Here is a 71,920-nt window from a genome sequence, read left to right as displayed (position 1 = left end):
TGTTAGCCATGGCAAGGCCGCTAGATGGATAGATTTCTAAACTTTCTCTAGCATCTACATAGTTTTTCTCACATAGTTTTAATAGCAGGCAAGAGAGAAGATCTCAGAGGCTCCGGGGACTTGAGAGAAGTCAGGTGAACTCTGAGAATCATGGGCCTCACCTACCTTTTGTCCTAGCTAGGTTGGTCTCAAAGGCTTGTGTGTAGAGTACACAGAAGGAAGTCAGGAGTCTCCATTAGACCCATTTGTCCCCTTTTCCCCAAGGCCTCTCTGGCTGGGGAAAGCATCAGCCCTCCATCTGCCACCTCTGCTCTGGCTAATTTAGTGCTGGGACCTGTAGCACCTGCATCAGGGGAGTTTACTTAGTCATAGCTGCCCTGTGATAAGAAGGACGATGGCCAGCTGTTCCCACGTTGCAGCGCCAACAGTCTGGGCAAACAGTACCTTCCTCCTGCTCCTTCGACCATCTGGACTTATCACCTTGCTTCTCTGTGATTTCAAAACAGGCCGGTTAGACACGGCTGCACGCAGCCTCCGGACAACTGCATGGAGTTGATTTTGGGTGGAAGGGTGGGTTTGGTGGAGTATGTTTAAAAATGCTTTCTCATGGCTGATATAAATAGATGAATACAATGACAATATTCCTAAAGTGTGTTTTCTCCACTGGGTATTGTCTCATAGGGGTTCAGTGGCCCTAGCTGGAGGAAGAAATTCCCAGAAGGCAAATAACTGTTAGAGCTTCATTTCCTGTGCTCTTTCCAGCCACAGATGTGTAATATTTTTTTTTTTTTTTTAAATCATACTCAAGTATCCCAGTTGATTCCAGCCGGGGTAGCGGGAGTGGTTCTCCTAAGCCTCTCTCCCATCCTCCACCAGAGGTGTTTCCAGGTCCCCCAACCACAAGAGGACACCTGACTTTCTTTAGGATGGGGTGGTCTAGACTTGAGAAACAACTGGGGGTGGCCTGAAGGGGCACCTAGCAGCAGTTAATATTTGATTTCTTCCTCAGAGGGCCAAAATTACAAGGGCATCTGGGAAGGACCAACATCTACCTGCGTTTGAAGACAGCTGTTGTAAGCATGCCCTGAGAACAGGGCAGGTGCAAGGCATGGCCTTGTATGGATGGGTGGAGATAGGACAGAAGGAAGGGCACCTCTGCCCACCCCCAATCTGCTATCTGAGGTTAAAGTACCTCTCAACTTGGTTTCTCATTTCCTGGGCTGGGTCACTGCCATGATCAGGGTAAGATATCAAATGATTTATACTTTCTTACTTTAAGAATCACCAAAGCACAGCTGTTGAGAACATGTTTTAAAAGGGAAGAAGGAGAGAGGTCTACACAGGGCAAGCCTGGGTGGGGTTCCCCTGGAAGCAGAGTTGCATAGGGGGACACTTACGAGGACACCAAACGTGGTAGGAGGAAGGGACACAGATGGTGTATCAGTCTGCTCGGCTGTCATAACAAATACCACAGACTGAGGGGCTTAAATACAGAAATTCATTTTCTCACAATTCTGAAGGCTAGAAGTCCTAGATCAATGTGTCAGCAGGTTTGCTTTCTTCTGAGGCCTTTCTGCTTGGCTTGCAGGTAGTCATCCCTCTGTCTGTGATGTCTGTATCCAAATCCCCTCTTCTTATAAGGACATCAGTCATGTTGGATTAGGGTTCACCCTAGTGACCCCATTTTAACTTAATCACCTCTCTAAAGGCCCTATCTCCAAATACAGTCACATTCCTGGGTATGGAGGGTTAGGACTTCAACATATGAATTTTGGAGCGACAAATTCAGTATGTAACAGATGGCAAATGGGCAAACTGCAAACACAGCCTCATTCTCCAGCTTGTGGGGCACATGTCCTTGCCAAGAATTCCCTGGGATATGGGTTTATCGTACCATTCAAGAGGATGTCCTAGACCTGGGGTGCCCCCTCCTAAGTTGCTGCCAGAGCAAGGGCATTGCCCGGGGCTCAGTGACTGGCCCACCTCGGGAACCCAGGCACCTGAACCAGGTTCAGCTTTGTCTGAGCAGGAGACCCAGAAGAGGACAGAGGTCCTTTCTCTGCTCCGCAGTTATGAAACATACTTGGGGGAGACTCAAAGTCCATGCTAATTTAATAGTTATAAATAATTGAAAACACTCATTCTTCAAGGATTGTTTGCACAGTGCTTGGAGGCTCCAGAATTAGTGATAATAAAATTTTAGCATTAAGATAAAACTGGGTTGTTTTTCCGCCTCTGTTTTAAATGTTTCTGTATATAAAATATTCATTTTGAGTTATAGACTAATAAACAAAGACGTCCTCTATAGGCTCCTATGTGTAAAATCTAGTGTAATAATGTAAATCAAGAAATAGTAATAAACAAATTATAGGAAAATGATCATTGGGTACACAAAGACTAAATTATTAGTGTAATAGGCCAATGTGAAGGAGATGAACAGGACAGGAAGGGGAAGGGGCTGCCTTGAGTCTGCTCTGTCATCTGCTTTGATATGTGACATGTAGGTTTAGCCCTTACCCATCCATCAGGCAGGTGGTTTGACAGAGGCTGGACTAGTCTCATTGAAACCGGGGATATGCCTTTCTCATGTGGTCCTCACTCACCGTCCTGCCCTTCTTTTCTCTTTCAAAGTGATTCCATGAATGCCAGACGTAGAGAAGTTGAAATGCAAACATTTTCAGTCCTGAGAACTTCCTATTTCAACGCCCTGGTGACGGTAGCTCCCGGCTCTCACAGCCGGTCTCTAGTTCTCTCCACCCACTTTCTAGATATCGGTGTCCCTCAAGGTTCGTCCTCTTCTCTGTCTACATCCTTTTCCTAGGTGGTTCTTCCATTTTCACAGCCTTAAAAATGTCAGTGCCAACAATTCCCAATTTATATATCAAGTCAAGACCTTCCTCTGAGCTTCAGACTCATGGAGCTGTCTCGTGGATGTCTCCGCTTGGAGAAGCTCATGCTCTCCTTTCACGGCTCCTCCTTCCACCTCAGTAAATGGCAACGCAGCCACTCACTTGCTCAAGACAAAACCCTCGGAGGTGTCCTTGTTCCCTCCCATTTCCTCCATCCCCATATCCAACCCATCAGAGAGCTCTACCTTCAAAACACACCTGGAGTCTGCCTATATCCATCTATCTTCTTGGTCACCACATTGACCAGCCACCATCATCCTCGGATGACATTTATACTATAGCCTCCCAAAGGGTCCCCTCACTGTCACTTTGCCAACCTAACAAGCAGCTAGAGTGATTTAGAAGCAAAAATTAGATCAGGCATGCCACTTCCACCCTGGTCTGCACAAAATCTTTCAGTGGGTTCCAGGTGCACCAAGACCCTGGCCAAGCATGCCTGCCCATCTGGAACCATCTCCCCTCTAGCCTGACAGGTCTCTCGTGGGCCCCTAAGACCTTATTACCATCAGTGAAATGTCTGGATCCACATCAACTGGAACTCCTTAGAAATCTCGAGACCCACCCCAGACATATGAGATCCCAGCATGAAGGGACTCCTGGCAGTCCAGGGGTGGGGTCGAAGGTGCCAAGGGTCATTCCTCTGGCAGCCAGACCTACCCTCCAGGAGTCTCCTCACCAGCACGAACTCAGGTGTTGTGAAAAGAGGCTTATTGTGAATAACAAAATATGCTCCTTTCACCCCAAACAAGAAATTACCATGGTTTTAGAACTCTCGTGCCAAGAACCAAGACAAAGACCAAATACATATTCCTTCTTATATCACAGCTTCATGGGGACAGTGATGGGTAGAGCAGATTTGTGCACAGGGAAGGTGTCTAGACTGACAGGTGCTACTGGACTTATGAAGATGCTGAGCGAGCAGCTGGAGTTCAAAGCCAAGGTCTGGAATGGTGATACAGAGCGGGAATCGTAAGCATATGGATGCTAGTGTTGTCACATAGATTAAAACAAAAACTTTCCAGTGACTTCTCATGGGTTTTAGAATAAACTCCAAACTCCTGCGTATTCTCTTCCACAGTGCCACCATCCCTCTCAGCTCATGCCTACTCATAGCCAGGTCTCAATGCAGGTAGCACAGGCATAGCAGCCTGCCCTCCCCTGGGTCAAGTGGGGACGCCCTCCCATCTGCCCCTGCCGTGTCTCTCACAGTACTTGTTACCTTGTGTCACCCAACAGGACACCCATGCCGTCTCTGCCATCTGACCTGACTCCTTCCTATGTGTGTCCTCCCGTGCATATCCAGACCTGGCTCATGGTGGATGGTCAGTCAACCTTTGTCAAAAGAAGAAGCTGTGGGATGAACATTCTGAGGCTGGTCCTAGGGGTGCTGGTATTGGAAGCGTCTTGGAGTCTAGCCAGATCCTCCTGGATGCTGTGAACTGTGCACCCAGAGGGGTCACGAGGACTTTCAGAGGTGCCAGGCTCCCAGGGATGCCAGGACAATGTGCCTGTTTGTTCCCTCACTATCAGCCTCCCCTTTTCTGGCTACATGTCAAATGGGTCTCAAAAGCCTGACACTCTGTGAACTTCCCCCAAACCCACCGGCCTATCACTCAGCTGCTTTCACGCACGTTTTCTTTGGAGTGCAAGCTCCAATTCATCATGAGTTTTATACTGGTGCCTCCATCACGGCTAGGGCACATACAACAAGGTGCTGGTCTGCCTCTTCACAGGAGGGTTGCAGCTTTTGGATTGTGACTGTTCTGGTAAGAATGCGAGCCAGAGACTCTGGGATCGCCATTGGCATGAGGCCTGCTGGGATGAGGACCCCTTAGGGGAGTTACAACAGTGGTGACAAGAAAGAATGTTCTTTCATTCCAGATTTACTGTCCGGGGTTGTGCTAAGTGCCCAAAGAACAGAACATGTCAGTGTCCAGGAACCAGGTGTCAGCAATTCAAAGCAAGGTGGAAATGTCTGCACCTGTTCTTTGTTAAGCTGGATCAAGGTGCCTGCAGAGCACCCTGGCATGAGAATGGCCTTGGGAGGCCGGAAAAGGTCCAGGTACCGGCCCGCCCTCCTGCCCCGCCCCAGGCTGCACTGCGCAGTCACCTGGCAGCAGCTCTCTGGTCGTGGAGGAAGCGATTATGAACTCTACTTCCCCATGAGGCTGGCTCTCTGAGCAACCCTGCAGGGCTGTGGCTCGTTGTAATGAAGGTATAAGGCTTCCAAAGCCTGTCACGGGAAGGCCCATGACCACATGTGTTTTACAGGCCAGAGTCACTTCGGAGGCCTTGAGATTCAGTCAGCTGTGTATGTGGTGGGGGTAGCGGGGGTCACAGCCCTGGTCCCCTCTTCCTCAGAGCTTCCCTCTGAGCTGGAGGCAGACCTTGTGCAGACGTGAGTGAGCACCCACCTTCCTCAGAGTTGGCTGAGAGCCAGAGGCAACTCTCAGGTCAAACTAAACATACAACCTGTTCCTGCCTCTAGTTTAAAATGGAGTTTGTTGTAACATCATCCCCAGGCCCCTGCTGCCCCTACAGCCTCACTCCTATGTCTGACTGGTGGTGGCCTCACCCCTCAGTGGACACATTTTCTTGTTCACCATGTCTCACTAACCTGTTTCTGAAGTGGGGGGAAATTACAACTGGTAAACGACCAGTCTGGATTAGCACTTCCCAGTGTCATTCCAGAATAAAATGTGTGAGGACTGATGATATAGTTATTGTCCTTGAAATACAACATAAGAAATCACTGTTAGGTGGTATATCATTCAGGGTTCCCCAGAGAAACAGAACCAATAGGAGACACATACAAAGAGATTTACAACAAGGCGTTGGCTCATGTGATAATGGAGACTGAAAGTCCCATGATCTGCCTGCCAGTGTACAGGCTGGAGATCCAGGGAGGCTGGTGGTGAAGTTCAAAGGCTTGAGAGGTTGGAGGGTGATGGTGTAGATTCTAGTCTGAGTGCGAAGGCCCGAGAGCCAGGAGCTCTGAGGGCAGGTGGGCTGTCAGGCGAATCCAGCCCTTCCTCTGCCTTTTTGTTTTATTCGGGACTCAACAGATTGGATGGCACCCACACTGGGAAGGGCCATCTGCTTCACTTAATCCACCTACCGATTCAAATGCTAATCTCTTCTCAAAACAGCCTCACAAACACACACACACACACACACAGATAACCTTTAACCAGCTATCTAGGCATCCTATGGTCCAGTTGTGCTGACACAGAAAATTGACTATCACGATCGGGCACAGTTTTTCCCTCAAAGTGTCCACTTCACACAACTGCAAAATGCAAACCAGCGAATACCTACATGCTTTGGTGTTTTCATAACAAAGATCCCAGCCTGGCGTGTCCCTGTGTCAGTACTGGGAGCTGCTTTTCAGTCCTTGGGTCCAACCCCTGCCATAAAAGTGCAAGCTGAGTGGTTACAATTTGCAGATAACATTTAAGTGGTGTGTTGTAGAAAACAGTAAAAAGAATAAAATGCCTTTGTTTCTTTCTTATTTAAGTAATAGTCCTGGCAACACATTTATGGCTTTTGTACATAAGTAAATATTGTGGAAAAACACTTGCAAACCTTCTGAGGCCTCAGTCATCATGACAGTTATTAAAGGCCCAAAAAGGGTCTCTGCACTAAATCACGTGGTTCAGAAACGCAGTAATAAACCCGTGGCTGAGTCTTTCCAGAAGAAACATATGCTGCAAATCAACTGGCCTCAGACAATTCATTTATTTAATTTATCCTTTGGATTTAGAGGGGAGCCAATTAATTTAAAGATGCTTTTCATTTGTGCTGGCTGTTCTGATGGTTCTTCATTGAGAATGTTAAGTTCTTGGAACCAATGACTCACATCTTATATTTCTGTGCATCGTGCCCAGCCCCATGAACCCAGCTTTCTCCATCTCAGAAGCTCAGGGGATTAACCCCTTTGGCACCTTCAAGGGGACTCACCACCTGAATTGAAGTGCTAAAAGGGCTTTTCTCCCAAGGAAGAATCCTTCAAGCTGACAGACCTGGTTCGGAAAATACCCACTCAATCACCAAATGCTGCCTAAGGCTTAAAGAGTGTTTCCAGAGCTTTTGCTGGAAACACCAAGCCTGGGGTCACGAGAGCCAGGGTGTGAGCTAGCGTGTGAGTGCACACTCTCACGGGATGCTTCAAGTCACTGCTTACTTAGTGCAGCAGCTTAGGCTGTTGACTTCACTTTTAGCTTTCCAAGCTGATAAAATGATTGATAATATCAGTATAGAGAGAGGAAGGAGAAAACAGTTCTGCCTAAAGAATTAATAATATTCTTTCAAATACCCCTAGAATAGGAAGAACAAGGGCTAATAACTTACTCTTTGGAGAAGGGGAAATCCAAGTTAAAATTCTGTCTTGGAGACCTTTGCAAACCAGCACATCTCTTTTTCTGTTCCTTGTATTCGAACTGTGGAAAAATATAAGCAATTGTTGTTTGATATGAAACTGTTCTGTTCCTTGTATTCGAACTGTGGAAAAATATAAGCAATTGTTGTTTGATATGAAACTAAGATTATCCATATTGTATAGTGGTATGAATTATTTGGTTTAGGTTTTTGATAAAGGTAAATCTACCTTGTGTATGTCAACCAGTGGTCAAATGTACTACATAGTTTCATATTTTTGAGGTGGCCAGCTGATAGTTTAAAAATAAAAGATGGATAAGGGAGAGGACAGATACACACATTTACCTTGACTCCTCAACATTCCATAAGAGAGCTGAGAACAGAAGAGGATACTAGCACGGGGTCAGTTTTGACGTAATTCTGGAAAAGAGGAAGTGGGTGCAATGACATTGCTGAGTTACCTGTAGCAGAGTAAGCCACAGCTCACAAGATGCAGAAAACAGTCTGGATACAGCCCTTGTCTTGGCTGCCCCAAATTCCAGTTCAGAATTCACAGGCATAAACCATACCAGTGGAAAGAGAGGCCATAATTAGGCTGGTTCATCAAAGGTGTCTAAGGAATTGTGTCCCAATGGGCAGTTACCTCACATTGCCAACTCCAAGTATTACCCCAGCTAAAGCAGGGCAGCTGCCCTGTAAGGAAACTGGCATGGTGTGAATGGGAGGCGGGGTAAGGGTTAGGCCCTAATGTGGACTTTGATGCCTATCTCACAGGAGAGTCCTCCTTATTTGGGGTTCAAGGGGATGGTAAGAAGTAGGTATCTGTTTCCTGCCTATGTACTCTAAAATTGAGCCTTTCGGTTGACCTTCCCTGTCCATAGACTTGATTGTCCTATTCTGGAAAGAAGGTTTTGGGAGAAAAGGGCTACACGAATGCAGAGGAACCTATGACACACTCCTCATGTCAACCAGCCTGGCTCTCGTCCATAAATACAAATGGACAACCAAGATAGACTTGAGAAACACCAACAGCTTCATAGAAAAGAACCAAGACAAGTAATAACCCAAGGATGGTGACCAGGGGAAGGAGAGAGAATTCAAAAGAGGATCGTCTCAGAGCTCTGTGTAAGGGCATTGCTTCCAGGAAACAAGAACAAGTTAACCCGAAAAAGGAGCAGAGAATAAAGATTCCTGAAGGTTAATGATGGGATTTCTGAATAAGATTGCAAACTAAAATGCAATATGATTTTCAGTATTTGCTGGAGTATAAGAAAAAACAATCCACGTGGCTTTGATGCTTGGGACACTCTCTGTGGCAAGATGCATTTAGTACCAGAGGAGCACATTTACTTCTCCAATCACACTGCTTGGTTCTGTAGTGATTAATATTTACATAATTAAAACATCATAAATACCATGTCTTTGTTTGCAATTTTTAGCATCAACTTCTGGCAGAGCACCAAAGACCTACTTCATTTATAAAATGGGACATAAACATTAAACATGGGCATTATAAGGGTAACAGTGAAGCTGACAATATTCTCACAACGATGGGGAGGAGTGTTGGGTGATAAGAAATAATAGGATCCTCACATCGTAGGGGTTACAATATCAGGAGGAAAGATGTCCTGTTGATGGAAAAGGAAACGGCAGAGTTAGAAAGGTAAACCAGAGCAAAACGATAAATACGTATGTTTATAAAAGACCAGTCTCAGGGAGTGGTGGAGAAAAGGAGTAACGTGAATCAGGCAACTTTCTCATATTTCATAGGGGGGACTCACTACACGCCATGTAAAATTAATAATTAATAAAAAATTAATAGAGTTATAAGCCTGTTATCTAAGTACCCAAAGAATACAGAAAACTGGTACATGTAGTTGTTCTGGAAAGTCGGACTGCCTCTGGAAATTCAAGGCTTTGGTTTTTCATTTCATATTATTCTATAACTCAGGAGTCAGCAAATTATGGTCCACAGGTTGGCTGCCTATTTGTATAAAGTGTTTTTGGAACACAGATACACTCATTTGAACAAAAAAAGCATGCCTCGACTATATACTATCTAGAGTAAACGCACTTTAAATATAAAGTCATACATGGGTTAAAAGTCAAAGGATGAGGAAGATACACCATGCAAACATTAGCCAAAAGAAAAAGTAGAGTAGCTATATTAATTTTAAAGTAGATTTCAGAACAAAGAAGATTGTCAGGGATAAAGAGAGACATTACTTAGTGATAAAGGGGTCAACTCTCCAAGAAGACATAATTTTATGTGTTTGCACCTAACAACAGAGCTTCGAAAATACACAAGGCAAACACAGGTAGACCTGAAAGGAGAAATAGACCATCAACAGTTAGAGGGTTCAGCACTCTAAGTAAATGACAGAGCAAGCAGGCAGAAAATTGTGAGGATAGTGAAGACCCAAACTACCCTATCAACCAACTTGAATTAAGTGATATTTATGAAACATCCAACTCAGCACAAGTGCACATAGAGCATCGACCAAAGATGTTCACTATGTTTGGGCTACCAAATGCCAGTATGAAGGCTGCATGCCACGTATCAGGAAGTCTTGGTGTGATGTGCACCAGAGGAGAGCTGGCTCTGGTAGTTTGCGAAAAGCTCCTCAGGTATTCCTGATTCTTTGTGCCACTTCCGTTGTCCCATCTCCCCCTGCCCTTCCACTCCCACTAAGAACCTGTGGGCCAGACTCTGACCAGAAGGGAATGAATGAGGTTGAGGTGTATGACTGAAATGATGTTTTCTTATAGACTGAGTCTGCATGGACACACCCATGTTGCTAAATACCTTATTTATGCATCTATTCAGTAAGTGTAACTAAGCAACTGCTGCGTACCAGGCACAGCACTGTGCTGACTGTTGGTGAGGGCACAGAGGCACCAGTGAAGATGGCACTGCCATGGCTGAGGGAGCCTTGCCAACAGAGCCTGCAGCCTTAACAAAGCACCTGCCATAGTAGATCACCACATTCTGACTGGCTTAAACAGCAGAAACCTATTTTCTCATGATTATGGAGGCTAGAAGTCCAAGATCAAGGTATCGGCAGGGGTGGTTTCTCCTGAGGCCTCTCTCCTTGGCTTGTAGATGGCCGTCTTCTTGCTGTGTCATCACATGGTCTTCTGTGTGTGTCTGTGTCCTCCTCTGTTCTCATTAGGACACCAGTCATAGGATAAGGGCCCACCCTAGTGACTTCATTTAACTTAATTACTGCTTTAAAAGCTCTGTCTTATAATACAGTCACATTCTGAGGTGCTGGGGGTTAGGAATTAACATATGAATTGGGGGGCGGGTTGAACACAGTTAAGCCTACAACATCTTGCAAGCCCAGCATCCAGTGGGAAGAGATCAAAAATAGAAGAGTTCCAGAAACCTGCTACGACCAGTGCAGAGGTGTCCAAGTTCCCCAGGCGACACAGGACACGTCTGGTTCCTGCCGCTGGCTCCCAACTTGGCCACAATTAATTTAGTGCCTCTCCCCACATCCTCTGTAAAGTTCTTGTGCCCTAGGGCACCTTGGCGTCACCAGTGGACAGCGCTCCAAGAGGAAGGGGCAGTTTGAGGGCTGCCTTGCCTTCAGCAGGGTCATTTCTGCCTCCTGCTTGGGCCTCCTGGAGCTTGGGCAGCTCCCTGGTGGGCGTGCCTGATCCTTACAGACCACATGGTAGATGAGGGCAGGGTGGCTCTGATAACATCATTTTCTTCCCTCGGGAAGAAAGGTGGAGCATCTGAATGCAAAGCTTTCAGCTTCTGAAAGATTGGATTTATTTTGTCTAGAGGACTCTCCAGCAATTTGCCACTAATGTCCCCTGTCTCAGGAATAATTTCACATTTTCCTAAGTTTAATACCGGAATTTTTATTCCTATGGGGAATCTTTCAGAGGCAACTTGTTCTTCACTGGAGAGTGGACCAAATGTTGAGTTTTTGCTTTTCTGCCAATGTGGCAGCAGAGGTGTGAGAGCCTGGAGGCCTCTGGCCTCTCTGCAAACACTTCTGGTGCTCGCAGGAATAGCTGAGCAGCAGACTCCCGGAGCACACCCAAAACACAGCCTGCCTGCTGGCGATAATCTTCTGGGTCCCACAAACACATCTCTCCTTTATTTCCATGCCAACGAGGAGAAGTTCCCTATGGAGAAGGCAGGAAAGAAGCTAGACAACGCATGTAAAGCAAATGTCAGCTGCTGCCTGAGCACCTGTGCTACTACCCAAATGCGGGTGTTCAGTCTGCATTATTTCTGCTATTTGGTCCTAAGAAGCCTATTCACTAGGGATTATTTTCATCTACCAGGAAATAAATCGATATTTCCCTCTACCTGGGAGTTCAATAGAACTGAACAGAAGATTGGAGGTGGGGTAAAGCAGATCTGTGCCCCTCCCCCATCACATGCATCTATACAGAGGGCTGTTGGCCCATCTGCTGGCAGGCTGCTTCTGCCTGGCTTTCTTCTCCTGGTAATGAAAAGCTTTCAAAGCACTCTGAACAACCGCATTCTGCATAAAAGCCCATTTGGATCGTTTTCTGGATGGTACTTCTTGGTAATAATTAGTATTAAGAGCAATGCAATGTAATTACATTACAAAATGAATGTAAAAGGCCCTGCCTTATAGATACAGAGCGGCTTGGGTTTGGGCTGGCCACCCAGTCCAGACTCTTTCTAAGGCCGAGATGTGTTGGACATCTCAGAGGGTGGCTATCTACCCTCCCTCAGCTTGCTCACCGTGAGTGTTGGGGAGCTCACTCCTGACCGGGCAGCTTTTCCCATGCAAGTAACTCTAAAAGGGCAAGCATGTCTTCATCCTTCTCCAGGACTTTCATTTCTGGTCCTGGTTTGTTCCTTAGTTACACAGGATAAGTTAATTCCTTCTCCCTTCTTCAAACATCTGAAGCTAACTCTCCTGCCTCCCCTTGGCCTCTCTAGAAAATAGGGCTTTGTATGTAGGATGCTCACAGTCCATCAGCCAGAACTCAGGGACAGGGTCCCACACATAGGCAGGTGTGCAAATTGAGTGGGAGACAATGCAGCCAGAGAGGTAGTCTCTGGCTAGACATCTGTTTCCAGAAACAACTCCATGCTATGCGAGGGGACTACAGATCCTTGGTGTATGACCTTAGTTATCTCTGCCACATAACCGAAGGCGGAACACCTAAAATTCTCTCATATTGCATGTATGGTTAGTTTTTAATCTCAGGTAAAATATTAACTTAAAAACAAATAGAAACTTTTCACTTTAGGACCTAATAAAAGAACATGAAACTGCAGTATTAGGTACTTGTTGCTAAGTGACAAATGACACCAAAACTTAATGGCTTAAACAATAACAAATATTTGTTACCTAACAGTTTCAGTGGGTCAGGATTTGGGAGCAGCCTGGTGGGCACTGTGGCTTGTGATCTCTTATGAGGTCACAGTCAATGTGTCAGTTGGGCTGCTGTCATCCAAAGGTTTGATGGGGGCTGGAGGAGCCAAGCCTAAGCAGCTTTCACATGGCTGGCAGGTTGATGCTGGTGACTGATAGGAGGTGCATTAGTCTGTGTGGGCTGCCATAACAAAGGACCAGAGACTAGGGGCTTAAACACAGAAGTGTATCGTCTCCTGGTTCTGGATGCTGGAAGCCTGAGGTCAAGGTGTTGGCAGGGTTGGTTTCTTCTTTTCTTGGCTTGTAGATGGCCGTCTTCTGCTTGTGTCGTCACATGGTTTCCCCTGTGTGTGTGGAACACCATCATATTGGATTAGGGCTCACTCTAATGATTTCATTTAACTTAATTACCTCTTCAAAGGTCCTGTCTTCAAATACAGCCACATTCTGAAATGCTGGAGGTCGGGACTTTAACAGATGAATTTTGGGGTCAGAGCACAATTCAGCCATAATAGAGGTGTCAGTGCTCAGTGCTTTTCACAGGCTGCTCGAGCATCCTAAAGACATTGTGACCGACTTCTCTCAGAGAGGGCAGGTCAAAAAGTGCAGGCTGAAGGTAGCAACCTCTTTCATTATCTCTCTTCAGAAGTCACACGGCCACTTCCGCTACACTCTGGAGTTAGGAGTGAGTGATAAGTCTGTCTCACACTCGGGGAAGGTGAATTAGGTTCCAGTTTTTGAAGGGAGGGTTGTCCAAGAACATGTGGACATATTTTGAAACCACTGCAGCTGCCATAGAAATATTTCCCTATTGTTTCTCTTAGAATCCAATATAAAGATTGCTGCCTTTCTATTTTTTTCTTCCTCAGTCATCCATTTAAAACAGATGCTAATCTAGAATCCCTGTTGCCAATTGCTTTTTCCTTAAAATTACAGGGGTACCTATATTTGCTGTGTTTTCTTCTTCTTAATATCTCTCCTGTGAGACAGTCACTGTACTCTTAGGGAGAAATGATGGTTTGGGGTATAAATTTTTCCTAAATCTATTCATGGCTAAGCTTTTAGATCAAGGTTGGATGGATGGATTTCTTGCTTAGAGCACATTCAGTCTGGTATTCAGTATTGATGTTCTCTAAGACAGTGCAATTAATAAATCAATTTGGTTGGAAAAAAGAAAATGATCCCAGGATGTTTTCAATAAAGGTAAAACTGATCAAGTGGTGTAGTTCTAATAGCTAGGCAAGTTCTTATTCATGAAGGTGGAAAATACAATAAAAGTAGCAGAACTTAGGGTATGTAAAATTAAATTATAACATACATGAGGTCTTACTGATTCTGACAGCTAAATGTCCCCACCTATATGCATATTCCCATGGAGATTAGCTTGTTCGAAGGAACAAATTGGAAATGTTTTTAAAAATAAAGTTATTATATAACTGAGACATGATTTGGAGATCCCAAAATATATGCTCTGCCTCTGCTGGCTTCTCTACACTCTGCATTCATGGGTCATCCTGGCTAACACACTGCAAACCTAGTTTCAATATGAATGTGCAGATTAGATTAAATAGATGCTAAAGAATTGCAACATTTTGGGAAACTTCATATTTCTAATGTATTGTACCAGATAGATGAGGAGAGAAAAACCCCCTACATTATTTTTTGATTGCCAAAAATAAACACCAAAATTTTATTGGGTGCGAGGGGAACCTAAGAAAAACCCGAACTCCAAAATCAATCCAATCGAGGTTTTAAATGAGATGTCCAGTAATCCATACTTTGTGTTTAACTCAGTGCTGGAAGCTGTGCTCTAAATATTAGTAGAAATAACATTTACACATATGACAGAAGCATGTTTGAAACCTTTTATTGAACAGGCAATGCATTGTGCAATGGTTAAGGACACAGACGCCTAGTGGAAAAGTTTAAAAATTATTTTTGGAAACAGTCTATGAACGATGCACACTGCTGTGTTCTTTCCACTCCTTCACAGAAAACTGTTTTATAGCTGCTCTTGGAAACAGCATCCCCATTTACCATAAATGTCATGCCCAGTAGTAAACATGAGAGGAGAAAGCAGGGTCCACAGGAAAGACAGCGCGACTAGAGACACAAGTTGATCTCAAGTGGGGACATGAACCCACATTCTCCTGGACCTTGCAGCCACGGCCTAGTTATACGTCCACCTTTCATTTCCATTTTCTGCCTTATCCAACCTCCTTTGATCAAAGGAATTCTGAAAGACTCACATTCATACCTTTGGGCGCAGGGCTTCATTCCCCGCCCTTTTTAATGGTGGTGTTTACGGGCACCTCTGGCCCAGGACTGTGGCTGTGTGTGTCTGTCTTCCTTGTTTACCTGATTCCTTCCTCTCTGAGCTCGCCCTCTCATAACCTGATGATAAAATCACTCTAGAGTTTCACAGTTTGTTTGCTTTTAGTGACCATTTTTCACTAAGTGACCCAACAAGGTGGTGGACATTTTTTATCAGCACACTGTCAACCTATTTTATAATTTGGGGCATGTCACTCCAAGCTTGAGATTTCTTTCTGGCAAGTTCCATCCAGGATGGCTGATCTGAGCTGGCATAACTGGCTCTCTTCAGCTGATGCAATTCTTTCTCCGTCATCACTGCAGACTGAGCTGCTGGAAAGAGGACAAAATAAACAAAAATCTGAGCGACGAGTTTGGATTTTCACTTAAGCCTCTTGTATTTCTTTTAAAATATGCATCAAGGTCTCTTAACCGTGGCCTCCAACATAAAATCCTTAACGTGCAAAAACGTAGAGAAGATTTAGGTACAGAATAACTTATGTGATAAAAAAGACTGACATGCAGTCTCAAACAGTGCCAGCAGTGCAGTCAGGAGAGAGAAACTTCCAGAATAAAACTGCAGAACTCTGAAGACTGGTTGTACAAGCGTGGACTTTCTTAACACTACTGCACTGCACACTTAAAAATGGTTAAGGTGGAAAGTTTGTTATGCGTATTTTACCACAATTAAAAAATTTAAAAATACTGACACATACAATGACAGAATCTAAAAACGTACTCAGTGAAAGAAGCCAGACACTAACAGACATATATTTTATGATTCCAATTATAAGAAATGTATACAAAAGGTAAATATAGGAAGACAAAGTAGATTTGTGGTTGCCTAGAGCTGGGGTGGGGAATAATGAGTGACTGTAAATGGGCGTGAAGTTGCTTTTTAAGGGTAAAGGAAAGGTTCTAAAATTGGATTGTGATGGCTGTACAACTCCATAAATATATATTCATTGTCAATCAGTACTCACCGAATTGTATACTTAAAACGGGTGAGTTTTATGGCCTGGAAATGATATTTCAATAAAAGCTGTTTTAAAAAATCGATTGGGCAAGTTATGCAGAAAAAAAAAAAAAAGAATGAAAAGAAAACCAAACCAAACTTGCAAGACCCATTATGGAAACGTATTTCATAGAGTATTTGGGACCAACTGCTGGTTTCATACCCAAGTTCTGGTGGGACAAGGAGATCCCTCTTTGCAGTCCCTCCTGGAGGCGGGGCTTTGTCCCGTGCCTTCTGATCATGGTGGGCTTAGCCGGGGCCATCAGGAAAGACTTGCTGCGGACAAAGTCGGCTTGCTTCATAGGCTCCTATTAGGACACAAGAAAGATACACGCTGTCTGGTCACCCGAGATTCAGATGACAACAAACAGAATCTGAAGCAATAAGCCACGAGGTCTGTCTGCCAACAGGGACCGTGCTGCTGGTGCCTCCCCAGGGGAGCTGTCCTTCAGGAATTCAGGTAGCAAGGGCCTTCTCGTGGGCACACACAGGCGTCCTGGCTTCAGCCCTGTCCCCACCCCTGGCCTCAGACCCAGATGCTGGACAGCAGGGAGTCCACTTGAAAGTCAGAATCAATCATGTTTGGAAATAGATTTGAGATTTTTTTATGACACTTGGCACGCTCACGGATGCCCCAAACCAGACCACTGGCTACTATTTGTTTCATCAACTCCCTAAGCCTGCATGCAGGTCTTCAGACATGGAGACGACTGAGGTGTGTGCGAACATGAAGGGCAGGTCCCACTGTGGGCTCAGGCTCACCTCCCTACATGGCTGTAACACGCTATGGACTCAATGTGGCAGCTGTCGGGAACATAAACACCACAAGTGTTGGTCTGCCCCTAATGACAGTTGTTTGGGTTTGAGACAGTTGTTTTTGGTGCAGAGTACAAAATGGAACCCCAGGTTCCAGCCCTGCAGCCCTTGGTGGAGAGTAAGGAACCCCGGCAGGACGCCAGCACAGCAGCAAAAGCAGGGCTGGTCCATCACCACGTAACAAGCATGGCTGCCCGTGTCCAACCTAGAAGTTATTTTAACCCTGTTCCATTTCTCCAGATGCTGCATTGCCTAGGAGGCACGGGGCAGAGAGCTGTCTCCACGCCTAACTGGTCCACCAGCTTCCCTGACAGCCCGGCACATGCCAAGGGCAGACAGCAGCCACCATCCCAGGCCACCAGCTCTGCAGTGACCATGATGGTGCAACATGCACTGTCCTCAAAAAGTCCTAGTCCTCAGCCCTGCCGACTGTTCTCTCATGTATCTACAGAGACAGGGAATGTTTGCCATAACCACCTGGGCTCTCTCAGGCGCCCTGGCTTGTTTCCCAGTTTCAGACTTCAGTGTCTGGGCTCCAGGCTTGTCCTCCCGGTCAGGTGGCTGCTCCAGGGCCCCCCGCAGCTTCTGCCGAGTGATGGTGATCCAGGGTGGCCCAGGCTGGCCCTCGGCTCCAGGCCCTGTTGCTGAGGGAGGCAGACACTTCTCTGTAAGTGGAGACACAAGGCTGTCAGAACAATCCACACATTTTAGAGCCAACTTCCTCCTATAGGGTACTTTCTAAGATGAGATAAAAGAATGGACCAGTACGTACTGCCAAATTCCTGATTTGTTTAGAAGTTGTAAACACATTATTATTCTCTTTTGAAAATTGTAAGCACCCCTTTCCTTTGTGGAAACTAGCCAAACTAGCCACAGGTGTTTTCCCGAATGTTCTAGAGAAAAGAGAAATGGTGCCTTTAGAACCATAACGTTTTGTTGAATTTCCTTCCGTAATCACTGTGCTTTTCTTTAAGTGGTAAAACTGTGGTTCATCCCCAATCCCTTACTTTTCAACTCTTCTGTATTTTCATATTTGCTATGATGAGAATTCAGAACCGTCAACAGAAAAAAGAAGCGAGCTTACGTTTTTTAACCAGATGAAATAAGTGGCTTCTCACAGGTTTGAAGTACTTTCTCTCAAAAGCACACTAGATCCAAATGTCTCCTCCAGCCGCCCCTCTGAATGTTTGCCTCCACTTCACAAAGACAGAGTTCATCTCTATAGGCCCGATCCCTGACCCTCTCTCGTTTCCCTCCCACACTGTGTACCTCGTGTTGTGGTGGTGTCAGAATTAGCTGAGGGGTCACAGGCCGAGGCCACAGGAGTTGAGGGAGAAGGGAGTGCCTGTGTCACAGCAGATGTCAAGATGACTTAGCGACATCATTCTTTGTGGTTGACGTATGCTATTCCTTGCTCTAATGTGTATAAGATATTATACTATTTGCTCTTGTTTTCGCCTCCAGTTCAACCTGGAGTTCTTTTATCTCGGTCTCCTGGTCGCCAAGGTGGGACAAGGGACAGGAGCCACTGCCCATTGCCCTGTGAACCTCACTCTTTGTCAGAGTTGAGAAGGGCCTTGGGTTTTGCACACTGACCTCTCTTGGCTGGGGCAGCTGGGACTGGTTCTTGCTCTTCTCTTGAGGCCTTCACTCCACTGTCCCTTGGGAGTCCTGGCCACCTCTTTGACTCATCCCTGGCCCTTCCTGCCTCTTCAGGCTCTCCGTGGCCACTGACATTCTTGCTGCTTTGCAAAATGCTTGGCTTTCCCATAGCTCAAGGAAAAATGTCTCCTCTGAGCCTCGCCATCCCTTGAAGCTCCGGTCCTCTGTTCCCCTCCACCCTCAATTCCTGTGGCCTTGGCCTGTGTTTCCTCAGGTAGTTCTGATGCCGCCACGACACGAATACTGCCCTATCTGGCCCACCATAAACCCCGATGTCTTTCCCCGTTCTCAACTTGCTTTACTCCTTCCAGCTCTGATAGGGCCACATAACCTGTCTTAGGAGGCCTGTCCCCCTGGGTGTTCCCTCTCCAGATCTTTGCTCAGTTCTTCCTCCTAAACCTGGGAATTGCTCCTTGTTCCCAACCTTCAGCCTTTATCTCTTCTTTTCTAAATGTTCTCTGTCCTGCTCCTGATTTCAACACTCACATTGACTCAGATTGCTTCCAAATGTATAATCCAGCCCTACTTTCTATTCTTAGCCAGAGCCCAGCCTTTCTACTCCCGCCTATCTACCCATCTATCTGTCCGTCTGTCCATTCATCCATCCATCCATTCGCCCGCCCATGCACCTACCCATCCATCCATTCACTGTTTCCTATGGGTAAGAATTGTGTTAAACACTCAGGTGAAAAAATAAACAAATTCTTCCTTCAAAAAGTTCAAAGTCAAGTTTCCATCATAAAATAGCTTCTGAAATTAAACATGTTTAAGAGGTCATTAATTCCAGGATAATGTAGATGTGGCCTTAGATTAAGAAGTTGAAAACACTTCCTTGTTCTCCTCTTTCTGCCTCAAAATGCAATTTTAACCAAGTCATTTGTATTCAGGAAGGCCTAAAATTAGCCATTCAGAAAATCTTTATATGAAGCCATTTCTAGAGATACTCAACCCCCCTCTGTGAGAGATGCCTCTTATTGCTTCATTTTGACTTACTGATTGGTGGTGGTTTGTGTGTGTGTGTGTGTGTGTGTGTGTGTGTGCCTATTAAAATTCAACCTTAATGTACTACTTCTTGCATTCACAAAAACTCCTGTAGTAACAGGCGAATGGGATGAGGGTGGTACTCTACAGTGGTCTACAGGCAAGACACAGCTATGAGTCTAGAAGTTGGCAGTTGTCAAGAACAGGGTCTTCTGAGTGAGAGGCACAAGTTGTGCAGTGTCAACTACCGTGGTTTCTTGCCCTTTGGTTGAGAACATAAAGCAGATACTCTGCCCTAAGCTAACATACAGCAGGGCAGCAGGATTCTCATGCCTCTTAAAAAAATTTGGTATATGCTACCATTTTTGAGGAGGAAATATTATGAATCTTTCTCCTTTCATGAAATGACTCCCTTATTTATAAAATTCAGGGGACAGAAAGACACATATAGGAGAAAAAGTCCCCATAGGTCCACGGCCAGCAGCACTGCATTAATACTTTGGCCCAGTTCTCCAAATCTATTTCTGTCATGCTGTCATCCTAAAAACACATTTCAGCAGCTTATTCCAGCCCCTGAAGACATTCTCAGGGGAAGGAGAGGCCTGAGTGTGCTTATCCAAGATTTCTGACCAAAAGTGGGAGCATCACCCACACTTGTCACAAACAGCTGAAGCCAGAAAGGTCCCTTGGGGATTCTACAACAGAGACTCTCTGTCTCTGTCTCCCATCCAGGTCTTCTGCCCTGGTTTACACAGAGCCAATGAGGTGTGTAGACAGACACCCAAGGGGATAGTTGGGGTGGGGGTTGGAGGCCTCACCCATGCTGAGCGTTTATGTCATATTTCCTGAATGAAAGTTGTGGGTTTTTTTTTTAAAGTATTTATTGATCTATTGTCAGTCTTGGTTTACACAGATAGCTCCTGATCAACACATGCTGGCAGAAACTGTAGCCTCTCTTACTCAGTTCTGTCTAATGCCAGGCCATGTGATGTCACCACAGTACCTCGGCAAGTTAAGTGCTGACTTTTCACAGAGCGAGCTCCTGTTTGTAATGATACGTGAAGGGGCTGTGTCCTGGTTCCAGCTCCAAATTAAACTCATCACCATTCGCTCCTTTACTCATTCAACAAGCAGTTGGTCTTCATTGTTTGTGAATTCTGTATTTGAGAATTTGCCTGCTTGCTAAAATGTCTTTGGAACCCCTAAATCGATAGTTCTGGCTTCTCGGTCATTTGCAGACATGTGCAGTACAGTCAGGTGATGTTATCTATCAGCTGATGAAAATGTGACCAGAGGCTTGCAAGAACTGCACCCTGTGCTTCTCCAGCAGCAATGGTTCAGTGTCTGCTCAGTCAGTGTTTGTGGCGGCATTGCAGAGCATGACTACAGCAAGTGATGAGAACCAACAGTATGTGCTCTGCTATCAGCCCCTGGTAAATGCTGACACTGGGAAACCTCACTCCATCCGCCCTTTCACCAGGACTGGGCCAGTTATAAAACCATGACCCGCTGGTGGTTATCATTGTCTTAAACTGACTGTCCTTTGCATGGCTGAGCAAGCAAGATGCTTCATAGAGAGTCCATGACACAAGGAAGAGGGCACAGGCCTGGCTCTAACCTGCTGTGATATGAGCATTGATGTGTGGGTTTGAAGGTTGTGAGAGAACTGAAGGTCAGAGAAGGTGGGTTTCAGAGGAGCTGAGTGAAGAAGAGACCCCAGCAGTGCCTGTTGGCTTTAGAGTTGGGAGAAGGAGGAGGGACGGTTTGGCCCTGGTGGCTGAGAAAGAGGCTCTGAGACATGGGCTGTAAAGTGAGTCTGTGTTTAGAGAAGCGGGCTCTCTGCCCCTGCTGATTCGTGAGGTCTTATGTGGGGGAGGAAATGGACCCAGAGGAACCTTTAGAGAATGAGAGGAAGAGGAGACTAGGTGGGTAAGGTTGGGGAAGCAACAGGAAAGGCAAGGGGGCCCAGGACCCCAGGGTGCATCTGAGGGCCAGGAGAAGTAAAGGGACCAAAGGGGTCTACCATCAAGGGGAAGACAACCTTGGGAGTACCCTCATACCCTCTGGCAGCAGCCTTGACTATCCACAGTATGGACACAGCTCTGAGGCACAGACTTGCTTCATTTCTCTGCATGGCCAGGGAGCTAAACTCTTCTCCCTGTTGCCATCCAAGCACTCAGTGAGTCCTGAGACCCTTAGGGGAGTTTGGTTTTTTGTTTTGTTTGTTTGTTTGTTTTATTGAAGAATGATACACTGCAGAGAAGGGCATAGATCGTGTGTGCGGCTCAATGGATTTTCACACACTGAACACACAGATCAAAAAAACAGAACAAGACCGGTGCCCAGGGCCCCCCCACGCACCCTTCTAGAGGGCTCTGGCTATCTCGACGTGGGCTCTGGGCCCCTCTACTCCCAGTTGCTCTTGCAGAAGGACTTGTGGCACGCTGGAGAGTGTGTTAGATTAGAAACACGTGCCTCCCTGTGGTCTCAGCATCCACCCCCGGGGCCTGGTGCCTAGGGGACACTCACACTCAACCTTCAAACCCACACGTCAATGTTCATATCACAGCAGGTGAGAGCCAGGCCTGTGCCCTCTTCCTTGTGTCATGGACTCTCTATGAAGCATCTTGCTTGCTCAGCCATGCAAAGGACAGTCAGTTTAAGACAATGATAACCACCAGCGGGTCATGGTTTTATAACTGGCCCAGTCCTGGTGAAAGGGCGGATGGAGTGAGGTTTCCCGGTGTCAGCATTTACCAGGGGCTGATAACAGAGCACATTCCTCAGGGGAGAGTGGACAGTCCTTGTCCCGGGGTGAAGGTTTGTGCGGGCCTCCATACTAGGAACTTATGTGAGTCTTTTCCCAAATGGAGTTGCCTTTGTTGTTACAGCACCAACTCTAACTGCTTCAGGGCTCATACGCAGAATTTGTGAAAAAGCATTTATAAAGAAAAATCACCATGTGAATAACATACAGATTTGGATGCATGGGGCTGAGGATCTGGTCACGTGCAGGCACGTTTATTGGGGTGCCCACGGGTCAGATGCTTTGACTCGTTATTTGATTTCAGTGCTGAGCTCAGCCCTCAGCCTGTCAAGGCTGGCAGACATCCTGGAGTTGCCCAGCCCAACCCCCAGTCTCATAGTGGAGACCCAGGGAGCCAGTGACAGGCTCAAGGGCACAGAGTTGTGATGGAGGAGCTTGGATTGAAAGTCCATTTGCTCAGCCGCCACTGTCAGTGTGATTAAAACAGCCTCTGGCCAGAAGGCAATGACAGAAGTCCATCTCTGAGCACAGAGACAGCAGGTCTCCACTGGTGAGATAATGGGATCTTATAAGGATGTGGGGGTGAAAAGGCACTGTTATTTGAAAATAATTGTGAGCTACAGTGGACAAAGGAGAAGAGGGAGTAAAACTATTATATTACGTGGCGCCCTCTTACAATTCAACATGTACACAAACACCCCGCCTTGGTCTCCGTGGGTCTCCAGAAACAGCTGGATTCTGCAAGAGCTGTCTTGAGTGGCCGCCTGAGAACAAATCATGAGTCTGAGGGATGGCTCTGGCCACAGACATGGATTTCCATCCTCTGTTACACCCTGCTCCCCTCGCTCCGCTCCCCGCCCCACTCCTAGATGGTCAGGGAAATTTCTCCCAACCAAAGAAATGCTAACAGCTAAGGTTCATCCGGTCCTGACTTTCAGAGCAGTATCATGTTCACAATGACCCACGCAACTGTCCTTGTAATATAAAAACATTTTCCATCCCCATTCAGAGATGGGAAGAGAGTCCCATGGCGTATGGGACCTGCTCAGGGTTACACGGCCAACAAGTGACAAAGGGCATCAGAACACACGTTTTCTGATCTCCATCTTCAACCACTACATATCACACACCATTTCATATTAGGGATGGGACTCCACATCTTTCCTATACACCACTCCCTCCCCGTTGTCACTCATTATCGAGTGGCAGACATAGTCAACCTCAGGCCTACTGAGGTTTATGCCTGGAGGATCCTCTGCTGAAGGGGCTGTCCTGTGTGTTGTAGGGTTTAACCTTTTCCCCTGAGATGCTGGCAGTGTCTCCCTCACCTCGTTTGTCGAGAACCACGGCTGTACAGACCAACAGTGACGGGCGTGGGAGTTGATGTGGCTTTTCTCAGTTTACTCCCCTCATGCCTTTGAGCACTTTCTTCAGCTCTCCTTCCTATGAAATAGGACTGCTCTTGGAGACTGAACTGTAAAGCGTCTGATGTGACACTTGACACTAAGTAGTGCTACATATACATTAGCTATGGTTGCAGTGTCTACCCACTCACTGAGTGTACACGAGTGGCGAGTAAATCCACGGCAGACGCTGCCTATGGGAAGCTGGCATCGTGAGGGAGACTGACGCACGGACAAGCAGGACAAAGCATGACAGTGCTCTGACGCTGAGGGCTTTTTGGGAAGACTCCAACCCTCATAGGGTCTTGGAGAGATGAGAACTGCTAATGATGGCACTGAGTCAGGGCGTTATCCAGATCAGCGTCAGTCAGGAGAACCTTCGGCAATGACACGCCACCACTGAGCTCTGGAAATGCAGCCAGTGTGACTGAGGGACTGAATGTTAAAATTTAATTTAAATTTAAGTTTACATTGAAACAGCCACGTGCAGCCAGTGATTCTGTGTCGGAAAGCGCAGTCCTGGGTCCGTGTTGCTCAGAGGGCAGTCTGAGATCCACTCATCTGGATCCATTGCATCAGAATCTCCATTTTAACAAGATTCACAGGCACCTGTAAGTCTGAGAAGCGCCACCCTAGAACAAGCATCCTCAGTGCTGGCCACACACTGGAATCACCTGGGCAGCCTCTGGCACTCCCCTTGTCTTGGGCTCACGCCAGACAAATCAACCAGAATCTGGTGCGATGACTCTGATTTGCAGCCAGCATTGGGAGGCACTGATTTGGATGCTGCTCCAAGCTTCTGGCCCATGGTGTCCCCTTTCTGGCTGACACAAAGTGCCTAGAGAACCAGGAGGTCACCAGTGCCCACTGTCTTGTATCTGGATGCCACCCCCTGGGCTGCCCCTGCTGGTACCCACACGGTCCCCGTCTCTGGCCTCCTCTCTCAGGCTTTCTGGTACCTTTTTTCCTCAGCCCCCCTCAGAGGGGCCTCTGCCTGGGATGCTCATGCACTTATGTCATGAAGACATGGCCTTCCCTCTGCCAACCCACTTTCTCCCTGTTGCACCCAGCCCTGGGGGAAGTGCACAGAGGGCTTCAGTGCCCACAGGAGGTTCATGGCTGCCTTGGAGAAAGGGCTGACATGCCCTCTGAAGTGACACCAGTGCAGCTGATGGATGGCAAGTGGCACCGCCCATGCACACCTAGGAGGTGGGCTGCACTCTCGCAGGAACCTGAACGCTGGGCCAACAGGTTCCAGACAGACCAGAGCATGGCTTGACCCCTGCAGTTCCCCTGCCTGAGATGGGAATTGGAGCATTCTCAGTACCTTCCTGGTCACCCTCAGGTCCCAGTAGTCACTGTGGTCACTCCAGGACAGGGCGTAGCCTCAGGACTGAGTCAGTGTTAAGTCTCCTGTTCCCTGAGTACAGGGTGTCTGAGCTGGCGTGGGGGCTCCTCTCCCCAGGCGAGGGTCCAGGAAGGAGGGGTGGTGGGGAGGACAGGCAGGGCTCTCCTCTGGCACCTGCCACTGTGTCGGTGGGCTCTGTCCCGTCAGCTGCGCCAGTCTAGAACCCACTCAGCTGGGTTCTCCTCCACTGCCAGTCCTCTCTGGCTTTGGCTCGGTTTCTTCCCAGCTCCTGCTCCTCCATGTCCCTCTGCCCTCTCCATGAGGCAGGGTCCTGGGAGCACAGTAGGTGGGTGAGAGTCCAGCACAGGCCTCCCAGCTGCAGGGCATACCTGTCCAACTCTCCAAGAAGTGCCAGGGAAGGGCCCCTGTGCACTGGATGAGGGAGGGTCCCTGGACTCACCCCACTGGGCTGGGGGCTCACAGGACTGCAGCTGTGTCTCGAAGAAAGCCTTCTGCAAACCCCCTTTCTTCCTCTCCCCACTCAGGATCCATGTACCTTCTCAGGGTGCCAGTGGTGGTTCATGACACGCCACCCCCCACCCCCCGCTGCCAGGATTCTGCACACACACTCACCCTGGGGGCTAATATCTACACACTGGCACCTTTGGCAGAACCAGGACAGGGGGACGCCACCTCCGCAGACTGTCCGATGTGGCCCAGGGGAGTGCAGTTTGGTACATCTCAGGAAAATGGGACTGGACTGTATGAAGCTGTATCACATTTTGGAGTTAAAATGCTTTTGCTGCCCTAAGTATTACTAACAACCTCATTTTACAAAGAGGAAATTAAAACTCAAAGTTTAAGAAACACACCAGCTCTGGATCCCATAGCCCCTGGCAAGTGGACCTTGGAGTAAAGTGTCTAAACTCAGCATCTTCCGTCTCACCACTCAGACTCCTGCCTTGCTCGCTTCCTTCCCAGGTCCCTGTACCTGGTCATGAGAATAAAGCCCAGGTCCCCCCACTGCAGGACAGGATCCCCCATGCACAGGTGCTGCCAGAAAAAACAAACCCCTGTTGTTCTCAGGGAGCTCAAGGTCAAGTTCAAGGGGGAGGTGAAGCATACTCAAAGTGAGCAGGGGTGTGTACAGCGTCCTGAGGGGGAGTTGGTGGCAGAGGTGGGGCTGGCGATGTCAGAGGGGGTTAGGCATGGTGGAGGAACTCAGGAAGGCAGAAACACCGACTTTGGCCAAAATTTAAAAAGCCTTGAATACCTTACCCTGAATTTTATTTTACATATGTAACAAAAAGGCTCTGAGAGTTTTTAACAGAGTTAAAAACTTGGGAAGAGTAGGTGAGACGGAGAGAGTTCAGGGAGGCGGGCTGCTGGTGTCAGATTAAAGGTGATGAGGCTGACCTGGGGGCAGGGTTGGGGAGGACAAAGACACTTCATATTAGGATGACCAGGACTTGCTGACATTTTCTCATCCATCAGACTAGGGGGAAAAATTTAAATAGACTGACAACACCTGGTACTAATGCCAGGGTGGAGAAATTAGTCTCTACCCTGCTTAAAGAAAGAGGTGTGAGCCGGCCCCATCTTCATGGAGGGTCATTTGAAGTCAGCCATCTATTCAATTAAAACTGCACGTGCCCTGCGAGACAGAAAACCCACTGTTAAGCATCACTTCTAGAGAAATGATGGTGTGACTACATAGAAGAGTAATGGACAAGCGTGGTCTTCTCCACACCCTGGTCTCCCTGCTCTTGGCTGCCTCCCAGAGTCTGCCAACATACGCCCTCTGCGTTTGGTCCAGGCTTTAAAAGGAGGGGAGTGGAACGTATTTACTCCACCTCCGTCAGAAGCACAAGTCCCTTTTTACATGTTCTTTACGCAGTAGGACCACAAGGCGATTTTCCCTATGATTCCTGCCCTTTCAGTTTTTCCATAGTAAACTATTGTAATGTCTCTAAGACCTCTGGCTGGTGTATCTGGACAGATAGGGGCACTGAGAAGGACACTGGCCTGGGGTGGGTGAGGTATCAATAACGTGAATCACAATCATGGAGATGTCAAGTTAGGGCTGCCCACAGAATATTAGGGGTGAGCAGCCATGGACGAGGGAGTCAAGGGAACAGAGACCATCAGGTGACAGGTGAGAATGCATGTCCTGTCCTGTATGGGGATGATGAGGGGACATCAGGGGCACGGGGAAGGCACACGCAGTTTGAGGGGCACGGGGAAGGCAGGGAACGGAAGCCAGAGTGTTGACACGCTCACTCAGGAAGTGGCTGTGGGAGGAAGAAAGGTAGGTGTGAACAAAGTTGGTTTTCTTTAAGAACTCAAGACAAAGGAGTATATTTTCAGCATGATACCAAAACCATCCCTTCGTATTCTACTCAAATGAATCTGAATATGTTGAAATAACTGTGTCATCATGTGACAGTGTCTTTGAGTTCATTTTCCCTGACAGCCAAAGACAAGATGGGCATCTATCCACACTCCCCTCTGATATCCAGCTGCCACCTGCTTCTCAGGCTCATAAGCTCCCTGAGGGTGAGGCCCTCTTGCTTTCCCTGACTACCCTTTGGGGCCAGCGCAGAACTGTGCTCATGGCAGGAATACGTGAAATATTTATAGAAAGAATGAATAAGTGAGCCCTAGAGCCCAGAAAAAGAGGGTTGGAGACCTGGGTGTGTCACTGTGTCTGTCACTGGCCCATCCTGGAGAGAATGAGCTTGGATTGGAGACTGAGGCTGCTTATCAAACGAGGCTCCAGGTGAGGGTTGCGATTTGTCCAGCTACTGTCCAAAATATCCAACACGTGACCACAACTATGTAGAAAATAAATGACATGCACTCACAGAGAGAAAGGACTCTAAGGAAAGGTCAACAGGAATAACATCTCTTGAGTGGACTCGTAGGTGACTGTTGTTTTCTATATACTTTCTGTACTTTACCATTTTTCTACATGAGAATCTCCAACTGCTTTGTTCTGATTCTAATCCTGAGTGCAGGAGGCTGTAACTTAGACTCTGGGCTGGACTGGCCCAACAGAAGGGTGGGTAACATCCTGCACACATGACAAGTCTGATAACCCAAAGCCATTCACCGGCTGAATGGCATATCAGCAGATTGAGGAGTGTCCTGTAGTTGATGAGCACAGATAGGGCACTGAGCCTGTAGTACCCACCCCGAGGTGGCCCTGTGAGGCCCAGCCCACTTGGCAAGCTGGCTCTTCTGTTTATTGCAACAACCATCCAATCCACCCCACTCCCTTGCGGAAGGATTTCTCCACACTTCCAAAGACGATTACAGGGTGTGGGGAAGAAAAGGGGAAATAAATAGGGGTGCTGGAGATAAGGCAGCTTGAAGCCCCAAGGCAGAACCTCAGGCCCATCTGGGATACCTCACTAACCTGACTTTATGATTTGTAGCCCTGGAAGGGGAACAGGGGTGATGGCAGCCCATCTTGGAGCTCTGGGTAAAGTGCCTACAACCACAAGATAATAAACAGCAATAATCAGGCCTTTTCTAGAAAACTGAGTAATGCTGTTACTAAAACTTTCATGATCTGTATATTTTATATGAATTGAAATCCCTTCAGCTGCTATAACTTGGGAGCAACGTGGATGACAGCAGAGTAATGACAATGAATCAAACCGCAGATAGATGCAGGGTCTGGGAAAGGTGTAGAGGCTGCTTCACTGATGGGTCCAGCAGCACGGACCCTGAGATCAGGCTCTGGTCTGCATGAGGCAGCCCCTAGACCCCACAGCTTGTCTTGGAACTAGTCCCTCAAATATTCTTTCCTCTTCTCTTCACACAAATAAAAACCACTACCCATGCCCTGTAGTCACCTAGATTCTTTTGCCCTGAAATTCACCTGAATCCGTCATTCATCTGCGCCATAGACGATGTTAATAAACACAGATGGACAAGAGAATCCCCTTCTGCTATTTAAGCAAGCTGTTAATGAATAAATACATCGTATTTTATAAATCAAAGAAAAAAAACAGAAGGTCTTTAATGACACCACATTCCAGGCATCTGACAGAGAACAAAGTCTAACTCTCAGGCGCAGGTTGAAGAAGTCATGAATTATTAACGTTCGAAGCACAGCTCTGTGAAGCCTCCTTCCTGGCTCTCACTGGGAACCTGAGTGTCCTGTGTTTACGTAAGTGGTTATGTTCCAATCATTCCGAGAGCCCCTGAGGGACATTTTCAATTCCAGGTAGGGAAGGTGGAAGGTGCTGATGTCAGGGTTTTACCTGCCCAGAGCAAGCCCCATCCCCCTTGCTGTTTCAACCAGCATCTTTTTGAATCATTTTGCAATGGCTTCAAGGACCTTGCTGGGAATTGGCAAAGAAGACCCTCAGCTATAGCCTGAACCTCCCCCAGAGATCCCTCACTGACGGTAGGGGCAGCAGCAGCAAAACATCAATGCTGAGCAGGGCCCCGGATCAGGAAGGCCACAAGTGGGGGCATTTTCCTGGCACTTCTCCCTAGAACCACCTGCATCTGCCGGGATCACCTTAGACAAAGCGCTTTGTACAATAGCACTTTTACCAACTTCCTAGGAAGGAGACAGAAAAGATTAGAATTTCTCAGAACCTGCCTTCCTGGTGTTTTGTGTGAACTTGTTTTTTCCTCTCAGTGTGCCCCCATCTTGCTTTTAGAGTGTGGGGTCCCTAGGAGAACATCTGGGTTTTATTTCCTTTTTGTCCCACAATGCAGTGCTTAAGTGGAGTCCTGGACTTAGAGTAGTCACTTAAAATACCCTGGAAGTTGTTGTTAAATAAAATTTGCCTTTGAACACCTCCCCCCAGGGGCCGCGTCACTTGTGCACATCACTCCTTTGGGGAAACTTCATTTGTTGCACACTGCTCTCCATTAATGAAAGAAATTGTCTTTCATTGAAGGACTGTCTACCTCCACTGCAAACACCTGTTTGCAACAGTGCTTGTTCTGTCTGAAACACTGTAAATAAAAAGTGACAAATGTCAATGACATAGAAGAGTCATTGGTTCTGTCTATGTTCATTTCAAAAGACAGTTGCTTTAGAAGATGCCTGCATTCCGCCCTAATCTTGACACTGCTCCCTTTTGGGACAGAAAGATAATGCCCACCCTCACACTTAACAAAAACTGTGATTCCAATATATGGGGAGCTTCCTGCGTGACGGTGGGCCGCACAATCTTGTTCATTAAACTGGAGGAAATGCTTCCTTTGTGGGGAAAGTCAGGACCTTATTTGATAGAGGAACCAGATGCCTCCAAGAAAAGCCAGCAGGTCCCTGGGTCCTGGGCCTCGCAGAGCTCCAGAGGCAAACAGTGGAGCAGCATGTGAGGGGCCCACTGAGGCCCACCCCTCCAGGGAATAATACTCTACCAAAAGAGTGTGGACAATTTCCTGACTTTTCTGAACTGACAACAAATCCTGGTATTTGCTTCCTCGTCTCTACTCTCCATCCCTAACCATGAGTAATATCTCAAGGAATTCAGACATTTTCTTCCAATCCCCCTGCAACAAGGTTTTTACTTGAAGTATTTACATAGTCGGTGGCCATCCAGCAGGCTATTCCCACCGACGTGACTCCCTTCGTCCCATCCCTTCCCAAACACCATCTTACCAGTTCCCCTGTGGGGCGACCTTCTCTCCTTTCTGGGGTCCGGGGGCAGTGCAGGCTTTTCCAGCTCTCCAGGGCTGACATCTCCAATATCAGGTGATGCGGGTGGGGATGGGAGAGTGAAGTTCTGCAGAAGTGGCTTCCTGGGCAGGGGCGGCTTGGACCCCAGCTGCTCTGATGGCCGAGCCCGCCCCTTTCCCTGGCCATTTGGGGACCTGGTCCCCCGAGTAGGGGGGGCCGTTCCCATGTGACTCTTGTCCTCCTTTGAGAGCAGAGTCAGGCCTCCCTTTTCCAGCCTGACCTCAGCACTGTATCTCTTGATTCCTTTCACTTCCGGCAAGGACACATCTCTGTGTTTGAGAGAGAGAGATGTGGACCGGAGCTTGATGGGGAAGGGGCTTCTGTCCCCACACACGGGCAGCTCCTGGGCAGTGGGGCAGGGGTCTCTTGTGGCTGGCGTGGTCACCACATCCTGGGGGCTCTGGCCCAGCCCAGCCTGGCTGGCCACCATGTCTCCTGTGTCTTGGGAGCTGCACTCAGCTGGTGATGGTGGCTCCTGAGGGCCCAATTTTTGAATCTGGGGCTCAGGAGGTGCCTGGAGGTCATCGAGAGCAGCCTCGCTCCTCCAGGCCAGGGTGCTCCTCAGTAGGGGCAGCCGGACAGCGGAGGGGACAGTGGCGGGGCCCACGGGGCCAGAGTGCCCCAGATGTTCTCTGTGGCCTGTGTGTGGCCATACCCGGCCCGAGGACACCGAGAACTTCTTCATGCTCTGAGGCTCCCCACCTCCTCTCCTGATTTTCGGCTCTTGTGCCACCCTCTTGGGTCCTCCTTGTGGAGACTTGGCCAGTTCAGCTCTGGGGGATTCCAGGGGGGTGGCTTCCTTGTCCAGGGCACAGAGAGTGGGCTCCTCTGGAGGTGACTCTGAGGCGGGTGGGGTGAGGGACACGCTGAGGCTCCTGCTGGCCCCCTGGGCCTTATGTTTTAAGCAGCTCTTGGGGACTGGGGGGCTTGGGGCTGGGGCCTCAGAACACTCTGTCCCTGCTCTCTCAAAAGGGGGCACTACCAGCATCAGCTCCGCCTCCTGCACATTGCGGTCTGGCCTGCCTGGCCCAGAAGGAACCTCCACGGGGGTAGCAGGGCTGGTCCCAGGAAGTGTCGTGTCTTCCTCAGGGATGTGGGGAGATAACCGACTCTCATCATCTCCAGGAGCACAGACCACCTCTTCAGCTGTGTCCCTGGCTGCGGGATATGTGCTTGTGAGGAACAGCTCCTCCCTCTGGTTTTCGCTGTTGGGATCAGGGGAGCCTTCTGGCACAAATGGTGACTCCAAGCAGGAGGCCGGGCCTGACTTGGGCTCAATGACCTCTGGGGTGGCTGGGCGGCTTGAGGGATTGTCCCCAGGGGAGCTCTCCCCCTCCTCCTCCACACTGGCTCTGAGCGCTGGGGAGTGCTGCAGGCGTGCCCGTCTCGCATGGGCGCCCCCTGGTGGCAGCATGGTAGCCGGTCTCCCAGGCTCAGGGCCTCGGTCCAGGACCCCGTCCTGCTGTCCAGCACTGGGCTCATCTTCCGAGCTGACTGCTGGTAATGGCTTCTCATCTTGCTGCTCCTCTTCCAGGGTGCAGGTCAGGTCGCTCAGGGACTCGGACTGTGCCCGCTACGAGAAAGAGAGAGGATAGACAGCATCTCCACGTCAGGGACTCAGATGCCTGCAACCTTCCCATTTTGTTCAAGGCTTCACGTGGTTTAAGGGCAGCGGTGTGTCCCTGAAGCGTGGACATTCACACAGGCTTCTCTGCCTAATCCCTTCCTTACTGGCCTATTTGGATTCTTGTCTCACAAGCTAAGCATTCAGCAGAATGGTGGCGGCTAGGCCCTCAAAATAAATGTTGCCTAAGGCTCTTGTGGCTGAGCCACAAAACCAGTGGACGCTGTTCTACAGAGCAATGCAAAGGGAAGGGAACCAACACCAGGTGGGGGCGGGATCCGCCATACTTTGTGTTCTACCCTCATTACTTCATTTACTCCTCAATTCGATCCAGTGAGTAAAAGATCACTATCCTTCTTTGCACCTGGAGGACTGGAGCTCAGACTGGTCCACCCTTTGGTGAAGGCTTTGTTTATTAGCTCAGGGGAAAGCTGGTGCTCTGTGACCCTGGGATACTCCAGAGCCAGCCCCCCATCCACGTCAATGCTCTCTCCCAGGTCTGCACCCTCCTAGCAAGGGCAAATCGATTTGCCTATAAGATGATTCACATCATGTCAAATGGGATCAACAGCAAATTATAGCTTAGAGGATGAAGTCAAAACTTCTCGGCTAAATCTAAAGTCTTATATTCTCTGCTCTGAAACCATTTCTCCTGCTCCCTACTCAGGTCCAGCTGCACTCCTGCTATTATTGTATGTGCCAGGCTCCGGGTCTGAATGGCTGGCAGCCTCCTCTCTACTCACACCCCCAAGACTGCCTTGAATTCCGTTCCAACAGGAAGCCTTGCCTCTTCCAGGAGGCTTATGGTTCTCCCGTCTCTCCGGATACTCTGCTGGCTTGACCATACATACTGTACTGCCCTGTGGCATTTTCCTGAAATACTTCTGGAGTTTAGACTTAGTCCTCATCCTATCTCCTGGGCACAAAGTCAGTCCCTGCTCTCTTAGGAAGGAAAGGAGATCAAAGCAACCACGACTTATCAAAAATGACATGTGAAAACGACCCAAAGGTCAAGGGGTTGAGACTGATCTTTGTAAAAAGTCCACATTAGACCCGAGTCTGCTGCATGAACTCAGCTGTCTCCTCCTCCTTTTAGGGAACACTCCAGGAGAGTTTGCAGCAAGTTTCTCTTATTTGTTGGTGTTATTTTAACATTTTCCAGTCAGTATCTCCTAGCCAACAGAACACAGGTGACTGGGATGTGTGACCATACCTAGGCTAACTCTTACCAAGATTCACAGTCCTATTCCTCCAGGTATAAAAAAAGAGCGTGTGCAAGATGATTCATACAAAAATTATGGAAAGCTGCTGGCACAAAAGGCATTACTGGCCTTTTGCTGTTATGGGAAATCACTGATGTTGAAACTTCTTTAGGATGTGGGTCATGTTTTAAAATGGTTGGAACCCATAGGAAGTTAGCACAGAGCTGAGGAGCAGACACTTCCCAACTTGAGTCACTGGCAGCTCCGAGGAGGCTCAAGGGAGGGGCCGGGATGCCAAAGGCTGGCAGGTATGGGGCACAGACTCCAGAGAATGGGCTCAGATGCAGAGCAGGGGCTCTGTAGGGAACAAAGTGGCTTCTGACTCAGCCTGGGCTCCTAGCCGGGGGCAGCAGGAAGGATGCATATGTCCACTCTATCTCCTCCCTGCCCCAATCCCCTGGGCCCTCACAGCAGCTTGGTGCCCTGGACCCCTCTCAAGGAAGCAGAAGTGGGGGGCCCAGTGCTCAGCTTGCACCAGAATGGAGACTATCGAGCCTGCCTGCTCATCTACTTCCTCTTGCCAGAGAGAGTCTTGGGGCAGTGTCCACATAATCTCTGGGCAGAGGACGCTGCTGATGAGTAGTGCCAGGGTGAGGGGAGGTGCCAGTCTGTCTGGGACTCAGGACTGGTCATTGGCAACTCTGCAGCTGTGCGACCCTGGGCCAGTTGTCTAATTGTGCTGTTCCTGGTAAAACAGAGTTAATAAGATTATCTGCTCTTGGCACTGCCTGGGTTGGGGTGAGGATCAACTGGTATGGTGAGGTGCTAGTATAAACAGCAATGGGCATTCCGCCCATGTGCTGAAACCACATAGAGGGGCACAGCTCTGTGCAGCAGAGTAAAATGCTGAGATAACAAACCGCGTTACCTCTCCTGGCCTCAGCTTTGGCGGGGTGGATGTTTCAGCCAAATGCACACTTGAATGTGCTTTTCAAATCTGTAATAAATATCACAGTCTTTATAGCCAAATTTTTTTTTTTAACTGCAAGACTGGGTTTTTAAGGTAAGGAAAGCCCTCCTTTTTTTTCTTCTAGAGCTCCAAGAGTCAGAACCTGGATGACGTGAAGGAGAGTTTGCCCCACTGAGGACAGAGCTAGAGACGCTTGGCTGGGTCTGGACTGTGGTTCTGCTCAGATGGAGGGAGGGACTTGGGCAGCAGGAGGAAGAGACCAAAGTGGAGACTCGAGGTGGCTGAGCTTGGCGGTGGAGGTGGAGGGGTGGGATGGGGGGTGGGCGGATGCAAGCGGGTGATGGGAAAGAAACTCCAGATACTATGGGGGGTCAGGAAGTAGGAGAAACATGGACCTCACCATCCAGTGAAGCCGAAAGGAGCAGTGAACCCCCACAGAGGTCCAGGGCTAAGAGGGCAGCAGAGGGGCAGTGGGGTGGCTCTTCCCCACCCGCAGAGCAAGACTGGGATATCTGAAAGCATTGTGGCCCCCGAGAGGGGCCAGGGCACCAGGGAGGTCCTTATAGTTGGGAGGAGGGACCTCATGGCCAAAGGGCAGAGGGGGCTGTGGACACTGAAGGACAGTGGCCTCCAACTTAGGACGCAACAGTGACACTGGTGACCATGGCTAGACACCTCTGCCCAGTCAGGAAAATACAGATACCACCAAAAACTTAACATACCCATGCTGCTTCCTACCAAGAAGGGAAAGGAAAGGAGGAGGGGAAATATGGAAGTGAGAGTTTAAATCAAAGAAAGACTGTTTACCCAAACTGATGAAATCAGGTTTCCTGTTATTCTAAAAATATGGCTCAAGAGCTAAGTCAAGTTCAAAAGTGGAGAAAGAGGAGTACAGCTCTGTCCAGGGGGCTATAAGGAAGGGACACTACACTTCTCCCTGGAGTAGGGGCCCGGCTTCCCTCTGTCACCAAGTCCTGGCCTGGCTGTGGCTGGTTATGCAGGCTTCTGCCAGGGCAAAAGACATCCCTGTGGGAATAAATCCCGGATTCGAGGGCCAGAGGGAGTTGGCTTGTCCCTGTCCCATGGCTCCACGCAGCAGGAAGACAGGTAGGTGAGAGTTACAGGGCCATGCCAAATCCCCACAGCTCAGGACCTTTAAGTATAACTGTGCGGGGTGAGTAAGCATTTGCAGATGTACCCTGGTCCCCAGCTTGCACAAGGGCACATTAGGCTGAAGGTAACCACAAGCTCGCTTCTTTCTCCAGCATCTGTCCCCTCAAAAGTCAACCTTTTAAAACTCATGCCAAGCCTTCTGGCATAAGCTGCAAAGGCACTTCCCACATTCCCAAAGGAAAACCCACTCTCTCGGGGAGATCCCAGCAACCTGAGAGGCCCCAGGCCACTGTCTCCAGCTGAAGCACCTAGTTTGTCCTGGGTCCTTCATCATCACCCACAATCTTATCTTCAGGGAAGCAATGCTGGCCTTCCAGAGAATGCTGGCCTGTGAGCATCTCTTTCTCAGCACTGTTGTGCTCTCTGGCCAGGCTGGCCCACTCCCTGCCTCTAAGCTCCTTCAGGGGTCACATCCTGTAGGTACCACCAGGCAGGGCAGAAGGCACCAATCCCATGGAGACCTCTAACCCCTGGTACCTTGAGGCTAGAGTACTCCACCAGCAAGTTCTCGGTTCCCAGGACCCAGAGCTGATGACCACCCCAGGCAGAAAAGAGAGGTGTGTCCTTACAGGGGAAGGGTGCCTGATGTTAAGCAGGTCCTTCCCCAAGGCAGCTCTCCATTCTAGTGGTTCAGCTTCCTCTGCTGTCACTCGCTCGTTCATTCATGCATGTATACAATAAATGTTTACTGAATGTCATCAGCTCTGTGGCCAGCCTTGTTTCAAGGGCTGGAAGTACAGCTGGGACAAAGTCTCAGAGAAGGATGGTAGTAAACAAGTGAGCACATACATTCCAAAGCTCATATCTGTGTGTGGCCAGTGCTAGGAAGGAAGTGAGCATGATGGTAAAGAGGTAGGTTAGGTGAGCCTCTGTGGGGAGAGGCCCTCTGATGCCAGGAGAACAGCACCTTGAGCAGGAGATATAGCAGGTACGAGGCCTGAGGTTGGGGGCAGCTTGGGGAGCTCAAGATGCAGGGAGGAGAACAAAGTGTGTTAAGTGAGAGTTAGAGGAAGTCTAGAGGCAGACAGGGCCTGGAGTGTGGGCTTCACACTGGATGCAGTGGGAAGGCAAGACTCACAGCTCAGAGCGGAATGAATGAGTGAGCAAATGAATGAATGAATGAATGAATGAATGGAGTGTTTAAGCAGGAGAAAGACATATCTGATTTATGTTGAAAAGACAACCCCAACTCCTGTGGCAGGTGATGGGGCCTTGGTGTTTTCTCAGAGGGGCGAGTGGCTGGAGGTGGAAGGGAAGCCCCATTACCGAAGACAATCGCCTCATTTTGCTTGACCGCTGGTTGCGGGGCTTAACCAGGAGCTTGTGTTTAGCTGCAGAGTTGTCCAGGCATGAAGAGAATTCTGGGGGATAATCGAAATCGGCCATGGGCGCCATGCTGCTGTCCACGCTGATGACGGGCGTGTTGCTCAGGTGGCTGGAAGAGAGCTGGTCTGGAGACGGTGGCCGTGAAGACGAAACTAAAGAGACCTTCAGGAGACAAGGAGCAAACACAGCAAGCGCTGAGTCTCGGGATGGGTGCAGCCAGCATTTCAGCTCCCTCTTTTCACTGTATTCCTGAGAGGACATGTTTCACATTTTACTCTCAACAGCGAGGGTCCAGAGGAGAATGACTGGGGGGCTTAAGTGTTGGGCCGACCCCTGGAGAACCTGTGTCCCAGGCACCCCAAGCAGGACAACTGCCTGCTCCCTCCCACAGCTCTTCAGACAAGAGCTGGTTTCTCCGGTGACACAGACCAGCCTGCTTTCTACAAGGGCAGGTGGGCTTGGTCCTGTCTCTGGAAGCTGAGAGTGTGGCCCAGCAGCATGACTTACAGGCAGGGGCACAAAATGTGCTGAGCCCACTGCTCAGCAGTCTGTCATCAGTTCTAGGAGGGTTCTGCATCTTCATGCACTCATTCCCTTGGAGAAATGTGGCTTTAAATTACCATCTGTGAAGTTACAATATTTCAGTAGTTGATATCTCAGCAGAGAGTGACTGACAGCCAAGGGCAAAGGTGTTGCCGGGAAGGAAGGGGATTCTGGTTGTCACGGCAACAGCCTAAGATCCCTCCATGCCCACTGAACTAGGCAGGCTCCTCCACTGAGAGAGGTCTAAGTGGGTGTCCTGAAAGGACATCTGTCAGCATAAAGTGGCAGTGGAGGGCACCCACTGTGCCCCATGAGCAAACTCAGCGGGGAAGAGGTGCAAGGTACAGAGAGAACCTGGGAGCTGCTGGCTTTAGTCACAACCCTGCCGCTTACACACCAACCAACCAACTTTCCACTCTAGCATGGTGCTTGATATTAGTATTAAGCTTTACGTGGTGTTGCTTATTTTCCAATTTTTTTTTTGTTATTTATTATTATTTATGCCTACAGCACCTGGTCTTCCTAGGTGGTCTCCCATCCAAGTACTAACCAGGCCCGACACTGATCAGCTTCCAAGATCAGACATCGGGCTTGTTCAGGGTGGCATGGCCGTAGACCATGGACCATGAATCCACTGGGGCATGACACAAACCCAGGACCTTCTGCATATAAAGTAGAAGTGCTAACCGCTACATTATGGAACCACATCTTCAATTTTACTTTTACTGTAGTAAAACACACATAAAATTTGCCATTTTAATGATTTTAAATGTATAGTTCAGTGGTAGTAAATGCATTCATATTACTGTGGCCACTATCCATCTCTAGAACTTTTCCTCTTGTAAAACTGGAACTCTGTCCCCACTAAACGTGAACTCCCCACTGGCCCAGCCCCTGGTACCCACCATTCTACTTTCTGTCTCTACAAATGTGCCTACTCTAGATACCTCAAAAATAAGGATTCATACAGTATTGTCCTTTTGTGACTGGCTTATTTCACTCAGCATAATGTCCTCAAGGTTCACCCATATTGTAGCATGTGACAGAATTTCCTTGCTTTTCCACTGGATATATACACCACATTTTATTTATCCAGTCACCTGTCTATGGACACTTGTGTTGCTTCCACATTTTAGCTACTGTGAATAATGCTGCTATGGACATGGGTGTGAAAATATCTGTTTGGAAATTTGCTTACAAGTCTTTTGGGTCCCAGATGTGGAATTGTGGGCTCACATGGTAATTCTAGTTTTATTTTTTTGAGGACCCTTTATACTGTTTTCCATGGTGGCTGCACCATTTTACTTTGCCACCAACTGTGCATGAGGGTTCCAATTTCTCCACATCCTCACCAACACTTGTTATTGCTTTTTTTTTTTATAGTAGCCATCCTGATGGGTGTGTGGTGGTGTCATGTTTATATTTTAACTTAAGACCGTAATTTTATGCATCTCAATGGTTTAGTAAGCCCTCAGGAGGGAGGCAGCAAAGAGACACAGGAATGAGCGGGCTCCTGGGGTATGGGGTGTCTCGCTCACCTGCTTTTCCAAACCCAGGAGCCCCACACAGAGTAATACCCAGTAATCTGTGCTAAACTCAGGGGGAGCCAGAAGGATGACACTGCTAGAGAGACTAGGTCTGACTCAGGGACCGTCTCTGCCAAGGGCACTGCCTCAGGGAGAAACACAGCTTTCCTGTTCACATAAAGTTTTCTTATATTTTCTAATGCAAGCATAAAGTTTATTCCTGTCAACTGGGGGAAGACATTTACTAAAATGAGGGAAAAGAGTCATAAGTGGACACAATCCATTTTAGTTCTCTTGTTTTAGATACACAGGTTCTGATGGGAGAAAAGCAAGAAAAATTATTTTTTAAATAAATCACGGATAGGACTCCTAGTCACAGCTTCCTCTGTACCATGGCTTTGGCTTCCCGTCTCTGGAATTTGCCTTAGATTGGACCAGTGACACCCTTCCCAGGTAGTTCTCCTTAGTGGTCACAAGCAGGATGGGTCCATTTCAAAACCACACAGAACCCTTCACTTTCCCCTTGTCTAGAGGAGCAGTGTATATAAACACTTGGTAAAACTGTATTTGTTTTTGTTTTTGTTTTTTTTCCTGACTGTCTGGGACTTAAGAGAATAGACAAGATGAGCTGCTCTGCAAATGCAGTGAGTCCACCACGTGAGAATAGTCGCTTCTGTGACAAATGGGACTCTGGTTTCCCTGTTATAACCCTGACTCCTCTCCACCTGGGTCTCTGCATATATGCTGCCTTGAACTGATGGTCCCAGTGTGGCCCACACTGGCCTCCACAATGGCCCCCATGCTTGGAACACTGGCCAGGAGCTCCACGGCCCAGACATTGAATAACCACCTCTGGGCACCCCCCGCGCTGGCTGTCACAGTGGCTCTTCCTGCCAGGGAAGAGCTCCTGCTGCTCAGTCTGCACTGTGGTTTGAGGTCATGGGGCCTGGAGAGACCAGCCCTTCAGGACGAGGTGTCTTTAATCAGTGATGCAGCCGCCAGGATGGCACGGGAGCCGTGGGGCCCAGGGGCAGGAAAGTGACGGCGTTTTTATTTGCGACCGGCAGCATCTGACCATGCACACCGGCACTGCCTGCTCCCAGTCACCCAATATTTCCTGAAATCTGTGCTTCTGGACAATTCTGGAAAGTGGGTGATTTAAAAATCTAACAGTGGCCCCATGTTGGGGGATGTGGCTCCCAGGGTCCTGGAACTCAGAGGCCGTTTTGGGTGGGGTGACACTGAATGACAACTGCTCTACAGTGTTTATCCTCAAAAAGAGGGCTCAGCCACTGAGGACTGCACCCACGGGAACAGTCAGCAGACACGAAGCAGGGGTGATGGGGCTGGGGGTGCTGTTAGGAGCCAGCTGACCTTTCCTTGTGAGGGAATGACAGACACTGACTTATCTGCTTTCATCTGATTCTCTCCCAAACTCTCTGAGGACAGAGACTCCTCTAGGTGACGGAACCCGCCTGCAGGCTTGCTCTGTAGTGGTAGGTGCATTTTTTTGCCACCAGAGCTGTGTCCTCTCCATCAACCTGCCCTCACCTCCCAGAGCAAACAGACTTGTCATTTTGTCACCCTCTACCCAATATTCCCTACTTAATGGCAGCAAATCTAGACTAAGACTAGCTAGATATAATTTTACCTTAAAAAAATCACCAAATTACGTTTCATCAATTGCTACCTCATGTGGTAATAAAATTTTTCAAAGTAATTCCATGCATTTCCTGAAAACACTCCTTCTGCCAGGAAATAGCACCTTGGCAGTGACATCAGGTATTGTTTCTGAACACCTTTTTTCACAATAATCTTCATTAAGTTTCTCTGTCTAGCATGTGAGCCTGTGGAAGGTGTCACAGCAGGAAAAAATTAAACAGCCTACAACCCTATCCTTTTGGGATTGAAGGCACCATTGTATCAAATACCATATGTTATATAAACACATTTAAAGAGTGCATTGTTCCTCTCTCTATCAGTCTACTGTGCCCAAAATACCTTCAGGGCACAAAATACCATCATTGTGTCTTCAAAACCTTGAGGATAAAGATTATCTATTTTTTTTAAGTCTTAAAGGCTCAAATTTTGGTTGCCTATGAAGCTAGTGCAATGTTCATATTGCCCAACAGTTGATTAAATCTCTGAACATTCAAAAAAACACATCGCCCTCACAGGAGGGGTGTTGAGAAGGACGAGGCCAGTCCCACTGGCACAAATGGCCCCTGCTCAGCTAAGTCTGAGATCCGAGCATCATAGCATCACGGGTTTGGAGCTGGGCTCACTCCCCAGGGGATGGAGTTAGAAAGTGTTCTTTACACTGTGTGTCCCAGCCAAACGCAGAGAAACACGGTGCTCTGCACATCAGAGCGCACCATGGGATGGAATGGGGGCGAGTCAGACATCTGCCCCGCAACATGGCCCTGAAACACACATGGTCACATCTGGACCTGAGGCTGGGGACCCTGAAACTGCACTTGAGAATGCGAGATATGTCTGTCACGTAGTAATTACACCTTCAACGGCCACAAGCCTGTCGACTTCCCCTCCAGTATTTTAAGGGGTGAAAGGCTGGCTTGAAGTCCAGGACATGAGACTGTCTTCCTTGTCCTGTCTTCCTTGTCCTACAGGTGGGACAATGGGTGTGGGTAGCCCACTGTTCTCAGATACTGCTCGTGGAGCAAGCAGGGTCAGGCTCACGCCAGAGCAGAATTCTGGACAGAGCAGTTCTCTAGCCAGCTTGGGGTGAACCTCCGGCCCTGCGGCATGTTTACGCTCGGCCACACCACAGTCTCTCCCATTCCTTCCATCAGTGACCCCCTGGGAATCTACGAGTGCACATGAGTTGGGTAGATATTCCTTCCCCCGCCTTTGCAAGGGGGCCTCTGGCTGGCCAGGCTGAAGTGACTACTGACTATATATTTCAGAGCAGCACAGAATCTGCAAGACTCCAAGTCACAACGAAACCCTGAGATTTCACTGCAAAAGGCCCTGGACCAGGACAGAAGTGACTGCTCCAAGGATGGTCGGGGCATGTGTGTGGCTATAAACAATGGATTCTGGCCTTTGTTTGCTTTCCAGTCTTCAGTATAAGTGGATAACTCTAACTCTACCCAACCCTCAGCTGCTTGTCCAGAAAGGAAAAGGATCATTTATGCACAAATACCTCGAATAGACTTAAAATGGCAACACTGTAAGCCATGTTGTTCATACAGGAGAAGGAACTCAGTGCTTCCTCATGGGTTCCCACAGGGGAAGGCGGCATCCGGGATGAGCTCCCCACCCTGCAGAGGCCGTGCACACCGCTGCTGCCTGTGGAACTGATCTTGCCGCCCTGTTTACTGGCACCCCATCACCCACTCCTCCCCGTGCCCAGCAAGTGCGAATCACCCTCCCTCAGACATGGGAGCCTAGATGAAGCCAAGTATGTTCACCACTCCCTTGTCCTCCGGCCAAGTGTCATGACAACAGAGAACAGAAACAAAGGCGTTTCACTCTTTGAGAAGGGACACTGCTCTGGTCATCTGCTCAGACAGGAAAAACAAGGTCTAGGGTTGATTGTATCAGATCTCTAGCCATTACGAAGAATGCTACCAAAACCTTATCTCCCAACAAGACCTGAATTTCTGCTCAAAGAATGAAAATAAATACCAACTGTGGGCTCCAGTGCCCTGGGCGGGACTACCTCCTGGCCACACCTGGCACAGGAATCTCAGGGGAGCATAGAGGCCACCAGAGGCCCCAGCTGCCCCTGCCGTGGGTGTGGACGGAGGTGTAGGCAGTGCAGGCTGCACTTGCCTTTATGGCTGTACCGGGACCGGTATCGTGCAGCAGGCACATCTCTGGGGGGCTCCTGGGCAGACCGTCGTCTTCAGAACTCATGCCGGCGTCATCTCCCCGCTTGGCAGGAAGGCCGCCTGGAGGTGGTGGTCCCATTTTCACATTACACTGTATTTTTAACTGGATTGGAATAAAGAACATTTGCTCTTGTTTTCATCAGTGACTTTTATCAACAAACCCTCCTGCCCCAATTCATTCATTCAGGAGATATTTTGACACCCTCACCTGGGGCGGGAGACTGAACCCAAAGAGCGGCTGCCACAGCCTTGAAAATGAGTGTTTATAACTTAGAATGAGATGGGATCCAGTCATAACTCACTTGGAGTGTCTTGGGAGAGCTGTGACGTGCACGCAATTATACCCCAAAATATATCAGATAAAGCAAGTGGAAATGATTTTAAAACTTCTCGATTCATGTGCGACATACATACCAAGTGTCACTGACAAGGAAAAGTTTACCTGCAGAGCCTTAATCCGGTCACAAACGTTTTCTTGGGAAAACACCCGCACAGGCCGTGTAGGGTCCTGTCCCGACTCGGGAATGAAAATACTGTCGTGTGAGAGGGCCCGGCCACCCAAAGCACCCCTTGACTCCCTAGGAGAAAGAGACACTGTGAAACTCTGCTCACGTCACCTCTCAGCTGGGTCCTCAGGACGAACAGCAAGGGGCACTGGGGTTGATGGCCCTGGGTACCACAAGCCCTTGGCTGCATTCATTTTTGAATTGGTCCTGATTCCAGTTTATCCCCATCCTGTCAAATACCACAGTCAACTATTAGGAGTGTTGTAGAGACAGGAATTTTCCTAACAGATCTGAAGATTGTGAGTATTCTTTTTATTAATTGAAAAACCGAGATTTGACAAGGTATGAGGTCCCAGATGGGGGCCTCGACTGGCTGGCAGGGTTGCCCGGGAACGTGAAGTCACCGCTGTGGGCAAACATGCAGCCCCTCGGTGGGCTGAGGGCTGAGGGCCGGCCTCCTGGAGGCACCCTCACAAGGAGGTCTGAAGTACAGATTCATGGCTGGGTTTGAAATGACAATTGCCGCCTGCAAAGCCACATCCCCTTTTCTTTACTTAGTATCATCTGTGCAATCCAACCTGTGTGCCTAGGTCCTGGAGTGTAGGTGGTGGGCCTTTCTGTCATCACCATCCCAGCCCTTTCCCCAGGCCCAAGCTCAAGGCCCCAGTTTGGAACTGCACCCACAGGACATTTGCAAAATGTCCCAAGAGGATATGGGAGTTAGCTGTCATATTTTCCTAGCAGCAGTGGCTGTCTGAACAATAGGTGGAAGGAGGTGATTAAGACCCAACGATGAAGGAAGGAAAGCACCCCCCACCCCCTGCAGACTGGCCATCTTGTACACCATGACCGTCCTCCGCCACCTATCCCTGGGCACCCTGACCTCCGTGAGGCATTAGGAACTCTTAGGCATGGCCCTGCTGCACTGCAGACCTAGTCGTGTTGGCTAGTGATGCTGTCTAACTTCTTTCTAGCCCATAATAATGAGCCTGCAAGTGGGGAACCCAGGGTTCTAGAAGAGTGTGTCTTCACATTTCTGGGAGGGAATCAGGCCAAGCGAAAGCACCAGGCAGGCCCTCTCACAATGGCAGCTCTTGTCACAAAGGACACAGGCACACTTGGGTTTCCCCGCCTTCAGTGGGCTGCCTGCGGCCACACCCTTTGGAAACTATGATCACTGCTCTAAGGCCTCCTCTGGGCCGAACTGGGTGTTGAGACAGTGTGAAAAAGCCTCCGCAGAAACACAAGGCCATTCACTGTAGCAATGCTTATGGGAGCAAAACACTGGGGGCAATCCAAACGTCCCTCAGGAGGTGTCTGAATAAATTGTGGAACTTGATATGGGGGGACCAATGAGTGAGGAGGATGTCTGTAACCTGTACACGGGCAGCAGCAGACTACACTAAGGAAAAAAAAAACAGCGCAAAACATTTGTGGAGTGTCAGTTCGGTGTGCGAATATATATGAACATATGTGAATAGATGTATTTGCTTATATTTTTTAAAATAAAAATAAAAGGATAAGTAACAAATTAATAAAACTGATTTCCTTCTAGAGAAGGAGAGAACAAGATGGGAGACAGGGTGCCAAGGTACCCTACACCTACAACTTTGCCTTGGAAGCTATGTAAACGATTTACATGGTTAAAAGGCAAAAATCAAACAAAAACGGAAATAAAACGATCTCTAAAACTAGAAAACAATCAGAAACAAGCCTAATTTTATATTAGGTTGTGGGTATAACCACACAGAGAAAAGTGATTAACTCGACATCCAAGTAACTTTTAATTCTATATCTGTAACAGGATAAATTCTAAGAACAAAACCCACAAAGATATCAAATTGCTCTCTTAGTAGTAGCAATACTGCTTTTTTAAAAAAGTGCAGAACAATCTGTATAGTATATAAACTCTGTGTGGGAAAAGAAGATAATAAAATTATTGTAAGTGTACTGTACAATGAAGAAAATAAATAATTTTACTAATATCATACGGAACCAAGATTTGCAATAAAAAAAAGTGAATTCAAACAAAGAAGTAAAAATTTTGTCTTATAAAATTTAAACTGGAAATATCTGGAAATTAATGATTTATATTTCTCTTTAAAAATAAAGCGTCTTTCCTAGCTGTATGTACTGGTGAGTCTAGAAGATGGGGACAGCCAACTCACTAGCAATCATCATTCCTGACGACCAGACTGTGGCTCTCAAAATTATGTCACACCAAAAGAAACTAGAATCCTATGAAGAAATGGCTGATTACAGGTTTAGGGTGGGAAATGTACAAAATGAACCCAAGATTTCTCATTGTGCAAGAAAGCAAGGATGCAAAGACAAATGGGGTCATGTCAAAACAACTCAGTAGCTAATTTGAAGTGAGTCTCAATAGCATAAGATGGGACGATATGAGGATAAAAATGAATAAAAATTGTCATGGGTTAAAGCAAACCAAATATATAAAAATTCATGCATTCACAACTATATTCAAGAAAGAAGAAATGAAAAAAACAAAACTCATTGGTCAGTGTTGGGAGTTGCTAGGGTAGCAGGTCATGAGTCTGATGGTGAATCAATAGAAAGAAATCATTATTCCAAACATTATCCTGCCTCTCCTGTACAAACTATATTTGAGAGCCACCAAGCCCTTGATAAAGGAAAGAGCTTCTTCATAGAAAAATTCCAGCTGACACATGTAGACTGAATGACAGAATTAGAAAAACCACCATTTTGCAATGAAATGATGGATATGTGCAATGGGTGTTAAAGCAATTGGTGGAGGAAACACAGTGAGGAGCCCTGCCCAGTGCTCAGTCTCAGAGCCCCCAGAAGTGGGACAGCCAGAAAGTTATGTGCCTTGTGATGTGGTGTGACAGTAAGTATCCAGTACTATCTTGAACCTAAATCTAATCAACTATCTAGATCCCCCTAATACTTTACAAGAAATTCCGAGAATATAAGAATGAGTTCTATCATACTGAGTGAAAGCAAAGCCAGAAAGCGGGATATTCTGCAAAGCAAATGACCTTGCTCATCCAAAGGATTAATGACATAAAACAAAGGAGAAAGGGGAACCGTTATAGATTAAGAGACTTAAGAAGCATAACCATACAGACACAATAGATTGGGGTCAGCTTTTCAAACCCACAGGGTCCCATAAGCTTTAATATGTGATGGATGAGAAGTTGCTGCAGAGCTAGAAGACACAGACTCCCAGAGGCTAAGGGATGCCTTTATGATCTCGCCTCCCCACCGCCCTGCTCTCTAAAAATCCTTATTTGTACTTCCCGGGCCTTGTTATATTCTGCCCTCAAGCTTCCTTTCTGAGCATCGATCCAGCAAAACTTTACCAGTAACTGGGGACCAGGCCCTTGCTAGGTGCTGGGGATATAAAGATGAAAAGGACACTGTCCCCACTTCTCATGGGCTCCAGTGATAAACAGGAGACGGACAAATGGACAGGTCATTCTGCACCCGCTCATCCCACCTGCCATACTCCTGCCTGGGCCTCTGTCCCCAAGACCAGAACTGTGTGTTCAAGAGATAGGAGTGGGTGAGGTGAGGGTTACAGTTTTCCGGGAGCTGGCCCAGTGAGGAAATTTATTAAGTAGTGCTGTTATCACGATAACGTCTCATTCCCCAAGAGTTTGGAGCACACTGATTTTAAAAATCTGTGTTCAGTGCATCCTCCCCATACTTCTCAAGGTGCGAGGAGAGCATCCTGCTACCATCGAAAACAAAACAAACAAAAATACCTGAAGGAAACACTCAAATCTTTCCTCTTCAGTCATTTGGTGCCACCAAGTGGTCAGTGTAATTTCTACTCCTTTAAAAACCAGGGAGGAGGCTGGAAACAGGAGGGAGGAGTGGTGCTGGGGGTGGAGGGAACAGGACACCATCGCTGGGATGCTGAAGTCTGTGACCCTCCTCAGCATGGCCTATTCCCCAATCTTGAGGGTCATTATGCCTCTGAAGAGTTTTATCTTCAAATTAAGGGCCAAAGTTGTTTAGAAGGAAACATAAAAGTTGGCATGGCAAAAAACCTGGTCTTTTCTTTCCTTTTACTCACAGATATAACTGCTAGAATAACTGGAGTATATGTATTATAACTATATTTTGGTGAAATACAAGTTCTAAAAATAAGGATTCCTCCACTAGGCTTCCCCAAAGTTTCATACCTACAGAATCTGTTCTTCTCAACAGTATTCTGGGATGATTTTTCTAAGACAGAACAGCAAAAGCCCCCTACCCCCTAACCCTGAACATTTTCTGGTATAGTATCCAGGCCCTCAAAAGAGTTTTAGGCCAAATTAAATCAGGGCTCTTATCCCTATCGTGCCACTTTCAGCTGTAGGATATTGGGCAACTTCTCCAAAATTCTGCTAAAGCTTGGTGTGCTAGTTTGTAAAGTGGTATACCTTACTTCCTGTCCCACAGTGACCACAGACATTTAATATATGCAGCACCTGGCACATGGCAGGCACCTAATAATTTCCCCGCAATGTTCTCCACTCCCATGTATGAAAAGACAGAATGGCACAACATCAGTGGGAGAACCCAGAAAACAGGCTCAGAAACCCAGCAAGTTACCAAGACAACAATACAGAGTGTTTCGGCACACAGGCCCCACCACAGAATATAAGCCCAGAGGATGCGATAAGCAACTTACTCTAGCTCATCCTCTGAGTCATAGCCCACTGCCCTTGACTCCATGGCGACGACCTCATCCTTCGCCTGACTTTGCTTCCAGGTGCTACTTCCTGTGGATGAAGGTGATTCCTTCCTCTTCTTCTTCCCGAAGAACTTCTTAAATGTTTTGAATTTGGATTTTTTCTTTCCTGTGAAGAAGGAACGCACAGAGCACTTACTAAGCCTGTGTGAGACATGCTCGGGAAGGGGGAAAGCAGGATTTTTGTCCATGCCTCAATGACTTGCTCCTGACAGTTTTTTTTTTTTTTTTGGTACAGAGAAGTTCTTGGGGTATCACTTCTGCACATCTGGAAAGAAATCTTGATTTCTGACTGTTTTGGACATTTAACAAAAGAGCCAACCAGGAAAGCTCTGGAGCAAGATCACAGAATCGAAGCACGAGCGACTGTCCTCTTGCTTGAAACCAAACTTTAATCTCTGAAATATATATAGTCAAAAGCAGGAAGTAAAAACTGATGAGGTAAAGGCCATGTCATAACCCAAATTATTTTTCAAAATAATCTTAAGCGCTTCATTTAGCATGGCCCTGAACACCAAGGACAGTCGGGAGAGGTCCAGCTTTGTGGACCAGAGGTGCTCAAGACAGTGCCAAGGACAGTGAGGAGCTAACATCTTTGGGTGAGAAAAATCATCAAATGGTGGTAGCAGCGCTGAGCCTGACTCGACCATGCTTCCCGTACCGTTACAATATCACAAACACTCGCAAGCATGCTGTCTCCTGCATTCTCACTCACAAACTCTGTCATATCCGGGATCCTGTGATTTCACAATAGCAGCTCAATCTAGAGTTATCCCTTTCCTTCCGAATTTACAAGAACTAATAATAGAAGGATGCCACATTGTAGGCTGTCTAATATATCCTGAAAATCTGCTAGAACAATTTGTTTTTAAGTAAATAAGCTGAATTCTTAAAAAAAAATGTAGTCTTTACATTTGGTTTATATTAATGCTCCCTAATGTAGAGAATTTCTTAGAATTATCTACTAGGATTTCCCATAATTGAGTAAATCCTTGCCCAAAGGGAATCCAGTGCTACAGCAAAATCTTCTTAACTTCATAGTGGAAGTTTGCTTACCTTCATAATCACAAAACGATTATGTTGTTAAGTGACGGTTCTCAATGAGAGTCTATGACACAGAAACTTATTAATTCAACTTCTTTAATGGTGACAGGGCCAATACAGGTTTTCTGTTTCTTGATTCTGTTTTATTAAGTTACATTTTGCTAGGAATCAATTTTTTCCAAATTTTCTAATTTACTGGCATATAGATATTAATCACATCCTCTTATTGTTTTATCATCCATACCATCTGTAATAAAGTTCTCTTTCTCAGCCCCGATATTAATTATCTTTGCCTCTCTGTCTTTTTCCTTTATCAGAGGTTTGTCGATTCTATTTGCCTTAAAAAAGTTTGGCTTTGATAATTCTTTCTACTAAATGTTTGTTTTTTTATTGTATTCATTTTTATTCTTATCTTTATCCTTTCCTTCCTCCTACTTTCTTCAGATTTACTTTGCTATCTTTTTAAACTTCTTGAGATGAATAGTTAGCTTATTAATTTTTAGGCAGCTTTATTAATTTTAGGGACTTTCTAAGCACTTGAGGATTTTCTTATCTTTCCATTTCTGATTTCTAACTTAATTGTATTGTGCTCAGAGAATATACCGTGTATGATTTGAATCTGTTCAAATTTGTTGAGACTTGCATTATGGCCTACCATAAATTTGTAAATGTTCTTAATGTGTTTGAAAATAATGTATTTTTCAATGTTTAATATATTTCTGTTAGGACAAAGCCTTTTTAAATTGTGTTGTCTAAATAGTTTGTATCTTTAATTTTTAATACACTTGTTCTATCAATTACTGATAAGGTGTATTAAAAAGTTCACTATAGATTTTATCTTTATATAACTACTCTAACTTTTAAAATTATGTAATACATAGAAAGGTAAATTTATTATCTTGCAGGGGAACTGAACCTTTTGTGAAATGCCCTCTTTAATTTTAGTAATGCTTTTTTGTCTTACATTTTATTTTGACTGCTATTAATATAGTGATGCCGGCTTCCTTTTGTCTGGTGTTTGCAAGGTACATGTTTTTCTATCCTTTTATCTTTAACTTTTCTGAATTCTTATAATTAAGAGAATTAGAGTCTTAGAAATCCAATTGGATGATCTTTAACTTCTAATTGGAAAATTAATTGAGTAGGCTACTTATACTCACTGTAGTTACTGATGTGTTAATAAAAACAAGTCTACTGTCTTAGGTGCTTTTTCTTAATTTCCTTATCATCTTTCGGATTAACTGACTTTAAAAAATTATTCCATTTCTTCCCACTTCTAGTTTGTAAACTTTGCCTTTAATCTCTGTTTTTCTTTTGGTGATTTTCCCTAGAAATTATTCTACACATTCTATTACAGGACAAGGCAAGGAACTTAGATTACCTTAATACTATTTTTATGCCCTACTGTTTTTGTTCTGAACTTTAAAAAAACCCAAAAGGCATCATTCCATGTATATTTAGATGCATTCACTTGTTTCTCTTTTCCTTTGCTTATAGTTTCTTTTTTCAGACCTTTCATCTAGGATGATTTTCCTTCTGCCTGAAGCGGATTCCTTCAGAATCTACTTTAGTAAAGGTCTGCTGGTGACAAACTCGGTTCTTATTTGTCTGAAAATGTCTTCATTTCTCTTTCATTCCTAAAACATACATTTTCCTAGGTATAACATTCTAGGTTGGCAATTATTTTTTTCTAAAGTTTTCTTTCAATAATATTGAAGCCATTATTTCACTGTTTTATGGCTTCTCATGTGGTTGTGCAGTCAGTCATCAATTCTTTGTACCCTTCAAGGTCATCTGTCTTTTTTTTTTCCTCAGACTAATTTTAAGATTTTTCCTCTTATCTTTGATTTTCTATATTTTCCACTCTATGTGAATTTTCTTTTATTTATCCTTCCTGGGATTTATCAGGTTTCTTAAATCTGTGGAGTGGGTCTTTTTTTTTTAAATCAATTCCAGAAAATTCTCAGCTATTCTCTCTTTTCCTGAGACTGTGCTTAAATGTATCTTATGCCCTTTCACTTATCTCTATGCCTCTTGTCCTCTCTTCTGAATTTTCCATTTTTTTTTTTACCATTCTATGCTACATTCTGTATGCTTTCTTGTGATCTATCTTGAACTGATATTATTTGCTATTAAATTCACTACTGAGTTTTTAATTGTAATAAAATACTTATTTCTAGAAAACCCATTTGATTGTTTTTCAAATATGGTACATCATTTAAAACATTATTTTTAAAATTACATACAGTAAAACTCAGTCTTTTTGATGTGCACAGAGTTGCATAATCACTACCAAAATTCAGATACAGAACTGTACCATCACCCCTCCTGATGCCCTTTTGTAGCCAAACCCTTCCCGTCTTTAACCCCTGATATGTTCTCTGTTCCTATAGTTTTGCCTTTTCCAGAGTGTCATATGGATTGATTCACAGAGTAGGAATCCTTTTGATTCTGGCTTCTTTCACTTAGCACAATGCCGTAAGAGATTCATACATGTTGCTACGTCAATCAATAGTTTGTTCCTTATTATTGCTGAGTACTGTTCCATTGTATGGATATAGCACTTTGTTTAACCACTGGGCAGCTGAAGGATACTGGGGTTCTTTTCAGTTTTTAGCAATTATGAATAAAGTTGCTGTAGGTTTTTATGTAACATAAATTTTCATTTCTCTTAACTAAACAGCTAAGAGTGGGATTGCTGGGTCATAAACTAAGTGTATATTTAATTTTATAAGAAACTGCAAAAATATTTTCCAAAATGGTTGTATCATTTTGTATTACCATCAGCAATATATGAGAGCTCCAGTTGTTCTGCATCTCAGCATTTGTTATTGTTGGGCGTGGTTTTGTTTTGCAATTCTAATAGGTGTATAGTGGTATCTCATTGTAGTTTTAATTTGCATTGGTTAATGACTGTAAGTGTTGAGCACTTTTTCATGTGCTTATTTGCCATCTGTATATCTTCTTAGGTAAAGCCTACTTTTTAATTGGGTTATTTTCTTACTGTTGAATTTTGAGAGTTCTAAATACTAATCTCTTGTCAAGTGTGATTTGCAAATATTTCTCCCAGTCTTTGACTTGTCTTTTATTTTCTTAATAGTATCTTTCACAGAACAAAAGTTTAAAATTTTGATGAGGTCAAATTTACCAATTTTTTCTTTTAGAGACTAAAATGTCATCTCTAAGAAGACTTACCTAATCCCAAGTCATCAATATTTTCTCCTATGTTTTCTTTTAAAGGTTTTATACTGTTATATTTATGCTTATAATGTATTTTAAAGTAATTTTTGTATAATCTATGAGGTATATGTCAATTTTTTTACATATAAATTTCAATTTCTCTAGCACTATCTTTTGAAAAGACAATTCTTTCTCTATTGAATTATTGCTACATCTTTGTAACAAAAATCAATTGACCATATTTGTTTGGGTCTAGTTTTGGACTCTGTTTTCTCCTATCTGTCTCTATGCATCTATCCTCAATATCCACTGGCTTAATTACTATAGCTTTACAGAAGGTCATGAAATCAGGTAATGTGAGCCCTCTAATTTTGTTCTTTTTTCAAATGTTTTCACTATTCTGGTTCTTTTGCTCTTTCATGTAAATTTTCAAATCAGCTTGTCAACACTGGAAAAATATCTTGCTGGGATTTTAACTGTTTCATCTTTACCCCTGCTCTCCTTCATCTTCGCCAGGTTATTTCAAAGCAAATCATTTCAGATTATTATCATTTCATCCATGTGGACTTGCTTCCTTCCTAAATGAAAAAATCTCTGATTCTCCATGGAAATCAAATGATTACTGGTCAATATTCTTGCTATAGAATATTGAACTGTGCTCCTCCCTTTCATTGTTGACTTATCAACATTGTACTCTTCCCCCACATGTACCAATACATCATTTTGTAGCTCAGTTTGGGGAGAAATGACATCTTATTAATACTGAGTCTTCCAATCCAAAACAAAATGTTATCTTAGTCTGTTCGGGCTTCTATAATAAAGTACCACAGACTGGGTGGCTTATAAATAACAGAAATTTATTTCTCACTGTTTTGGACACTGGAGGTTTGAGCTCAGGATGCTGGCATGGTGGTGGGGTTCTGGTGAGGAGCCCTCTTCCGTGTTGCAGACTGCCGACTTCTCATCATGTCCTCACATGACAGAAAGAGAGCGAGTGGCTCTCTGGCCTCTTCCTGTAAGGCCACTAATTCCACGCATAAGGGCTCTGTCCTCAAGACCTAATTATCTCCCAAAGGCCCACCTCCAAATGCCACCACCTGGGGGGTTAGTATTTAACATATGAATTTTGGACGGACACAAATATTCAGTCTATAATACATAGTACATCTCTCCCTGTACATGAGTCTTTGTTGATTAATTTAAACAATTAAAAAAAATATTTTTCCGTATATAGATCTTGTATACATTTTGTTAGATATATACCTATGTATTTCTTTTTATGGGTGCTATTGTAAATGGCACTTTAAAAATTTTTAATTATTTAATTGTTCATTGCTAGTATATAGAAATACAATTGATTTTTTTAAATACTGACCTTGTATAGTGCAACTTTGCTAAAGTTCCTTGAGAGTTCTAGGTACTTTTTTGATAATTTGTATAATCACAGTTTTATTTCCTCTTTCCATCAGTATCCCTTTTATTTCTTTATCTTGCTTTATAGCAGTAGTTGGGTGCTATAACACTTTTTATAGTTCCCCGTTTTTCCCAGATATTTTCTAACTTTTATTATCTTCAAACACAGGGTGTATGTTTGTTTTATAGCACATATTTGATAATTCTGATATTTGATGACTTTGTGTGTCCGTTGCCCTTGTTTCTGCCGTGTATCAGTTGTTAGCGTTGCCATAACAAAGCACCACAAACTGGGTATCTTAAACAATAGATTTGTTATAGTCTCACAATTGTTCTGGAGGCTAGAAGTCCAAGATCAAAGTGTCTTTGGCATGGTTAGTTCCTTCAAAGCGTTGTGATAGAGAAATCTATCCATGTCTCTCCCCTAACTTTTGATGGTTTGCTGGTAGCATGTGGCTTGTAGATGCCATCACCCTGGTCTCTGACTTCATCTTCACATGGTATTCTCCCTGTGTGTGTGTGTGTATATGTGTCCACATTTCTCCTTTTTGTAAGGACATTGGTCACATTAGATTAGGGCCCACCCTACTCCAGTATAACCTCGTGTTATCTTAACTAACTATGTCTGCAAAGACTTGATTTCCAAATATAGTCACATTCAGAGATACTGGGGATCAGGACTTCAATGTATGAATTTTGGAGGCTTACAATTCAACTCATATGTGTTGGTTCTCGTTAATGGTGCCTTACTGCCTTATATACCTGGTTATCACTGATTACATGTTTGTCATGGTACTGAAAATATTATTTTCTGTAATAACTTGAAGTCTAGTTAGAAGGCACATTACTTTAGAGAAGACTGTTTGCTTTTACCAGGTACCTGGGGTCACAGCCAGGCTAGAAATACTAATAGCCAAGTTCAAGGGTTGAAATTCTCAGAATTACCCATGGAATGAAAACTCAAGCTACAAATCCATACAAGGGTTGATTTACCTCTGGTTTGCTCTTATTCAGATTTTGTTGCTCCATGGCCTCCCAGCTTATTGTAGGAGAGTCTTCTGTTAGATAGCCCACCTTGACGAGGCCTGTACTTTCATTCTGACCCTCTCCCTTACCTTCCACTCCATGAAGACATGAAAATGAGATTAGTAAATGATCTGAGGGCAAAAGTGGCTTCCATGCTCATTTATCTCTCTGGATTACTATTTAAAAAAAAATTCTGGCCTCATTATTCTTTACTTTTAAAAAGATTTTTTAAAGAATGCTCTTATCTAGAATATTTTTTTAAATGCCTATAGCACCTGGTATTCCTGGGTGGTCTCCCATCCAAGTACTAACCAGGCCCGACCCTGCTTAGCTTCTGAGATCAGATGAGATCGGGCATGTTCAGGGTGGCATGGCCATAGTCTTGTCTAGAATTTTAAAATTTTAAATGGAAGGGGTTAGTCTGAATAACTTAGCTCATTATTATTTGAGGAAAAAAAATATTTAGTTTCTCTCTTTTTAAAAATTGATTCTTCATGGTGACTTCTATAAGTGCCCCAAACTAGCATCTATGGAAGTTGTTTCAGGCTAATGAACTACTTCTTCAAATAATAGTTGCTGTTACTTGTTAAAAAAAATAATAATTCAGAATCCCATAATATGAGAAATTTTGAAACTCATTTTTTCCCCTCAGGGTTAATTTTAAAAACCTCACATTATATCTTTTTATTATTATTATTATTTTTGGTATCTCTTGAAATGTGACAGAGAAAAAGTAGCTTCAATATGGAATAATAAGAAAAATATACCTATAAATATGAAATGGAGTCTTTAATGAGGTTAGCATCTGAAGCTAACAGCAGCTAGGATTTAATATTATTGAAAGCTGTTCCTCCTGAGCTATATGTATATAAAAAAATGACCACTAGCATTTTGACTTTAAAGAAGAGAGAGAGAGAGATCTTTGTTACCAAAACCAGGTGAGTATAAATAGCTAATCTATGGAAAAGGGACACTGTGGTGAAATTAATGTTTTTTAATGTCAATTTCTCAACTCTATGAGGACATGAATGGCAATATATGAATAATAGTAAACCAATCAATTGGTTGGGTAACTCTTAGGACATGTTTTGAGATGGTGATTCATGGGCCTGGAATTTAGCTCAGCAGAGAATATAACATCCCCTAAAAGAAAAGAAAAACAGGGGAAGCAAAGGCCTTACCTGAACTGTCTTCCCCAAGGCCTTCAGCGGCCTCCCGAAGCTTAAAGTCCATCACCCTCGTGGAAATCATGTCCAGCTCACTAAAACTAGATGGAAATTCATGTTAAGGAAGCATGTAACTGAAGTTAACAGGGAGTAACACAGTGGTGGTGACTGCTATTGCCCATGACCTCTCCTGCCCACACAAACCCCAGCAAAGACAGATTCCCAGGCAGAGTACAGGGCAGTCCAGCCCCAAACATGTCCACAGCTCAAGGTTAGTAACCACACAGGCATTTATTTAATCCCTGAGTGGAGCAATTTAATAGAAAACAGATAACTGCAACAAATGCTTCACCAATTTACACAATGCAGATTTGGCTCCTTTCTCCCCCCAAAAAAGTTTTTCAGAAATTGTTTTTTTCTTGTTTACTGTAGAAAATTTGGAAGATACAGAGGAGAAAACTGCCCATAGTCACACCAACCAAGGATAATGACAGTTAATGTTTCAATGTATTTCCTTCCAATATTTTTTCTATGCAAACGTTAGTACATGCATAGACACCCCATATAAGGAAGACAGACTTCCGGATTTTCTTACTAATATCACATCATTAAAATTCTTCTTAAGTGTTACTGTAATGGCTACAATATTTCAACATAAAGCCACACCATCATTGATTTACAGTGTTTCCTTTTTGTAATTTTTATCATGAAAATTTCAAACAGATAATAAAGTACAAAGAATATATAATGAACTTAACATATGGTCACTCTAGTTTCGTCTTCATCCCTTCTCCCTCTCCCTCTTCCACTACGTATTTCAAAGCAAGTCATCCCAGATATTATTATCATTTCATCCACAGGTACTAGACTTCTTCCTAAATAAAACATCTCTGACTCTTCATGGAAATAAAACAAATGGTCAATATTCCTTAATTGTGTCCAAAGGTGACTTTTTAATGGGGCACTCTACCCAACACATACGAACTCATCATTTATTTGGAAAGCTACTTCTTATTGGCAGTTAGTATGAATCCTCACACTTAAAAAGGGGGCTCAAATATTTAATTAACCAGTTAACATTTACCACTTGTATACCGCACATAATGGGACATGACAGGAGAACTACAAAGAAAATATTTAACAGAGGAAGAGAGTCATAGGTCTGTGCCAGAGCTGGGTATTTAGGTCTTCTTAAATATCAATGTCAAAATGCCCATCTCCTGACTAGTCAATTCACTAAAAGGTGAACAAAGCTACATCAGTATCACTTCTCAATTTTCATATAATTTGACTTCCTAAAGATGTCTGTTCGGCACAATGAAGGGGAAAACCCTACGTAATCATCTCAATTGATGCAGAAAAATCATTTGACAAATTTAACACCCTTTCATAATTAAAAAAAAAAAGCTAGAAAAACTAGGAATAGAAGAAACCTACCTCAACATAATAAAGGTCATACATGAAAAGTCCACAACAAACATCACACTCAGTAGGGGAAAACTGAAAGCTTTTCCTCCAAGATCAAAAACAAGATAAGGATGCCCACTCTCACTACTTTTATTCAACATAGTACTAGAAGTCCTAGCCACAACAATTGGGCAAGAAAAAGAAATAAAAGGCATCCAAATTGGAAAGGGAGAGTAAAACTATCTCTGTTTGCAGATAACATGATCTTATATGTAGAAAACCCTAAGGACTACACACACACACACACACACACACACACACACACACACACACATGATTGTCAAAACAAAACAAATAAATTCAGCAAAACTGCAGGACACAAAATGAACACATAAAAATCAGTTATGTTTTGATATACTAACAATGAACTTAAGAAAACAATTCCATTTGCAAAAGCCTCAAAAGGAATAAAATATTTAGGAATAAATTTAATCAAGGAGAGGAAAGACTTGTACACAGAAAACTATAAAATGTTGCTGAAATTTGATAAAGAGAAACAGAAAGACATCTCATTTTCATAGATTAAAAGACCAAATATTGTTATGATGTTCATACTACCCAAAGCAATCTACAAATTCAGTGCAGTCCTATCAAAGTCCCTGACCCCCCATATCTTGCTACTCAATGACACTGTGAGGATAGGAGGCAGCTACCAGTACATTTAAAGGAAAAGGCAATAGAGAAGGAAAAGCAGGAAAATATAAGGAGCAAACAGGAGAGTGAAAAGGGTGAGGATCAGTCAAGAGCCATCAACTCTGACCCTGAGGACTGACCTCTACAGCTGCCATTAAGCTAGAAAGTACAAGTGCCTGTTCTTTCTGCTGCGTGAACTTGGAGTTAACCACAACACCGGCAGTTCCTTATCGAGCATGTAGTATATCATCCGAATTACCTTATGTAATCCCCTAGAACTTTTAGTATTCTGATTTTGGAATTGAGACTGTAGATTATATCAGGTAAGTTTATTAACTGGTGCAAAGTGGCAAAGCAGAAATACCAACCTATGCCCTCATGCTATACTTAGGTTGGTACATGTTCTATGCTCTCTGCGTGTACTCACGTTGCCTGCATGTACTCATGTTGACTGCACACCCAGCATGGGAAGGCACCTTTGAGGCTTGGGATGCAGTGATGGATGGGACCAGTGTGGTCTCTGCCACTTGCAGGTGCTGACCCAGTGAAGGAGAGAGTGCTGAGCTATCCCCAGAGGGGCTTAGGGGAAGCTGAGACATCTGGAAGACACCAATCCCCCACCAAAATGGCTCTGCCAGCCAAGCAGCCCCTGTCCAGGGTCCAGCCAGAGCCCAGAGGCTGATAGAGCCCACGAGACCCCACACTGGGTATGTCAGGGTATCTAAGTCTGAGAGAAAGAGTCTGTGGCTGTCATGATACGTCATCTAACACTACCTTCAAAATGTCATCACCTCTGCACATTTGATCAATAGTCCCTGCCGGGAAGTGCTGAGAATATGGCGGTGTATGTAGCAGTGCATGAGCCCTGGGATGGCGTGCAGTGTGCCTACATCTGAACGTGAAGCAGACCCAGATGCTCGCACTTGTTTGTCCTGGGATGATGTGACTGTGACAAAGCCACACCAGGCAGAGGGGTCAGGAGCAGGTGGGAGGGTAGGAGGCACATCCTGCTGGGTTCCTGGTGCAGAGAGCACTGCCAGATGCCAAAGCTGCAAATGGACTCACATATGGAGGCAAATGCCACCCCCACGTGAAGGGAGGACAAATTGGGCTCACCTCAAGTGAGAGGGTCTTAAACCTGCTTGTGTTTTATGTCTCAAAAATTGTCACACGAACAAGAGTCAACCGGGTGGAGAGGGAAGAAGCCAAGACTTGGAAGTCAGGCAGCCCTGGGGCCAAGAGCCCATCCCACCACTCGCCAGCATGGAGTCTCAGTTTTCTCATCCACAGAATGGGGAAAATGATCCCTTATTCACCTGGAATGGGGAACATGCATACAAGCACTCACTGAGAACAGCGGTCGGTTTCCGCAGCTTGTTCCTCTCCGTGTGCCCATGAGTCTGAGTACAGGAACATGCGGCTGGCACACCTGGCAGCAGGCAAGTGTGGGTTTTATCTCATGAAGATGCATAGTGTCCTGTGCAAATGGCTCACTTAGAGCTACCATTATCGCTCAAAGATCAAGACACCTGGATTCCCAGATGAGCCCCGAGCTCCCCAGTGCCCTACAGCCCGATGGGTGGGAGTGAAGCCCAACCAAGTTAACAGACAGGAGCATGCCAGGCTATGGAGGCCATCGGCCCTGAGACTGCAGAGTGCGCAGAGAGAAGATCGTCCCCTTCACTCAGACACTCCAGGTTGGGGACGCCCTGCTACTGCTTCAGGGGGATGTCTTCTCTGTGGGGCCCAATGACCTGCTCTTATGCACACATCTCTCTACCCCAAATAAAATTCAAGGAAAAGCCCAAAGAAAAACCATAATCAGGAAGGCCAAGTGGCAAATACCCACTGTTCTCTGCCCCTCTCTGCTTCTCGCTGGACTCAAGGCTCATCAGGCTGCCCCACCGCCCTCCCTCCACCAGCTGCTGCCCTCTGCCCTCCCGATTGCTCTGATGCTCAAGTCCAAGCAAAGAAAGCTCCATCCCTAAATATGGACCTGAGGGGACTCCTTGGAGCTCTAATGAACTCAGAAGGGTGCTGGGTCTCCAGCCCCCTCAGCAGTTCACGGCATGCATCAGTGTGCATCCGGGAGCCTACAGAATCCAGTGGAGTCTTATGTCTAAAGGAGGCTCTCCGTGGGGGCTGGCCCCTCCCTCTGCCAGAACCCTAACTGTAACCACAGGCTTCTTCCCAGCTTATAGCAGAATGCCAGCATTAGCTGCAGCTTATATTGAAAAACCTACAAAAGTTTATTCGCTTGAAGAATGAGAATAGATTTTAATATGGTATTTTAAAGGTTTCAATCCATTATGTTTATCTACAAAATGCAAAAAAAAAAAAAAAAATCTGTGACCCGATTACACACCTCTGAGCACATAATTATGTAAGAAAGCGTCAGTGTTCACCCCTGCAGACCTGCTAATTCCAAACTACCCTCCAGGCCACGGTCACACCCCTTGTGGCATTCTCAGCCCCTATACCTTTCTTCACAATGCTCGCCAAGGCTGTCGACGATGAGGACCAGTTTGTAAGGTGTCTGCCTAACACCCCCTCCCTTCCCAGACTGTGTGCTCTAGGTGAGAAGAACTCTATGCCTGTCATAGCCATTGCTTCTCATCAGCACCTAGGACAGTGCCTGGAGCAAGGAACTGAGCGCAAAGCACAAAGACAGGTGACAAAACTCAAACGGTTTCTGGAGATGACCAGTACGGGTACAAACAGAATGAAAAGCAGCAGTGGAGTCATTGATCGGGTTCCAGAAGCGGATCTTTTTTCAAAATCCAATTGCAGACTGAGGAGGTCCTCCAGACCGGTGAGGTTCCTCCGGGGTGTCACTGGTGCCCGACTTTGTAAAAGCAAGTCATCCTTATCGTGACCCTTCTCGGTCTACGTGAGAATCGAAAGAAAGTGTATTTTCTTTACAGAGCAACATGACTTTTAAAAAGATGAAAAATATGTAAATCTGTACTGAAGCGATGGTGTTTTGGTGAGGCCAAGCTGTGTGTGCTTCTCTTCTGCTTTCCTCAGTGCTCACGGCTCCTTGATAGGAGTCTCCACGTCCTGGAGAAAGCTGACACCACCTTAGCCTGTGTGGCTATATCTGAGATTCCCATGGTGAGGGGTGGAAATTAAAATGAAGTAACTTTTAAGAAGATTAACAGCCCACAATCACAAATTCATAAATGCAGTTTATGTCGTTTAAAAGCAAATCAAAACAAATGTGAATTTGTTTGGCATTTGTGTGCCAAATATGCAGAAGATCCTAGCACCAATTCCAGACACCTATCTTGAAACTATAATCTAATAACAGGAGTCTTTTACTTTTCAATGTTCCTAAACCTCAGAAATCACCGAGAGCCTTCAGCATATTGGGGCTAGCTCGTCTTCCAGAGGCAGCACTCCTTATCTGTCTTTGCATGGGGCTCAGTGTCCAGCCACAAAAAGTGCCTAACAGATGTTTGCAGAAGGAATGAAAAAACAGGTCACATAAGGCACTTGTTCTTGAATTTCGGAAGAGCCAATGAGCCTAAAGACCATTCTTTGACTGTTAACATGTACGCGCCTGACAACAGAGCTTAGCTTCACAACCATTCAAACCCCGTTTAACGCATGTGTTTGAGCGGTATGGCCGTGTGCGTATTTGAATGGGTGGCAGGTGGGGGAAGCCTGATGCTGCCTTCCTGGAAGTGGGAGCAAAAACTGAACTCACATCCCTTCAGACTGAGGCCACTCTTGCCATCCCACACTGACAACTGCTCTTTGTTCTCTCTAAATGCCCTGAAGACATACCACCTCTAACCAGCTTGTATCTGCTGTTCACACGACTGGTGTCACCTCCATAGTGTTTATGATGGCTTTCAGAGTGTCCCACTAGTCCCTGGTTGCCTGCTGATCAGTATCTGTGCTTCCCACTTATGTCCCTGAAGCCTAAGTGAGAGGTAATATCCAGCCCAATCGTTCATCTTTCTGTCTTTAGACAAGGTCTGGTCCTAAGCTTCTGATGCAAAACTATTAACTAGAACTCGAAATAAAAGGTAGGAAGGAGAGGCCATGACAGAAAAGACAAAACACATTGCAGAGCACTCTTGACTCAGGAGAGAAGGGCAGAAGCCTCAAGGGTCTAGAGCATAAATCAAACCAAACCAAATCAAAACAAACCCAAACATCAGGATACAATGCCACAGAGAAGTAAATATATCAAAGACATCAATAATCAAGGGGGAATATGCCAGATACATAACATTATAAGAAAACAGCTTTGTGGGGCAGAATATTCAGATATACTGAATATTCTGAAATATTTATTAAACTTATAATAACCAAGGTCAATGGGTATTAGTATCCTGACTTTGAGATTTTTAAATGCCAACTCATTTAGCCTCAGAGAACTGTAGAAAGGCCAGCAGTCACTTTCAGCTCATCTTTCCCCCAGCCAGCTTGAGGAGGTGACCTCATCTACACCAGGTCAGCCTTAGGAAAGACTAGGAAAAAAAATTCTTTCCTTTCATGTCCTTCCTCTTCCATTTTCCACATTTCTCCCTCCATCTTCTGTCCCCGCTAGGGTCCTGCCTCATCTTCTCCAGGGTCGCTGTGCTCAACAACTTTCAGGTCAGTGATGGCAATGACCCTCTCAGAGGCAGCAGTTAATCCATTAGGGAAATATAATAACTATTAACATATATGTAAACACCCAGAATAGGCAAAACTTTTAGACACAGAAAGTAGATTAGATCTGCTTAAGGTTGGGGAGTGGGGTGCTGGGGGAAGGAGATAAAATGGGAAGTGATCGCTAATGGCCACAGTGTTCCTTTGGAGGGAGATGAAGATGCTCAAAAATTAGATTTTCATAGCTGCACAACTCTGTAAATATATTAAAACCTACTGACAATACATTTTAAACAGATAAACTTTATGGTATGAAGTCATATGTCAATAAAGCTGCTGGGGAAAAAAAGTGTTACCATAAAAAAAAACAAAACGGTGAAATAAAGACATTTTTGGAAAAGACATGCTACGATTTGTCTCCAGCAATCCCACACTAAAACAAGTATTAAAGGAAGAAGGGTATGATCTCAGATGGAAGCTTGGAGACGTGGGGTAGGAATGGAGAGTAGTGGATAAATCTAAATGTGGACGAGATGAGTAGGCAGCCCGGACTTCAGCCAGAGGCTCCGTGCACAACTGCTATGAATGTGTGCCTTGGCCCTGCTCTCCCCATCATTCCCCACCATGTCCCACCTGCCAGCCCAGGGCCTTTGCAGACGTTGTTCCTTCTGCTTGAACATGTTCTTCACTGTCCTCATGCTACACTTTCTTCTCATTAGGTCCAACTCATCCTTCAGCTTCAATTCCGCTTCCCTGAGAAGACGGACCTGCCCCTTCAGGATTAACCAGGACCTCCTGTGATACACTGCGAGAACCCCTACCCCTTCTGTTCACAGCGCTTACCAGTTTTAATCATCTCGATCTTTGCATGACTCTGACCCAGTTCCCTTTAATAGATTTAAGCCTGCTTACATTCCCTATCCATTTAATCAATTTTTTTTCCTTTTCTTGGAGAAAAAGCCAAAAATAAACTATGACTTAACTATTGTTCTCTAGTGAGTCACACCAGGATCTGCCTGTACCTTTTCTTTTTTAGAAATAAATTTCACATTACTGAGGCAAATGGAATATGTAAGGCTTATAAAGTTCCTGTGAGAAATCCGTGTTCAAAAATTGGGCCAGCTTCTTCCTTCAGGATAGATCTGATTTTCCTCAAGAGCAGAGGTCCTGACCGCTGCACCACCCCAAAGTGGAGAGGTGTCGAGACCGGACCTCACCACAGCCAATCGCTTCTCTTTGTGCCAGAGGAACTCTGGCCCTTTGGGGCGGACACCTCGATATGTCTATGGAAAACCCTCTCTGTCCATCTGTTGGAAAGGACAGGGAAGAGAAAGGGGTAGGTCTACTGTGACAGATGAGAGAAAAGAAAGCAAAAAAATCTCATAAGCAAAAGGCTAAAACCAGAGAACTCAGATGCTGAGTCACCAGGGAGAGTAAAGGGACTTAGTGGGTAGTCAGTTTTGAAGTTTCCTAGTGATCTGTAATTTCTTCTCTTATAAAAAACTAAAGATAGGCATGGCCTAGAGAGTGAGTCAGCCCCTGTCATGCTAAGTATGTAAAATTTGAAGGCTAACTGCTTGAGGACAGGGAACACCAATCAGTATGGTACTGCCACACAGTCGGTGCTCAATAAATACAACAGGTCCTCATTTTGTTCCATCATTTTGTTATGACGTTGATGAGATGCTGCAGAAACTTAACTCTTGTTTGTATGAATCAGCCTGTTGTAAAACAGGTTTCGTTATACATCGTTTTGCTTCAAGTTGCAGAGCCTATCAGCGATGTTAAATGAGGACTTACCGTGTTGTTAAATGAACAGACACATGAGCCAGAGTGACTTATAACACTTGTTAGATAAAAGATTCACCTCCTAGTAAAAGTGAGACAGCATCGACTACCCAATCATAATTCCCAAGGCCACTAACACTCCAGTCTTGAGGACAGACTCATTTCAAAATCCATGACTTAGCTAAACTATGTCAAGTTTCTTTAGTTTTTCTTGTCCTTTGTTTTCCTTCAGCCATCACTTACCCTATAACCACGTGGAGCTGAAGTTCAACACTTTTGGGAGTGAAGGACTATGGATGGAGGGGCTGACCCTGCTTCAGATGCCTTGTTCCTGCCCTCAGGCTTCCCTCTGGCCATGGGAAAAGGCAAGGACAGTGGGGACAGCCAGCGAGAGTCAGTAGGCCACAGTTCAGTGGGCTGTTTCTTCACAAAGAAGCAACAGAGCTTCATTCAAACAAATGTGGTCATCCAAAGATAAACAGCATAGTTTATAAGCACATAACAGTATCTGACATAAATTATACCCTTTTCTGAAGCTTATATAACAGTTGATTTCACAGTATTCAAAGTTCTTGTGAATGGGGAAATTGGGGAGTTACCCGGCTGGGGATGCAGACAGCTGCCCAATGCAGTGTATGTGTGTATGCTAGCACGCCAGAACCTGCATTCGCACAGGCAGCCTAAGCCTTCGTGAATACTCCTCAGTAAAACTCACATCTCAGACTACGATGCACATCAGCTTTCGCAAGAGTTACCTGTTTTCACTCCCCCAGAAGTGAATGTTTTTATAAGAGATTTGAGAAACATTGCTTTAGACATTTCCAGGTTATTAGAGTGAAAAAGAAATCTATTAAGGCTTACAAAACCATCATTTCAAAAATAGGTAAGCGTAAGAGCTTCAGACTTCACAACCTTGTTTTAGAAATTGTATTTGCATAATTCCTGGGAAAATATAAATTTATTCTAATGCTAGGGGTATCTTGCCAAATGTGCTCTAACTTGGAGACTCTTGGTCTTGGAGTGAGAGCTGTACCTTGTACTGATGGTGGCACACATACACAACAAATGGGACACCAGAGCCCAGGGCGCAAGGGAGATTTACCAGGGCTGGTTTGTTTTTAACTTCATGAGTTTATTGAGGTAATGAACTCCCCTTTTTATGCATGTGTACCAAAAATAACGACGCAAAGAAAGTTCTAGGATGTTCCATACACAAGGGGTGTTTCTGAAGCATGGCAGATGTAGAGCTGAGATTTTTTTTTAGTAGAAAGTCATGCTGCAAAGCCTATTAATAAGGAGGCATAACATCACCACTCTATTTTGCCCCAATCAAAATAGGCAGAACCAGACGATGAAGTTGAATAACTGTCAATAAAAATGTTTTTAATGAAATGATAACAATGGTAATGACTCCCACACAGAGGGCTTTACACAGTATGAAGGCCTGTGTCCACAAGAGGTCTCTAAGTTGTTGGGCTACTCCCTCTATGTAACAAAAGAAGAACATGTGGATTGAGGGCAGGGGACTATCTGCCCCAAGTTCCCAAGCAACCTTCACACTGCCAGGATGTGTGTTGCCAAAGATGCACCATAATTTCCCAAGACCGTCCACCCTGCCCAAGTGATGCGCAGATGTGACAAACACCTGGATGGACAGAGGCCGCCAGACTGGGAACTTTCATTTGGTGCATGAGACATGTAATTTATTTATTTATCCTGAACAGATGGATTTAGATCACACTGTAGCCCTATTTCCCTCTGTACTCTTGTGACAGAATCAAAATGCACTGAGAGAGCTAAACACCTTCAAGGGATGAGGTCATCTGCAGCAGGGCAAGGTGGCTCTGTGGAGGACCATGGGCTCCTGCTCTTAGCAGTTCCACTCCCATGGTGAGGCTGTGAGTGAAGGGGCTGACCTCGAGGTACAGGAATAATTCTAATGGCCTTTTAACCTTGACCTCTGCTGCCTTCCCTCCACTCCAGGCATATAGACCGTGCCACATGGATCCATGCACAGGCTTGGGATGCTGAGAGTGAAGGCTCTCTTGTCCCAATTCTCTGCCCCTCTCCTTCTCTCTCCTCTCATTCCTCCTCCCCACTGCTGCCTCCACTCTCTTTTCCCCTCTTTCTTTCAATATATGCATATGTCACAAAGAAAATCATTAATTTGTTCCAGAATTACACAATTCAAGGAGATAAAATAACGTCTGTAAGGAAAGAGGTCAGAAATATACTGGAACACAGGACAATAAACTGAAAGTCTATTCTATGACCCAGGGATGGCGAGTAGCATGGCTTCCCCCCGTCCTCCCCACCACTCAGCAGTTATGGCCTCATGGCCTGAATGAGCACTTAGGTGAGTTGGAGAGGCTGTTTACACGGGTCAGGAATGAGTTCGACCACTTCAAAACCTCTTTGCCGTGTGTTGGTCAGTTAACCTTTGCAAGTGGTACTATGGATTTGTCTTTTTCTTAATATCCCAAAGTGATGGTATAAGGAGCCCAATGGCCATCATGAGTTACCCTGATATTTAACCAACCCCCCCCCCCAAAAAAAGGGAAAAGCAGTTGTAAATCACGCTGCCACAGCAAGAGTGTTTCAAGGTCTTTCCAGCTGGGCATAACCCCGTGGAAACACTACAATGAAATGCCAGGGCGGCGCCCTGCTCAAGGTCCACAGGCACTCTGCACAGGCTGTGGGCAGAAGTCATTCTGCCTCGGGCCATGTGGAGCTGGTCACTTAGGAAATGAACCAGTGACTACAGGGCTCCCTGGGCAAGTGCTGATGCAGCTGGTGGTGCCCTCTGCTCTGGTCTCGAGTCAGCATACTGTTGCCAGCTGTCACCCCATCACCCCACTTTTAGAGGTGGCAGAGGTGCTGGCATTTTCTACAAAGAAAGGCTCATCCTGTTTACTCCTTAGTGCTGCTTTAATGGAGGTCGCTGACTCAGACTCACTGTCCATTAAGGCAATTGTCCTTCAGGCACCTAGGAGGATGTCAGGGTATCTTCCCCCAATTTCAGTCTGCCCCCGGGACTGGCTAGATGCCTTGTTCTTCATCTCGACCCCTTACACGATGGGGCAAACACGTTTTGCGTAATCGGCATCTTCTGAGACCAAACCACATAAGCAGGAACACCAGCAACAATGTTTCCTGGATTGCCTCTCTCTCTCTAAGCAGCTGCCTAACTTATGTGCCTCACTGCCAGGGGCAGGCACGGCCCCCAGGCCATTCACAGCACAAGTCACAGGAGAGAAAGAGGTATAGTCCTTCTGTTGGCAGGTGCAGACACAGAGGCAGAGACGACTGGTCTGCTTGCTCAGATTCACGGCCAGTTAGTGGCAAAGGCACAACTAGATGCCTGGCCTCCAAACTCCTAGTTCCCCGCTCTTCACACAAGACACGGTCCCACATGCGGCCCTGGACCAGTCATTCCTGGCTTTGCCATCTCAGGCACTGTGCTCCTCAGATGTTAACTGATATCTGTCAACTGCTGTCCACTGTGGTCCCTCTACCTCTGACAGAGGGAAGAGGGGAAGGTCCTGGCTGGCAGGGAGAGGGCACGAGAGAACACAGCACTACTGGGAGAGCAGACTGTGAGCCCAGCATTCTCTCAGCTCTGGCCCTGGGCAGAACTGTGCTGAAGGACAGTGTGCCCTAACACACAGAGACATAAAGGATTCAACACAGAGTATCGAGATTCACTGGGAAGTGACACGCTGCAGGAGACTAAAGAAATGGGCCATGGCACTGAGAACAGAAACAAAGCAGTGCCACACAGAGCAAGTATCTGCATTTATGAAAAAACAAACATGACAGGCACCAGGCAGAATTACACGCTCACCCCTAGTAGGCTTGCGTTTTGGAGATCTGGTTACAGAGAGGCTGCAGTTGCCAGGGATCTGCCCCCGAGGGTACACATGATTCTGTTTGTCACTACACGAATGCCTGCCTGCCTTGGTCACCTCTCAGCCAGCTTGACCCCCGGTTAAGCTCGAGCCCACAAGCTAGCTTCCTGTACTTGAAAGCAAAAGCCAGGTGCTCCAGTGATCTGCCTGACCCAGGAGAATATTCAGGTTTTGAGCCAGATTTGAAGATTTGAGGTCACTGTAAAATATTGAAAGCAAATTCTGGTCATGCTTATTTGCCTTTGTGTTTTTTTTTTTTGATTAAGTAAAAATACAGGTAATATTATTTTAATGCCTTTACAGGTCTGAAATCACCTTGATAGTTCAGTAATTGAAAAGGTATTAACTTAGTTTTCATTTAAAGTTAACTTAAAAAGTTTATTTAGACAACTAGAACATATGCACTGCAGAGTACAAGTCCACTGTTAAATTACTTTTCACACGTTTCCCATGCTATTATAAGCTGGTGACATTCCTTACTGAATCTAGCTTCCTCCCTGAGACTGAGCTTAGTAGGGATCAGGCTATGTGTTCACTCCACTGAGAGCATGTAAATGGATACTGATTTAATAAATGTATCGGAAGTCTGATTTTTAAAGTTATCACTAACCTCAGGCAGTTTCTGCTTTTTCTGATGCTTCATTTTCATCACCACAAGGAGAGATAAGGCAGAACGGCACACTTGCTGCCACTCTCCCATCACTTGCCCTTGGCAGACATCAGTAAGCAACCACAGCCTCATTCTCAAATTGCTCACCGCACAGTACTCCAGGCAGCTTCTGCCAGATGCTTGGAGCAGCATTTAGCTAGAAGCCTGCTGACACTATTGGTAGAAACAGCAATAAATCTACAAAACTGAGTTCTAGCCTGGGCTCTACCACTAACCAGCTACTAACCAGCTGAGGGACTTGGGACAAATCACTTACATCTCTGGGTCTCAGTCTCAACTCTGATGTGACTAGTTTGGACTCTGATATCTAAATTTATTATATGACTTCTAAAAAATAAAGGTCTGTACAATTGGCTCCAACTTCTTTTCCTGGAAAGAAGTTTTAGTTGGCCAACACATGAAAAAGACATGTTTGAGCTGAGAACAACATATATGGAAGATATATTTTCAAAGTCTAGTTCTCGACGTACTGCTCATTTGCGAGCCAGAAAAAAGCAGCAGCAATGGTAATACTGCCGTAGAACCCTGTCTCCCGCCAGCCCCACCACATGCAGCCTCGCCTGATACACTTGCAGGAATGTTTGCCCTTTGCCTCATCCACACATATCAGCCACTTCTACCAGCACCCTGGCCCTGAGCAGTCTCCGTGCTTGCTGGGCACCCTGCATCCCTCCCCTGAGCCCTGTCTGCCCATCATGTTATTCTTAGAAATGAGTGAGCCTTGTCACCTATGCTTAGAAAATGCAAGGGCAGTGTTCATTAGGGAATGAGCCTATAATCACTTTTACTAAGATCATTTGCTTTATTGACTTTCTTTGGAACGTCTAAGGAAATAACTGTTCTCCAATGGGTGGTTTTATTTGCGCCATTTGGTAAGATTCTCTGACAAATTGCTCCTGTGTGATTCAGACGTGGGGGCGGGCTGGTTTGACACAAATATCTTCCCATTTTGTAATTCGGAGACATCACATTTGGAGAGTGAGGACATGGAGCAATATGAACATGCATTTGGCTGCTTAAGCGAAGACACCTAGGATTCCAAGTTATTCCAGCCTCTCTGTACTTTAAAGATTTAAAAGAGCAGCAGGTCCCCGCTTTCTTAAATAGCTTTGTGGGGGTGGGCATAGCACATAGATGCCCACACTGTTTAGCACTTAATAACTTCCATATTTTCTCATGGGTCATAGCCGGCCTTCTCATTAGACTCTGAATCTGAGAGCACCAATGAATTTGACTACTACTGTATATCCCAGGAGGCCAAGAGTGCAGCAGGTGCTTACTAAATGCACAGTGATGAACACAGGACAACATATAAACCACGTGCTCCTCCTGCTGGCCAGGGTCAGCTGTGGACACAGCACTGGGTACAGTGACAGTCACTAAGGGGGCACCACATGAATTCCTCAGTTGACTGACATGCAAGACAGTGACCAGAGGGAGGCAGGCTGTGTTGACCAGGCTGGATCGCATGAACAAAGGACACCGGAGGTCTCTCAAACTTTACCTTCTAGGAAGCCAAAGCATGATGGTGATGGCAGCTGACCACATGCCAGTAACTGCTGTAACTATTTCATACACGTTTCCTCTTTAAACGTTAACCTAGTTGAATATGACAAATGCTTCATCCAAGCCAGGCAACTATGGGTTGTTAACAAAGACGCAGAGTCACCAGGTGTCAGTCAGCAACAGCAGGAGGCACAGGGTGGGGTGGAGGTTGAAGCCTGAGGTCTCCTAGCATCTGTGAGCCCAGGAGCCAAGAGACCCGTGCTCCTGCAGGAGTAAAAGGATTTCTCTGGCAGCAAGGTCAATGGGCACACAGCCAGGAGGCTGTCTTCCCAAATTTCTCTCCAAAGGTAAGGGTGCTGCAGTGAGAAGCCACCAAGAACAGCAGCACCGAGTGTGTGACAGACACTTTGTCATGCTGGGCTCTGTGGGAAGACAGAGGAGTGCTATAAGGCTCCCCAGCTCATGCTCTCTCACTGCGCCTGTGTCAGGTGACTGTGTGGCCAAGTCTAATACCCCCACCCATGTGCAAAGGAGGAAGCCTCTGCCCTGTGGACTCTGCCCTGGGGGAGAAAAGCTCGCTGAGTGCTCTGCTGAGTAGCTTGAGGTGCTGAGAGGTAGACTGACTGGAGAACCTGCGTCTCACCCTCAGGACGGCTGTCAGTGCTGTTCTGGGGATCCTAATGGCTTCACGGCCGACACATCACATGGGGCAGCCTTGACACCTACCTGAAACTGAATGTGCAGCTGTGTCTGGGGAGGCTGTGGCTCTGCCTACTACCCAAGGCAGCTGGTGGGATGGAGTCCATGACAGACAGCCAGCGCTGGCACAGGCTGAAGTACCCACCTGCCAGGGAATGTTTGGCGGTCTCATGGACAGAACACTAGGTCCCATGCCACTTGAAGTGCAGTCCGAGGACCAGCTCCTCAGCATCACCTTGGAGCTGGTCAGAGGTGGAGACTCTCAGGCTCCACCCAGACCTTGGACTTAAAATTGCGCTGGAATAGGGTCCCCAGGTGACTCCACCACCTGTCCAAGTTCAAGAAGAATTGCTTCTTTTAGATCAGTTGTTCTCTACCCGGGTTGCACATCAGAATCACCTGGGGAGCTTTTAACACTCTGGATACTCAGGTCATGCTCAGCCCAATGGCTGGCAGTGGGACCCAGGCGTTAGTATTTTCAAAGCCCCCCAGATGATTTCAGAATGCACCAATTGTAGAGAACCACCACTAGGGGGCATGTCAAGACCTCTGAGTGTGACCCTCATGTAGCTGAGCCCTCAACTGGGGCACCTGCAGGAACATACCCCATGTGAATTGATGTGGTGCTGTTGGGTCTTGGAGGATGCGAGTCCAGAGAGGAAAGAAGCAAATGCTGCTGGGGGGCTCCG

The 71,920-nt window shown here is 45.9% G+C and overlaps 1 protein-coding gene, 1 non-coding gene and 1 pseudogene across 2 annotated transcripts; all 3 read right to left on the bottom strand.

Annotated features, from left to right (window-relative positions):
- Positions 1-15,164: 15,164 nt before the first annotated feature.
- KIAA1211L (KIAA1211 like) lies at positions 15,165-56,040 on the bottom strand. Its single transcript, XM_011382023.1, has 9 exons — positions 55,971-56,040; positions 48,067-48,235; positions 43,340-43,475; positions 42,835-43,000; positions 36,912-37,096; positions 30,599-32,249; positions 17,283-17,470; positions 16,153-16,297; positions 15,165-15,304 (listed from the first exon to the last, which is right to left on the bottom strand). Exons 1-9 carry the CDS (start codon positions 56,038-56,040, stop codon positions 15,165-15,167), a joined length of 2,850 nt encoding a protein of 949 aa, XP_011380325.1.
- Positions 38,016-38,131, bottom strand: LOC111732454 (annotated as a pseudogene).
- LOC111732442 lies at positions 55,053-55,171 on the bottom strand. The gene has a single exon (XR_002777552.1). It is a non-coding gene; the product is annotated as a 5S ribosomal RNA (ribosomal RNA).
- Positions 56,041-71,920: the final 15,880 nt, after the last annotated feature.

Source organism: Pteropus vampyrus, unplaced genomic scaffold (genome assembly GCF_000151845.1).
Source record: "Pteropus vampyrus isolate Shadow unplaced genomic scaffold, Pvam_2.0 Scaffold461, whole genome shotgun sequence".
NCBI lineage: Eukaryota > Metazoa > Chordata > Mammalia > Chiroptera > Pteropodidae > Pteropus > Pteropus vampyrus.
Note: the sequence above shows the minus strand (reverse complement) of the source record. Positions and strands in the feature narration are given on the sequence as shown.

Bases quoted from the DNA above. Each gene is read 5' to 3' on its own strand.
- KIAA1211L (XM_011382023.1), bottom strand. From the start codon at position 56,040: ATGATTTCCACGAGGGTGATGGACTTTAAGCTTCGGGAGGCCGCTGAA. The intron at 48,236-55,970 runs GTAAGGCCTTTG...CCTTCTTCACAG, and splicing joins CCTTGGGGAAGACAGTTCAG to GAAAGAAAAAATCCAAATTC. The intron at 43,001-43,339 runs GTAAACTTTTCC...ATTCCAATCCAG, and splicing joins ACCGGATTAAGGCTCTGCAG to TTAAAAATACAGTGTAATGT.